This window comes from Coffea eugenioides, chromosome 8 (genome assembly GCF_003713205.1).
Source record: "Coffea eugenioides isolate CCC68of chromosome 8, Ceug_1.0, whole genome shotgun sequence".
In the NCBI taxonomy this organism is placed as follows: Eukaryota; Viridiplantae; Streptophyta; class Magnoliopsida; order Gentianales; family Rubiaceae; genus Coffea; species Coffea eugenioides.
Genome location: NC_040042.1, coordinates 36,092,068 through 36,164,156, shown reverse-complemented (window position 1 = coordinate 36,164,156; position 72,089 = coordinate 36,092,068). Strand labels below are relative to the sequence as shown.

General features: G+C 33.0%; 4 protein-coding genes and 1 pseudogene across 6 annotated transcripts; 2 read left to right on the top strand and 3 right to left on the bottom strand.

Moving 5' to 3' along the window:
• The first annotated feature begins 8,212 nt into the window (after positions 1–8,212).
• Positions 8,213–9,998, top strand: LOC113781675. Of its 2 annotated transcripts, XM_027327647.1 has the most exons (3): positions 8,213–8,723; positions 9,080–9,145; positions 9,738–9,998. In XM_027327647.1, the coding sequence occupies exons 1-2, from the start codon at positions 8,377–8,379 to the stop codon at positions 9,138–9,140; spliced, it is 408 nt and encodes a 135-aa protein (XP_027183448.1). In that variant the 5' UTR covers positions 8,213–8,376; the 3' UTR covers positions 9,141–9,145; positions 9,738–9,998. The 2 variants fall into 2 exon arrangements, with proteins under 2 accessions (XP_027183448.1, XP_027183447.1); XM_027327646.1 differs by lacking the exon at positions 9,080–9,145.
• Positions 9,999–23,743: 13,745 nt separating this feature from the next.
• On the top strand, positions 23,744–24,923 carry LOC113779914. Of its 2 annotated transcripts, XR_003469506.1 has the most exons (3): positions 23,744–24,259; positions 24,369–24,448; positions 24,580–24,923. XR_003469506.1 is itself a non-coding variant. In XM_027325698.1 (2 exons), the coding sequence occupies exons 1-2, from the start codon at positions 23,943–23,945 to the stop codon at positions 24,427–24,429; spliced, it is 378 nt and encodes a 125-aa protein (XP_027181499.1). In that variant the 5' UTR covers positions 23,744–23,942; the 3' UTR covers positions 24,430–24,557. The 2 variants fall into 2 exon arrangements, 1 of the variants encoding a protein (XP_027181499.1); XM_027325698.1 differs by lacking the exon at positions 24,580–24,923 and having other exon boundaries at positions 24,369–24,557.
• A 19,099-nt stretch (positions 24,924–44,022) lies between these two features.
• LOC113780654 lies at positions 44,023–48,551 on the bottom strand (annotated as a pseudogene).
• Positions 48,552–48,846: 295 nt separating this feature from the next.
• Positions 48,847–51,951, bottom strand: LOC113779984 (6-hydroxynicotinate 3-monooxygenase). The gene is made up of 4 exons (XM_027325807.1): positions 51,555–51,951; positions 50,254–50,558; positions 49,950–50,160; positions 48,847–49,426 (listed from the first exon to the last, which is right to left on the bottom strand). Exons 1-4 carry the CDS (start codon positions 51,807–51,809, stop codon positions 48,917–48,919), a joined length of 1,281 nt encoding a protein of 426 aa, XP_027181608.1. The 5' UTR covers positions 51,810–51,951; the 3' UTR covers positions 48,847–48,916.
• A 17,737-nt stretch (positions 51,952–69,688) lies between these two features.
• On the bottom strand, positions 69,689–71,708 carry LOC113780653 (1-aminocyclopropane-1-carboxylate oxidase homolog). Its single transcript, XM_027326434.1, has 3 exons — positions 71,204–71,708; positions 70,393–70,673; positions 69,689–69,951 (listed from the first exon to the last, which is right to left on the bottom strand). Exons 1-3 carry the CDS (start codon positions 71,706–71,708, stop codon positions 69,712–69,714), a joined length of 1,026 nt encoding a protein of 341 aa, XP_027182235.1. The 3' UTR covers positions 69,689–69,711.
• Positions 71,709–72,089: the final 381 nt, after the last annotated feature.

The window sequence follows — 72,089 nt, the reverse complement described above, 5'->3', positions numbered from 1 at the left end:
CACTGTGACGACCCCACCTCCCCTTAGGGCGTATCCTAGGGTTTAGCAGACCGCCTGCCCAGCTCTCGTCAGGACTCACTCACTCACTTTAAATAAAATAGGTTACAACCTCACGAGTAAAGGAAATAACAGTTCCCAAACTTGGAACGTACAAATACATTCATTTCTATTTCAATAATCCATACAATCCCAAATATATCAAAAGATATGAGTTCTAGAAACATTCAGCCCTAATCGAGCACTAGCGTGAGTACAATCGCAAAATTTCAAAAACTAGACTATACTAGCCTGTACCAGTCTTACGCCCTTGCTCGTACGCCCTGTAAGGAAAATAAATTTAACGGAATAGAGTGAGTTAAAACTCGGTGAGGTTCCAAATAGCAAGTTGACCATTATTCAAAATGTAAGTATCAAAGTAGCAAAGTAGCAAGCATAACAAGTTCATAAAAGTGAGCAATAACACTTCAAGTAGCAAATCTCAAAATGAGCGAGGGTAAAATTCTTTTTTTCTAAAAGAAACAATAACACTACGAATAACAATCAAAGTATAAAGATACAGAAGGCTCTCAGGAGCCAAATTCCCGTTGCTTCACCAGAGTTTGATCAAGTAGTAGTTGACACTCCATCAACTTTCGAGTAAAGTAACCAATCCAGTAGTGCTTCGCTTAACAACAACCCGTCCACCATTCAGCCCCCTTACCGAACCCAAACACCAACTAAACACTGGTGGTAATACTCGAGCATACCGATTAGTCGAGGAGGTATCACTCTACTCGAATAAAACAAAAGACCCATGGTTTGTTATCTAATCGACCAACCCTTGCCGGCTCAACTCGATTAACTAGCTAGTGGGGTTTGGGTTCCCAAGTAGTCAACATAGTCGATGACCAATCGACTTAATCAAGAGAAAAAATACGGAGACGAGAATGAGAGACACTTCCCACTCGGATAGAGTGTGGTACATACTGCCGCTCAGCACTTACAAGTCAAACACAAGTACAAATACAAGTACAGGTCAATGCAAATCAAATTACTTGTACAAGTATGAATGAGATATTAAGTGTTTAGTTGAATTAGGTCAAGTGCGATAAAGTACACACTTGCCCGACCAAACCAAGCAAATCTTATCCGATCACGTTGGTAAAGGATTTAAAGCAAGAATCAAGTTCAATCATGTATTTGGAAGCACTCACCAAAGGTCTAGTGCTTTTCAAAATTACATTCAGGCCCAACTCCTTGGTTGGAATCCAAATCTGCGATAAAATATCATTTAAGAATGTAGAACTCTCTAGAGTTCGAAACATAGGAGTTTCGCTTCAAGAAAATCAAATAAATGAAACTCATTTAAGTAGTATTCATTTGGCTTATCACACCCTAAAAAACTCATGCTCGCTCTTTTAGTTTCAATAAGGAAGCGGTTAAAACGTTTAAGTTCGTAAAGTGGCTAAAAGACGAGGAAAACATATTCCGAATGGTCGCTACTTTCATTTTTTCAAGGGTACGAGTTTCGACGAAATTTTAGCTTATATACCTCTACGAAAGAAGACACGAATACCATAGACAATCCAAGTTCAATTCGACCTCAAATCTTCGCTCAAGTCGTGAGTACACACGCTTAATTCTCGAGTGAAAGTTTGGGCGACATGCCCTTTGTATTTAGTTATTTTTCAGCCATTTATGACTTCATTATTTTCCTTAACTCAGCCCAAATTCACACATAAGCAATCTTAACACAATAGCCCTTCAACTAGGCTCAATGTCATCCAAATACAAGGCAATTCTAGTAATGCAACCATCAAAATCAAAGCTGGAAACTAGTTTTAAAGACAAATAGCTAAGTAACAGGTTTGACATCTTCCAGCGTCTTGGTCACAACTGAAGTTACGCTTATCGGATTGGGGTAAATTTTATGGCGTTTTGAAACTAAGACAGAGACCTATATTTCCTATGAAGATATCAACACCCAGTTCTTGCATCTTCAAGGTCAAAAAATGAAATCTCAGAGAAAACAGAAAACTGTCGGTTAAACTAGGCATTTGGCAGTCAGGGGTATTTTAGTCATTTCACAAGCTACAGTGCTCCGATTGAGTTGAAATTTTACCGGTAGCTAGTTAACTCAATTCCCTACAACTTTTTATGTTTTGAGCAAGGCCTGATTTGACCTCTCTCATGGACGAACATACAGTGTAAAAACAGGGCAGATTCCACTATCAAAGGTGGAAATTCACTTCTACTCTAAATTTATATCCTAACTCACTACTATCAAGTACTATATCATCAAAACTATCAATTACCAGCTTAATACCATCAATTACTAGATAAACAACCATAAGCAAGGCTGAAAAATGTAAACCCTAGCTAAACATTCCACTATATCATCCAAAACTAAATAATCAACCATAGTGAACCAAGGACATAGGCGTCTTTCCCAATTTTAGCAAGAATAAGTAAGAGGAAAGGAAGGGCAACCATTATACCTTCCAAAAGCTGCTTGTAAATGAAAACTAAATCCCTTTCTTCCCAAAATTTTACCACACAAAGCTGTCCCAATATCAAAAGAGAAGTTTAATCGGTTTAGTTTTTGAGATTTCACTCAAACAAGATGGATTCAAGGTTGGAGTTGAAGTGGTTTTTCTCTCTTTTTCCTCTCTTGAAGCTCAGCCAACATGAAGAAGAAAGGAAGACGAAATGAAGCCAAAAGAAAGATAAGAAGATAGGAAATTGGTTTGGTCAAAATTGGATGGATTGCCGCCAAGTGTCACCGCAAGATTAAGTCTCAAATTTTTTCCTTTTTTTCCTCTTTTCTTGGTCAACATTTTTGGCCACTTTAAGGCTAATGAAGGGCTGATATTTCTGATATAATAGCAAGGAGATTAAGGTAATAAAGTAGTGTTCAAGTGGTGTATTCAATCGGTAACAAACGGTACATGTCGGTTCACACCGTTTTTCCTTAACTCGCCCGTACGAGTGTTTTAACTTATGATTCACTAACTTATTATTATCACTTCTAATCACACACTTTCTCTTATCTAAAACTCACTCTTAACCACCCGAATTTAGTACACACACCTCCATAATTAATCACACTACCAAAAGTCGTGAAAACCCTAATTTGTCCTAATTATAAAACTAAGGGCAAAACTCTTAATTCTATTATTTCTTACAACTATTGAGGGAGTAAATGAGTAGTAAAGATATTATAAAATAATTTAATCAAAATAAGAGGAAATTTTAAGAAAATATGAGCGAATTTTCCAGTCGTCACACGCACACGCACATATATATATATATCTTGACTCGTGCCTTGAGGAAACTTTGTAAACTATCTTGGCTGGACTGTTTGATTTTTTACTTAATTTTAATATGCACCTGAATTGTGATAGAGAATATGATGGTAACCTCAGGAAAAAAAATTCAAGGAGCAAAGGATATGGAAAAACTGGGGAGTGACATTATGTTTTTTCTAAATATTAATTGAGTTATCAAACTGCCGTCAAAACAAACAAGTAGCCAATTTATTTTATCCAATCAAATACCGTCACCTAAGCAAACAACTGACTATTAAAACTTGATTTAGTAGCCTACACTAGATTTCTTCTTCTGTTCTTATTACTAGTTTCTCGTTTCTTCTTCTTCTTTTTTTTTGGCGGTTAAGTTTTGGAAATTTCACCAGTTGGAGTTGTATGTTAATTGGATTCCAATATGAATTTAAGAACCGATGTCAATGTATATAGCTCTTTGCTTTGTGCTATCGACTAGATGCTCGCAGCTTTACAGAATATTGATGATTTTCCTGACGAACTTTCCACCACCGGTATAATTATATAGGTTATATACTTCTAGGCTCATTTGAATCTTCTTGTCATGTTTGAAATACATTTGTTTTTTATTCACTGGCATTCCAACTTCTTTCTTGTGAATTTCTTCCAACGATTTTAAATTGATACAAATAGACTAATTGAAACAGACGAAAAAAAATTGAGCCCTGGGAAATTGACTAATGTATACTTAGAGGAAAACCCTATAATTTAACTAATTGAAATTGTTATAATCTAACAGTTAAAAGTCACTTATTTTATCATTTAACGGTGAATTTAACTTTGGATTAACTTTTTATACACTGACAATATAGAAATTTTTTTTTACACTAACAGCTATGGATGTATGCCACATGTGTATGTTTTGACTTTCAAATTTAAATTCATGTTATTGATATGATCTAAACTTGTTAATATATAAAAAAATTGTACACTAACAGTGTATAAAAAACTTAGGGTCCATTTGGATTAGCTGTTTTTTACATTGTTTTTCAAAAACAACACAGTAGCATTTCGTTTTTGAAATACAAGTTAGTTTGGATTAGTTGTTTTTGGGGTTATTTTTCAAAAACTATATGAAAAACTTTTACTGTAGATGTTTTTTGGATTATTTTTAGAGGTATTTTTAAAACATATTTTTGAGTATTTTTATAATTTATAATTTTTATAATTTTATATTTATATACATTTATGCATTTATAATACATTTATAAATATTTATAAATAAATAAATTTATATATTTATATAAAAATATATTATAAATGTATTATATTATATATAATACATAAAATAAATATATTTATAAATGTATAAATGTATATTATTTTAAATGTATAAATTATAAATGAATATTATATAAATGTATCAATTATAAATTATAATAAATAATTTTTGTATTTTTATATTTTTATATAAATATATAATTATGCATTTATAATACATTTATAAATATTTATAAATAAATATATTTATATAAAAATATAAAAATATATTATAAATGTATTATATTATATATAATACATAATATAAATATATTTAGAAATGTATAATTGTATTATTATAAATGTATAAATGTATAAATTATAAATAAATATTATATAAATGTATAAATTGATATATTATAAATATACAAAAATATATTTTAAATAAAATAAATATTTGTAATATGAATAAATAAATATAATATATAATATATATAATATACATTAATATTAATTATAAATATTATAATATTATAAATATGGTGTTTATATAATATTTCAATATGTAATATTTATTGTATATTTCATTATATAAATATTTATATAATATATAATATATAATATAAAATTTTCAATTTGTATAATATACATAATATTGTATATATATAATACAATATACATAATATACATTTATACCTTATTACATATTATGTATATTATATATTATACATAACGTTATTATATATTATTATACACAATAATGTACATAATACTGAAAGCACATTAATAATGTATATTATATAATATAATGTACATAATATATTATGTATAAATATTTATACATTATGTATAAATATTACATATTATTTATATTATATTATATTATGTATAATATACAATATTATGTATAATATTAATGTAGATAAATATTTATATAATATATAATATATAAATATATAATTTTCAATTTGTATATTTCAATTTATATTAATAAAAATATATATATATAATATAGATAATTGAAATATACATATTATGTATATTTGGAGTTGTTTTTGATATAATGTTTGGATATTGGTGTTTTTGGAATTGTTTTTAAAATACACATTACTGTAGCATTTGGAATGTGAAAAACAGTTTTTCAAAAATAGAGGCAAAAACAAGGAATCCAAACGGACAGTTACTCTTTAACTTAAAAATATGATATTCAAAATTTTTCATTATAGAAACTACTAAGGTGATAGCTTGATGTTCCGAATTCGAATTTAGCCACTTGGGGCTGGTAGTGGTGGTTATGGAGACAGCTACTTGAGCTGTGGTCGAGCTTGACTACTAGTATTAGGTAATTAGCTTGGGCTGGCCGGAATTGGAAAGTCCAACGTGCTGTCAGATGAATTTGTACGCATCCGGTGCCATTCTAGCAGGAGATTTTGGGACAAAAAAAAGTAGGATTTTTTTTTCTGTTTATATATATAGATTAATTTCACATTTCCTCTTTAATGGACTAGGAACTTGTTTTGTTATTGTTCTTTCATGGAAGGAGCCCCGATGCTCGATCTACTTGATTTTCAAGAAAGTGATTAAAAGCCTGCGTGATTGTGGGGGAAGAAAACACAAAGAAGATTCTCACTCTCTGGAAAGTTGGAGACTACCTTGGTAGGTCTATTTTAGCTTGCTTGCTACTGAAGGAAAGAGGCAAACTAGTGACATTTGAGAGAAAGAAAAAGCGGATAGAAGAAGCTTACTCGTAACAAATAGGATGAGCTTTGATGCTTTCTTACATGGAATCATTTTTCCCTTTTTCACGTCAAAAAGAGATGTGGATATGTGTCCTTGGTAGCCAGAATTCACTTCATAACAACTGGGCATCTACAAAGTGAAAAAAAAAAAAAAAAAGTTGCAATTCTGTAGAAACCACAATTTGTTTACTTTTTAAAAATTTTAAAGTTTCAAAAGAAAAAGAAAAAAAAAGACGAATTTCAAAGGAAAATCAGTTGCTATAGCTGCCTTCCAAAGCAAGAAGCACAAAGCTGTGAAGTAGAATCAAACTTTTGCACCTTCTAAAACATATGGGCTCGTATATTACCACTTTTGCGTACTTGCATGTACAGTACTATGAAGCAGAATGGACCGCTTGAAGGTAATGTACAACTCCTTGTCATGACAAGAAATCAAATTCTTTTGTTGACTTCGAAAGGTTATTATAAGTACAGTCAAAAAGGTTATTCTTGATATTCAAGAAAGGGAGAGTAATTGAAAGATGAAAGATGCAGATCGATTTTTTGTCGAATGTGCTATATATATGGTCATAATTAAGTTACGTGTTATAAGCAATATATGTTCTCTTGCCTTTCTTTTTTTTTAAAAACAAAAACACATGTAGTTCCTAAATTCTTCTTCTTGTTCCTTTTTTTTTTCTGGGTTTTAATTAAAAGGTCCATGTTAAATTATTTTTTTGGCTAACAGCCGTCGAGCACTCATTAAGAGGGGTTTTTCGAAAAGTGTTAATTAATTTAGAAAATGTCTAGATGCAAGGGTGTAATAATGGTAATTGTGTGTATCGACATTGATAAATTTGGTGTAATATAGGTATGTTAATGAGTGTCGAATATGTACTCATTCAAAAAATCCTTAAAACTATCTAGGACTATTTATTACCTCATAATCATAGTGAAATCTAATTATCTAGAACCACTTGTTGCCTTACAATCACAATGCAACCTAATTATCTTAGGACCATTTATTGAGTTTGGCTTGAAGCCCTTGATGCAAAGATGCGTAATTTTTTCCAACTTAATAAACGCTCACTAGGGATGGCAAGTCAGTCCTATGTGTAAAGTTGCAAAATTTTGTTGATTGCCGTCTAACAATTGAAAAGGAAAGTTCAAGGAACCAATTAAGACCGCACCAAGTTGCTGGACTTTCTTTCTTTTTCGGATTTTGTAACTTGTAAGCCAGTTTATCAATCATCAAAACAGACAAAATTTCCAGAGATAAAGCTTCTGTGATTCCTTCAGTTCAATGCCGATCCTACTTTTTTAAGTCCACATTGGTGGCATTAATACATATGTACGAAGCTTAATTTAACAACATTACAACTAATAATTCCCTTTCTACAAAAAATTACTCTTATAACGGTACGGAGGAAGGAGTGCAAGTGAGAAATCCCAGATTTGAGACCTCTCACTTAAACTTTAAAAAAAAAATCCCTTTTCTTAAATTTTAGTAATTTATGTGGTAATTTGAAAACTTAATTAATACATCATGCTTGCGATTTTTGGATTTCAAACTATAACAGATTCTCTAATTTTATTGATTTACTCAATAATTTAAGAATATACACAATAGTATGACAAGTTGAGTTTCCATATTACTTTCAAACAGTGTAAAAATTGACATCTTTGGGTCCCATTTTGTTGAAGCAGTCTAAAAGGTTGGTCTTAATTAATCGTCACAAGCAAGCATCTAAGAACAAAAAACCAATCCAACCGTACAAAGTTAAAAAAACCCACCAAAAAAAAAAAATCAAAAGATAACCTCTTGAAGTGTGACATTCTTTCCAATTGAGTTTTTGCATAATCATACAATTTTCCTTGCTAAGTATGAGAAAATAGAAAAAGGGTCTTCCATTTCTATAAATTACCAGGCTTCCACTTCCTCACGAGGCATTATTTTTGGCACATATCAGTACACCAGCACTGACATCCCATTCACTCTTTCTCTCTCAGTTAATTCCCTACTACACCAGCACACGAGCACCTATAGTTTCCATCTCTTGCAATTTTTTGATCAAGTTTAGCCAGACCAAACCAACAAAAAAAGGGGTGTCACGGAAAGGGCAAAATTTTGTGAAAGAATGGGAAATAGAGTTACTGTGCTAGAAAATAGGACATTGTACAATATTGAAATTAGAATGTGGGTTTACCCTGCTAGACCTGATGAATTCAAGAAAACTTTGAGGATCAAGCCAGGTAGATCCACAAGAATAATGGCCACAACTTTCAACAGTAGTAATCAAGATCATGATCACGGTGGTCTTGAAGAAGAAGTAATGTTAATGGTGTATGCAAATGGAGGTTGGACTGGTAGATACATCCTTCCTCTCCACTTGTTCGCTTATGCGAAAGTCTCCTGCGACAGAAACCAGCACGGTCAAGTCATTCTTCGAGCCAAAAGGGCAAACTTCAACTTCTTCAGACTCAGGTACTTCTTTTTCAACTCTTAATTTCATTCTACTTATTTATTCTTCTTCTTTTTTGTTTTTTCATATTACCATTGATTTATTTAGCTTTTCCAAGATATGACTGCAGTATATTGAAGTTTTCACTGAGAACTTTTTATACACGTAAAATTTATAATTTTCAAAAAAATAAAAAAAAAAGATGTAAAAATATGAGGTTTTGAAAATTTATAAGTGTGACCAAAATTCAGCAAGGGCGAAAGCCCAAAAACATTAGAGGGAGGGAGGGCAAGTATGATTTTCGAAACTCTTTTTATTTAATATTTAATTTTCTTAAATGTTTTGATCTTCTTTCATTTGCTCGATGAGTTTTTAACAGGTGTTTTGCCATATGTCCTGCAAAATACGTGGGACTAGGAATGATTGAAGAGGGCATTTAGGCATGGTATTTATCACTAACTCTACCTTTCTTTTTTTTTTGTCAAAACACTAACTCTACCTTTCACAATACCACTTTTGTTTAGTTTCCATTCCATTTCTGCGGCAGGGTTGGGGGTTATTGATAGCATATGCAATCAACATTTATTGTTTTAATGGCTATGGATAGCATCAATACTCTTTAATTACTATTTCAATCGAACAATAGACAAAAAGGGTGTTCTCGACACCCAGCATAGAAGCGGTCAGAGACATTAGCTAAGTGATTGTAAGATTCATGCTTCGACTGTCAAGTTCTTTTTTTTTTTTTTGTGAAAAACATGAATAAACCGGTTGAATAGAGTCCAAGGCTAGGAAGATTGAAGATTACTCTTTTTTTATTCTTTTTTTCCCCTAGGGTACAATGATATACATGACGAATATTATGGAAGATAAATGTGTTATTTTTCATTAGACAATTGTGCATTTAGTGAATATATTTTGTAACTAAATACAGAGGTAGATCTGTTCAAATTTGGTCAAAATCTCATTTTACAAATTATTTTTAATGGCTTAAATTCTGCAGACTGATTCAGCTCTTTAATTGATGATCCTTGCAGGTCTCGGGGAATACTTGACCATGTTTGTTTTATTCTTAAGGCTGTGGGAGGTCCCTCGAGAGGATTGAAATTTGTCTGGAATTAAAATTGTATTCTACAGAAATTATACTACTAAATTCTATAAAATCCAAGTTCATTTCCACACAAATTCCAATTCTCTCAACACTCCAAACACAGCAGCAAATTTTCCTTACCATCTGTGTTTGTGAAGTGACAAGTACCAAGCATACGGTTTCGAATCTTCTGTCCCCAAATTAGTCTCGAAAGTCACAAAGACTACATATTTGGGGATAGAGGGGATAGAGATTAATTTGGAGACAGAAGATTCGAAGTCCAAGCATACATATTTTCCTGTGGCGAAAGTCACGAAACTGCGACAAACTAGTGATGTAGATTTGGTTTTCAGATGATATTGCGTATTAATTATTGTCCAGTGGTCACGGAAGGGCTCATAGAGGCCTTCTCCTAGTCAGATTTAGAGTTCAAATTATGTGTCTGGAAGTTAGGAGTGGCAAAAGTGTAGGGAGAGATGGAAGGATTTGAAAAAGAAAATTTATTAATTGTTGATGTAAAATGGGATTTCCTATCAATGTTATTGTACTTTTATCATAATTCCACATTAGTTTCTTGTTTCATTGAGAGAAATTATTCATAGGGAAAACTCCTACTATCACCATGACTACCTCCTCTCGAAGCAGGGGCACGGACAATTGTCACTGACAATCGTATGGAACGGTGTAACGATATTTGAACGGATTGTAATTCAAATTCAACAGATTATACATCTTTACAATAGAGATATAATATTATATTACTGTTCATGTGAGTCTCATGTATAATAATTACGTGTCTATTGTAAGAATGTACAACAATTCAATTTGAATTACAACTCATTCAGAAATTTTCACCCTTCCATGACAACCGTCCGTGCTCTTGATCCTTTCCTCTCCACTTTCTCCCTTTTTTTGGGCAGGAGACCAAGGTATATCCCTCCTTTGCAGAAAAATTACTCAGCAGGCATGTATACTATCCATATGGTCATTGTCAAAGCAAATCCGCAGAAAATTGTACTGATAATTCTATTAGAGAAAGGAAATGAAAATGTATCAATCATAAAATAATTGAGTAAAAAGGACATAAAATTTGCTCCAGCACCCCAGTGAATGCGGTAACACAATAGTATTAGGGTGAATTCCACTTTGCCATTCGTTTAATTTCAGTTTGCATCCTTAAATTTAAGTATTAGGCAGATTTGCCCCCTCTTAACGATTTTGGTTAAATGTTAATTTCTTTGGCAAATATACAGTTGAAATGGGTTACGTCACCGCGGAAATTCCAATAAAGACAAAGATAAACTTAAATAAACATATAATCCAAAAAAAAAAAAGTAAACTTTCAAAGGCAATATATATCACAAACATTTCAATTTCCTTCTTTTGAATTGAGGCATTTGACGAAAGAAAGGTTTGAAATTCTCTCAAATCTCTCTCAGCTTGTTTGAATTACTTGGGAGGTATTTGGGTTTGCAATCTATTAATTATTTAAAAATATTTAAACCCTAAAATAATTGGTAGATTATAAATCTAAATATCCCTCAATTCATCCGCTCAATCTAAAGGGTTTTGAGAGAATTTCAAATTTTTTGTCAAATCTCTCAATCCAAACTTAACCTTAGTTGATCTAAATTCTAATTGCTTCTCAACTTTTCATAAAAAAAAATGCATTTTAAATAGCCAATGACATTTAATGAGCTAATATTCTCCCAACGTTCAGACAGACGAACATCAGCTTGAATGCGTGCTTTAAAGGCCTTAAAAAAGGTGCTTTAGTTTTTCTATTTTTAGTGCTTGTTTGATAACTCTATTTAATGCTAAAAATTAATTTACTCCCTCCCTTTTTTTATAACTGAAGTTTAAGGTTTTGCACACCAATTAAGAAAAGTTTTTCATTGCTTAAATCTGTACACTACTTTTCTTTTATACCCTCATTAATTGTCCAATTCACCCATATTTTCTCTCACTAGAGTACTAAATGGTGTTGTTTTACTAGGCCAAAAGCAATGCAAACTAACTCCCACCAAACTAAATGTTTCTAAAATGAAACTAAATGTTTCTAAAATGAAAAACTTTCCCACCAAAAATTTTCACCTAAATTTTTAACCTGAAATTTTAAACATTTTTAACTCCCACCAAATATTTTGAGAGGCTATAAGGACTTCACTATATAAACTAGTCTCAAGAGAAATACATTATTTGTATTCTTTGCAGGTTCATTCAAATCAATACATAATGGAGCTTTATGTATTTTGGCACATTCGACTTCAACTTCTGCATCTTCATCCTCTCTTGTTTCTTCAAAAGAATCTTCAACCACTTGTTTAATTAACTCATCTTCAAATTCTTGGTCCATTCAACTTTTCAACCCCCAAAGATGGTTGAAGTGCAAGTGGTTGATGCGGAGGGAGGCGGTGATGGAGAAGAACAAAGGGGGTTCAACATACTGCGAGAAAAGAAGAAAGAATACGGAGGGGCAAATAATTACTAGGGTTGTTACAAAGAGAGAAGCAATAATTACTAGGAGTAGTAATTAAGAACGCTGTATTGGAAAAGAAAGATAAAAGGGTAAAATTGTGAAAAAATAATTAATACTGTATGGAGATAATAAAACGACAGATAAAAGTACATTAGAGCAAATTTCTTAAACGTCAGTTATAAAAAAAGGGAGGGAGTGCATTCATCTCCCTTTTTTTATAACTGACGTTTAAGAAATTTGCTCTAGTGTACTTTTATCTGTCGTTTTATTATCCCCATACAGTATTAATTATTTTTTCACAATTTTACCCTTTTATCTCTCTTTTCCAATACAGCGTTCTTAATTACTACTCCAAGTAATTATTGCTTCTCTCTTTGTAACAACCCTAGTAATTATCTGCCCCTCCGTATTCTTTCTTCTTTTCTCGCAGTATGTTGAACCCCCTTTGTTCTTCTCCATCACCGCCTCCCTCCGCATCAACCACTTGCACTTCAACCATCTTTGGGGGTTGAAAAGTTGAATGGACCAAGAATTTGAAGATGAGTTAATTAAACAAGTGGTTGAAGATTCTTTTGAAGAAACAAGAGAGGATGAAGATGCAGAAGTTGAAGTCGAATGTGCCAAAATACATAAAGCTCCATTATGTATTGATTTGAATGAACCTGCAAAGAATACAAATAATGTATTTCTCTTGAGACTAGTTTATATAGTGAAGTCCTTATAGCCTCTCAAAATATTTGGTGGGAGTTAAAAATGTTTAAAATTTCAGATTAAAAATTTAGGTGAAAATTTTTGGTGGGAAAGTTTTTCATTTTAGAAACATTTAGTTTGGTGGGAGTTAGTTTGCATTGCTTTTGACCTAGTAAAACAGCACCATTTAGTACTCTAATGAGAGAAAACATGGGTGAATTGGACAATTAATGAGGATATAAAAGAAAAATAGTGTACAGATTTAAGCAATGAAAAACTTTTCTTAATTGGTGTGCAAAACCTTAAACGTCAGTTATAAAAAAAGGGAGGGAGTACTACACATACTATAACTCTCATACATAAAACACATTCTCATACATGTTCTCGCAAAAAATACACATTTGTTCTCTTTCTGTTCATACACATACACTCATGCAAATATACACTCTCCTACAAAATATTCACACTTAAACAGCACCTCGAAATTGTTATATTGTTTTCTCTCTCTCTCTCTCTCAAACACACATATACATACTTTTCTTTCTCTCTAGATACACAAATAAAGGCAATTTTTTAAAGATAAAAAATAATATTTCTGCGATATTTCAATTCAGCACTATAATTTGGTTAGTTATCAAATAAATATAACCTAATCAATTCAGTAAATTAATACTTTCAGCATTTAATTGTCAGATTTCGGACTTCAATCTTATTACAGGCCCTTAGGTTGAATCAAACTTGTGGAGTGATAATTAGTCAATTGAAACTGTTAAGCTCACGTAACAAATTAAACTTCATGGACTAAATTGAAATTACGCAAAACCTCCAGAATACAGAGATGAAATCACCTGGAAGTTAATATTCAGTTTCCAAACATAGCAGCATGTTTCACTTCTTAAATGTTGGCACCGTTGCAAGGCATCTGCTGTGGGTGGTCGTGACTGCTGACCCACTTTTTAGAATTTTAGGTGCTGTGGGATGGTGGGGAGAGAACGGGAACTTGTGAGGTAGAGGGCCTGGTACCTTCCGCCGAATCTCAACCCAAAATGCTTACTGCAGACCCTCATCTAAATCTCACCCAAAATGCATACTGGATTTCATGTAAAGAGCTATGTGAAGTGTCAATATAAATTACAAAAAAATTGAACCTCTTCAGCACTGTGATAAGCTATATAGCATGGGCTCCAAACAATAAGCTATACAACAAAAGAAAATCGCACTCAATCTAACACTAGTTGTCCAAAACTCTAGAGAACGCATACTTGCAAGTGCAGTTTACAAACCAAACTTTGTTACAAAGAGGTATCTTTAATCTGATACACCAATCCTGTCTACAACAAGGAGTGCATAGTAACAAACACCTTGGACTTAAAATGAATTAGATCTAGAAGTCCAAAAAGATGTCGACAAAAAAGCCAGATCTGCCAAAGGCCATAGAAGCTCCATCTGGTGCTTTAAGTTCCAATAACTAACATCTGTGAGAGAAGTTCACCTGCAGTCCATGAGGCTATGCAAGGCAAAGCATCAATATTATTTGTCAGACCTGTTAAATCAATTGTTAATGAATAATGTGTTGCTAGGAGTAGTTAATCATAAATTTCTTTTCTATATAAAAGTCATCCTTAAAATAGCGACATCTCAAGGCATTTTATTTCCACCATGCAGAAAACAACACAGGAATTCAAAGATAAATAGTTACACAAATTGCTTCTACCCCATTCCACACCTGAAAATCAAGAAAATGCAGCTTGAATAATTCTTATCAGATCCCCAAAAGAGGCAGTCATACGATCATCTCCAAAGCCCTTCTGCAATATCCTTTGTGAAATAATGTAAAATGCAAGTAGCATGAGATGACCAACTACATGCTAAGATTATGTGGAACAAAAATTGATCTAAATGCAGAACAATTAACTAAATTAATTACAAACAGAAACATATTACTAAAGTTCCTCACAACCTGAGACTCTCTTCATTTTTTCTTTTCTTTAGCAACATGAACCCTCTTCACTGATCAACAATAAAGTAGCCAGTAGTGCAGCCAAGGAATAAAATATTCCAAATACATCAATTCAGAAACACTATTTTATTACAGAGGACCCTGTCATTTAAAGCACTGAAATGGCAGTCCTAACTTTCAAGCCAAATCCCAATTTGGCTTAGTACAAGGAAACTTCTTCCAACCTCCAACTGTATCTCTAACTGATGCAACCACAGCGGCAACTACACTAACAGTGAATACAGGGATTCTTTGAAAGATAGCCTTGGTTTCTTGCTCTCCATGGGTGATATAGCATGGCAGAGAAAGCCAACCACTTTACCTGATCAATAAAGGAATTAGTCTTCTAGAGATCACATATCCATTCCAGCTCTGCAGACTAAGCAAACAACTCCTACAGGTTAAACAGAGCAGCAGCACTTTGTTCCAAACTACAGAGGAAACAATTCAACTGAAAAACAAATGTTCCATAGTTTCATCAGTACCTCTACACAATTCACAGGAAGCTGACTCCACTGCTACTCCCCAACTCTGCAATCTATTTTTTGTGATCAATTTCTTTCAACATTACAGCCATAAAATAAAAGAAAACTGAGGCACAAACCTTTACCCCATACTGTTATCATTGCATAACTATTGCCTGTCACTTTCTCCAAGCCTACCAAAATTGTCAACTGAAGTTTGATAACTCTAGAATCAATTAATGATTTTTGAGACACAAACGTTTGCTTGGTTAAGTAAACAAATGAAACAAATTAAGCCAGCATCATCTGCTCTTCGGATACACGGCCTAATTAAAAATCTTAGGATCCTTGCAAGGTAAAAGAATTTAATATAATTTATTATCCAGCTAATAAAAGACATCTAGACCTCCATCAGCAACAATGGCTTGGCTTGGTACTGAGAATCCACCAAACAACACTCTCATATAGCAAGCCAATCTCAGTCTTCTAGCTGATACAAGAACTCTAGATCGCATCTAGCAATAGCAGCTTGGCATGGTAATCATAATCTACACAAGAAACACATCAAATTTCTCATGTCATTTTAACAAAGCACTGCCAAATCAAATTCAGCTATACATTTATCGAAATCACAAAGCATGATGCACAACAACGAAAAGAATAATCCTGCGAGAACCTTGTAGATTCAAGAAACAAATAATCCTGAGACTGACACGGATCATGAGCAAACTAATTAACCCGACTCCAGATTTCAATCAAAAAAGGGAGGATCTTTAAATGCACAATGTTGGCTAAGATTTACAAACAATTAATCCCTCAATCTTAACAGAAACAAAATGCAATAGAAAAGCTACAACTACTGACTGAGGCATTACCACAAACATATGGGAGGCACTTAAGAACTAACCAGCGAAAAAAGACCTATCACCATAAATGAAATTTAATTGAGAATTGAGTAGAAATCCGCTCAACAACGCCTTGGCTCTTCAATTCTTCGATTCCTGTCTGTCACAGGTGACTTTCGCCTCACAAGGAAAGAATCCCAGGCGAAAGTCACCTGCGACAGAAGTAAGCCGAAGAGGGGAGGAGCGACGGCGTTTGAGCGATGATTAGAGACACAGCGGAGAGAAGCCGAGACTGGCGACTTCCCTAACATTTGCCCAATTTTATAGAGGACCATTAGGGCACAAAGACGGGCAAAGCTACTCCCCTTATAAGGAACTAACCAAATTTTTTTTTTTTTTAAATTTTAGGGATAATTTCAGAAACCTCCCCTGAGGTTTCTGACAATTTCACTGAGCTCCCCTAAGGTTTGGATAATTACACCTACCTTCCTTGATTTGATAATTTTAGTAACAAAACCTTAAAATAATATTGACTTTGTCAATTTTTAAATGAATACACAAAAATACCCTTGTGTAATGAGTTTTAGTTTATTTCCCTATACAATTATAAGATTATTTAGTATAATTATAAGGAAAATGTGCCAAATTTTTCATGTTCATATCTGCTATTTGAAAAACAGGTATAATAATAATTTTATTACTATGATATGATACTTTTGATGGTATTTTATTGTAGATTTATATTTATAAGATAGAAAAGAAAACGTTGAAATAATTTATTTAGAGTTTATGAATTTTTGAAGTAGTGGGATTATCATAATTTAGTAGTGCTTTTGGGTCTTCTTTTGATTTATTGTTAATTTTAATACCAAAAAACTAGAAAACAAATATCAGTAAAAATATTGGATTACATATAAAATTAATTCGTCAAAAAAATCACTAATTCGACATTTGGTTATAATAGAAAATAGAGACAATAGTGGTAGTTCTACAGTTTTATTGGTAAAAAATTAAAAAAAAGGAATAACAAGGAAAAAGAATGAAAAAATAATTTTAAAACTCATTCTAAATATAAGCATACCAAATAAGGAAATTTTATTAAAATATTTAAGAGTAAAATTGTCATTTTGAATGACAAGGGAGGTATGTATAAATTTTTAAATCTCAGGGAGCTCAATAAAATTGTCAAAAACCTCAGGGGAGGTTTCTGAAATTATCCCTTGTCTAATGTAATAATAATGAGGGACCAAAAAAAAGGAAAAAATTCAATGCGTTTAATGGTTCAAATATATATATATATATATATATATATGAAATATATATGAAGATAATAGACGGTGATTGTGAGAATTACAAACATCTCAGCCGCTAATTTTTTTTTTTTTTAAAAATCTATTATTATCCTATCTCTTTGGATTTCGATCTGTCCAATCTAGTTTAGTTGCGTAAATTGGTACAATCACAGTATAAACTAATATGTTTTCGGCATAATTGTGAATTTTATACCAATTTAATTAGAATTTACGATTATACCAAAATTATACTATCAATTTGCACCAAAATTCTATTCTATTAATTCATGCAAATGGGCATAATTGGTATTGGAGAGGCCGGATTTCCTATCATTTTATCAGTTAGGTATTACCATCAATGATTTACTGTCACGATTTTCTAAAATCTTAAGGGGCATAAGTAATAGTGGAAGGAGTGCTATATATGCGTAACTTTTACTTCACAACTATTCCAAAAATAAATAAATAAATAAAATACTTCAATTGTTTAAAGAAATCAAATCCACAAATTCCCAATTCCATTTGTATGACAAAAAGGAAAAATATATGGTCTTAAGATTCTCAATTGAGTAATGAACGTCCTCGTTTGCTAGCTTAAAGCATTGAATTTTGTTGTTCGTCAAAGTACAACTTACTTCAAAAGAGTCCAAAAATGCAACATAAGGTAAGATTATTTCTTTTCTGAAACTGCAATTCCTAGGGTGAATGTGTAGCTGGGCACTGAAATTTCCTATTGATTGTGGAGTTTTGGATTAATAATTTAGAGTTTGGATAGGAGATTATTTGGAAAAAGTTATTTAGAATAAAATACTGTAGCACATTTTATGATTTTGTGTTTGTGAGATAAAAAAAAAGGTTGAAAATTGTAATTATAATTTAAATTAAATAATATTAGAATTTTTTTTTTAACAAATCATGCTAACCAAACCAATCCATCAATACATTATTGGGAGTAATTATTTGTTAAATAGGTCAGTGGTGCCTGGAAGTGGAGCTGAAATTTTCATCCCCGTTGAACTACTGGTGGTTTTGGGCCTTTGGGTATAGAGTAGTGAGGTGAATTACAACGGGTCAACGGGCTAAGAGTGAAGAGAGAAACTTGAATTGGTTTTAACTTAGTAGTGAAGAACTTGGGCCTACGAATTGATCCTGTTCAGTGGAGCTTGGGCTCTAATAAGGCCTGAGCTATCCAAAAGTTAACACATGCAAATCAAAAAAAAAAAAAAAAATTTTTTTTTTTTTTAGAGAGACACTGCAAACCTTATTAGGAAAAAGTGTGAGAGGATAGTTTGAATGTCGAACCAGAGTTTTACAATTCTTAGCTATTATTCCTATCAGTTGAGCTACGTCTTGGGGACCCTGCTCTTGTCCGGATCCTCCCGCATTTTCTCTCCTAGATTCTTGAAATACATGCAAAATGATCGACATTAAACTCTTTGAAAGTATCAATAGCAAGGTTCATGATGGGGTAGGAAAAAGAAAGCAAAACTCGTAGTCTTGCAAGTGAAAATATAACTTCAATTTTGAATTAAGGAAAACCAACTTTACCATTGAGAAAGAAAAAAAAAACTTAAGCCATTTTAAACAACTAAACATGTTTTTTTTAGTTATTTTGTCCTGTAAAATCATGTTAAACGTTCAATCAATCTTTGGGTGCGGCCATGATACATCTTGGTAGGTGTTTGCGCTGCTCATTGGGGGCGGGTTAGAATTGGATTCAACTGGAGAAATCACGGTGGGAAGAACCCTTCGGAGCTACAAAGGGCAGTGGTGCCATCCACAAGGGAAGGGGTTTAATCATGGTGAGAATGTGACGAGTTGGGCTTGCGGGGCTACTTTGTGACAAAAATTTTTTTTTTTTTTTTGAAAAAAATGTTATCTTGGAAAGAGGATAAAATTGAGGTGCGAATTGATCTGCCTAAATATAATCATGAATGTACCAAGAGGAAACAATCCGCACGACTTCTAAACTATTCACTTTTTTCGGACCCCTCAACTATATATTGACTGAAATAAGTCCCTGAACAATATATATATATATATATATATATATATGTATAGATCATTTTTAAGGACTTTTGTTAATTTTAGGTATTAGCAGTGATGGAATGAAGGGCAGTGGAAAAAGTTTAGGGGATAGAGCAATGCTGTGGGATTAGTTTAGGAGTTAAAACAATCGCTCCGTTTGGATTAGCTGTTTTTGGGTTTGTTTTTCAAAAACACCACTGTAGCATTTTGAATCTGAAAAACAAGTCCGTTTGGATTAGTTGTTTTTAGGGTTGTTTTTCAAAAACTATATGAAAAACTTTTACTGTAGATTTTTTTGGATTATTTTTAGAGGTATTTTTGAAACATATTTTTGAGTATTTTTAGAATATTATAATTTTTATATTTTTATATAAATATACATTTATGCATTTATAATACATTTATATTTACAAATGTATAGATGTATATTATTATAAATGAATATTATATAAATTATAAATTTTATATTTTTATACAAATATGCATTTATGCATTTATAATACATTTATAGATATTTATAAATAAATATATTTATATATTCATATAAAAATATATAAATGTATTATATTATATATAATACATAATATAAATATATTTATAAATGTATAAGTGTATATTATTATAAATGTATAAATTATAAATGAATATTATAAATATATTATAAATTATAAGTGTATATTATTATAAATGTATAAATTAATATATTATAAATATATATTAATATTATGTAGAAATGTATTTATATAATTAATATAAATGTATATATGTATTGATATTATGTATAAATGTAAAATTAGTATTATGTATATTAATATAAATGTATAAATGTATTATATTATATATAATGCATAATATAAATGTATATTTAAATGTATAAGTGTATATTATTAAAAATGTATAAATTATAAATGAATATTATATAAATGTATAAATTAATAAATTATAAATATATATTAATATTATGTAGAAATGTATTAATATAATTAATATAAATATATACATGTATTAATATTATGTATAAATGTAAAATTAATATTATGTATATTAATATAAATGTATAAATGTATTATATTATATATTATACATAATATAAATGTATATTATAAATATACATAAATATTTATATATTATGTATAAATGTACATTTATATAAATGTATAATATATTATATATAATTTATATAATTTATATAACATATAATATTTATGTAAATATATTATAAATATATAAAAATATATTATAAATAAAATAAAATATTTATAATATGTATGTATAAATATATAATATTAGAAATGTATAATATATACAATATACATTATTATTAATATAATTTATGTATAATATACATAATTGAAATATACATATTAATATACATTATAAAACAAAATTGAATAAATATATTTATAAATTTATATATAAATAAATGTATTTATATAAATATATAATATTTATTTCAATTGATATAATATATATAATATTATACATAATTGAAATAAATATATTTATATTAATATAATATATATAATATACATAATTGAAATATACATATTAAAATATAATTAAAATATACATATTAAAATACATAATTAAAATATACAAATTGAAATATACTTATTAAAATATACAAATTAAATATACATAATTGAAATATATTTGGAGTTGTTTTTGATATATTGTTTGGATATGGTGTTTTTGAAGTTGTTTTTGAAATACACATTACTGTAGCATTTGGAATGTGAAAAACGGTTTTTCAAAAACAGGTGCAAAAACACTCAATCCAAACGCAGCCAATAGTATAGCACAACCGTGCTATAGCATTTAGTTCAGGGGCTAAAAGTTGACTTATTTCTAACTGATCAATTTTGCCCACTACAAACGCCGAAAATTAACAAAAATCCTTAAACTTGACTTCTTCTTTTTTTCTTTTTTTTTGGCTCAGGGGCTTGTTTTAGACGATTTATAGTTGAGGGGTCGAAACTGAGCAAAGCGAATAGTTTAAGGGATCAACAGGATCGTTTCCTCGTGTATTAATTACATATAAATGTTTAAGGATTAATCTATCTAGTGTAATTACTTTATTACATTAGTGGATTTTATTTTTTTATTATTATTTAAAGGAGACACCAAACTCCAAAATAGATAAGAAAAGAAAAAAAAAAAAGAGATTGAGAGTTGATTTAGAGACCTTAGGGTCACGAAACTAGCTGATATTCCAAGGAGTGGAGTTAGGTTTTTGGACGCGAACTAGCAAGAATAAATACATATTTATTAGCCTAAAATTTTTCTCTACACATGCAGCATGCGTCTATATCATATAATGGTAATGAAGTATTTATTCGACTTGTTTGAAACTATTTTACGTTCAAGTATTCTCTCTAAGAAGTTGCCCAGAAGTTACCAAATTCCTCCACCGCACTCCACAGAAAGAGAAGAGAAGAGGGCATGACCTAACATTTTCTTCACACGGATAGTTGCTTTTGTTAAAGTTATACTCCCCATTAGTTTCTCGGCTTTTGCTTTTTGGCTTTTGACGATTCAATTTCTGCTTGCATTTCAAGCAAGATCTAAAGGAGGATGGCGACCGGATTTGGCTTGGGGCATGAATGATTTCATATGATCTTGGGACGAACGACCAATTGTGTTGCAGTTTCTTGGTTCAACCTCAATCTGTGCACACTTTTTCTTTGCATTTCATAATTTCAGAAATTCCCTTGAGGTTTCTGATAATTGAATGTGGCTCCCTTAAAGTTTCAAAAATTGCATCTACCTCCCTTATTCATTTAAAATGATAATACTAACCTTAATATTTTAATTAAACTCTCTTGTTGCCATGTTTATACGAATGGATGGATTTTATAACTTTTTTCCTTTTTCATTCTTATTTATTTCTCTTATATTTCGTTAGAAGTATAGAAGAACTATTAATATTGTCACTAATATCAATTCAAATTAAATATTAAACTAGTAATTTTTTTGATGACTTTTAATATCATCCAATTTTTTTATAACTCTTTTTATTTGTATCAAAATTAAGAATAAATCAACAATAATTAAAAATAAATGGCCCAAAATCACTATCAAACTATGGTAGTTCCATCATTAAACTAGTCCATAAACTTTTATTAAAAAATAGTCCATAAATTTAAAAAAAAAACACAAGATAATACTTTCTTCTCTATCTTAAAAAGAATCTATATTCCTAATAAAACACTATAAAAAATATCTTATCATAAAAAAAGATTTATTGTTATAGTTAATTATTAAATAACAAATATTGGCATGAAAAACTTGAGACTTCTTTTTTTGAAATAATTATGCCAAATTATTTTATAATTGTTTTGAAAAATGAATTAAACTTTATAAGATAAGGGTATTTTAGGATATTCATTAAATTTTTGACCTTATTTTAAGGTTTAGTTACTAAAATTTCAAATTAAGGGAGGTCAGTGTAATTTTTAAAACTTCAAGGAAATTGAGTGAAATAGTCAGAAATCTCAGGGAAGTTTCTGAAATTATGCCTTCATATTATTCTCTTTTCGGTCAAATCATAAGATGCCTATCCCATCCAATACGCAGTTACAGTAGTGTTTACTGTTTATACACGTTTTAACTTTTAGTACAGTAATACACGGTAGCACGCATTTGATACTTACTCGGATGTGACTATTTTCTGCGGAGAGTAATATTCGAGAAAACTTCTTTGAAGTCTCCAGTTTTTGACTTATTAGTTGACCCCATAATTCCATTGACCTGATCTTTGAAGTCTGCTCTGGGGAAAGCTAGGAAGTTACACAAAATTACCATTTACTAATCAGGGGGATTATGGGCCTATTCTCGTTTGATTATTTCACCTGAGTTTAGAGTTTGATTTTGAATACAAGTATTTTTTTGATACTCTAGCTTGGTTTAGCACCTAAATTTTAGATTTTAGTAGACAAAAAAAGGTTAATATCTAGAGTCTAACCAAGTATAATTTTATCATATTCTGATTTTTCTTTATAGTCACATCCCACAATCAGTTAATGCAAAACCCAGAGAAAGGCCCTTAATTTATTTGGTTCAATTTCTCACTTAATTGAGTTGAGAAACAGTGGACACATTTCCTCTATAAATTAGTAGCACAATAGGCATCTAAGTCATCCACTTTCCTCACATTTTAGACTCAAGGGTATTACAAGCATATAGTTTTTGCTAACACCATCACACGAGCACTCTTCCGATCTTTCTCCCTCTCAGAGTTCAGCGCATACACCAGCACACGAGCACGTCTAGTCTTTAATCTGATTGTTTGTTTTTTTATGTGCCTTCGTCTTTGCAAGTTCTAGCTAGTTTCAGGTTGTGGGTTGCATAGAAAAATGGGCGGTAAGCTTAGTATACTAGAAAACAGGACTTACTACAGCATAGAACTCAGGATGTGGGTTCACCCTGCTAGACCTGACAAATTTGAGAAAATTATCAGGATAAAGCCAGGTGGATCCATAAGAGTAAAGGCCAAACAGGGTCTTCTTGATTTTGACAAAGTATTAGTAATGGTGTATGCAAATGGAGTTTGGACAGGTAACTACATCTTTCCACTCCACCTGATGACCTATGCGAAAGTCATCTGCGACAGAAACCAGCACGGTGGTGTCATTATTCGAGGCAAAAGAGCATTCAACTTTTGCAGACTCAAGTTCTTCTCTAACTCCCTCTTAATCTTTCATTCAAATACTTGTGAAAGTTTTTATTTTGTAAGGTAGAAACGTTTCGACATTTCTCATTTTTGTTTCTGAATCTTGCAGATGTTTTGCCTTCATTCCTGCAAAATATGTTGGACTGGGAATGATCGAAGAGGAGATATAAGCAAGGGCCAGCAAGTTTGGTTAGTCACTCTAATATCACTCTTCTTATTAGTCACCAATGATTAGTGCAGCAACACCATCATGACATACCAAAGAACTAATTATAGAACGGCTGATCAATAAACGTTTACTTTATGTTCGTTCGTTGCAGGCCTGTGGAAGCTCCTGATATGTCTGTTTGGAGCTGATCTTTTCTATTTTTTGCTGCGTCAACTGCCAAGTGAAGCTGAAATACCAATTGTGCACGTCTAACAAAGCATTTGTCCTTTTTTGATGTGTTTGGTGATTGGGTAATAGGTACTACTATTGTCAAGCATTTACGACTGGTTTTAAGGTTTTTTGTTCGTCTTGGCAAACATTCAGGCGTGTGAGCATTCTTGCCATGTATCCTTGTAATATGGTTTCAAATAATGGTTTTGAAACTGTTTGGAAAATCTCTGCTATATATATGTATGTCCACAACAGCTATATGTCCATATGGTAGTTGGTCTGAAAGCCTTGAGGAGTTTCTGTAACATATTACTATGCATGGGGAGATTCTATACCAGATTAGCGTGCATAATTAATTATGCCACACCCTGAGTGGAATTAGCCACTGAAACCTCATATTAACTTACACTTTAGCCATTTACGGTAATTACAACCTTAGCCAAGTAACGCTCCATCCATACAATTCTTAAGATCAAACCTATTTACAAAAACTGCATGCACAACATAATTGTCTTAAAATCTAAGTACAATGTTAGAGATCAAAAGTGTAGTCCCAACATTATCTGCATCTAAACATGTAGTCCAGAGTAACAAAAGCATTTGTCAAGCCTTCCGCCTCCCTCCTGTAAACCCTTGCTATGATCGAAGTCCTCCTCGTAAAAGGTTCCATTCTTTGAAAGGTTCAACAAAGAAGTATAGGTGATTACATGACCAAAAAGTAGTCCAAGATCCCGTCTACCTGTCTAAATACGTTAGTACAATAATGCGTTTGATAGAAAAAATTAGAGTTTATTGCTAAAATAACTCTTCTTTTGAAACATATACCCAAAGTAACCTAATTTTAAAATTTATTGCCTTTATAATTTTTTTTTTCACATAGGTTGCATATGTGGTAGGATAGAGATAGAGACACATACTATCTCTCTTTCTCAACTAATATCTTCCCTGATTCTCTCTCTAAACCTTCCCACTTTTTTTTCCTTTATTATTTTTTGTCCTTTCGTTATTTTTCCTTGTCAAATGTAATTGTTAAAAGCCAATATTTATATTAACAACATCTAAAACTTTATTATCATTCCTGATATTATATCTGTAGATGAAAATATTCTCCTCGAATTGATAATTTTAAGGTAAATGAAGATTATTCTCTTGTCTTTTTTGTTGTGCAGTTTTTGGAATATTCCTATGGCCTTCAAAAAATTTTGAATACTAATTACTTTAACAAATGATTTCTCACACCGTGTGTTTGATAAAATGTCTAAAAGGAAAACTATGTAACAACATAAATTCATACTCAATATAAGCATGTTCATTTGTAGTGCCTCTCTATAACATAATCAAATAATCTCGTATACTTGAAATATTTTTGCACATTTATTCAACATCAATTAATGGCTTGTGTTACTTTTGAGAAACTTTAGCATTATTTTAATTGCAATAGTTTGATTACTTTTTGTAAAAGTTCTTTTCAAGGAGTATGAAGCATAACATAAATAAATATGATAGTCTTGAAGTTTTTTAACTTTTTCTTGTTATTGCTTATAATGTTCATTGCAATTTTTGTATTTTGCAAATTTATTTTTGAAAAAATATATGCAATAAGTTTGATACGTTTAAAAAAATTGCAGAGAGCAATAATAGCCAGGTCAATATTGGTAAAATTTATTTTACATAATTATAAGGAAATTATCAAAATTATGTAATTTTCTTGTGCCTCTATAATATAACAGTTTAAATTTTTAGTTTTTATTGGAAATTATAAACTAGATTAAAGCTTTCCTTTCTTGTTATCCTACATGGCAATTAGGGTAATTAGGTGGCAACAATAACATCGATTTGGGAATAAAATTTGAAAGTGAATCACATTGGGAATATTTTTTAGAAAGAGTATTATTTTGATAAAAAACTCGAAAAAATTATGTAACAATAATATAGACATAACAAATTAGTAACAGTTCAATAACCATTGGACATGAGTTCGTTACAAATCAGTTCCCATCAGCAACTTGGATATTGAGCTATTGATTACGTCAATCGGTTGGAAACAAAGAAAGCTATAACTGTTTGTCTCACTTATAGGGGTACAAACGAGTCAAGTCGATCTTGAACAGTGTTATAGTCGAGTTCGACTTGATGTAGCATTGCTCGAAATCGAGCTTGACTTAATCTGAGTTTGAAATTTTACAAATTGAACTCAATTCACTAAAATTTCTAAAATGCTCAAATTTGACTTGTTTGGAGCAAACTCGAGCTCGAGCCCAATCGAGTTTGAATTCGAGTTCGATGTATTGAGTTTGATTAGACAATGAGGCATTTTGAAAATTTACCTAAACTCTAAACCTATATATGTAATTTATGTACTACTTAATAAGACTCAATGAATTATCGAGTTTAACTAAAAATGATTGATACCTTAATCTTGCTTTAGTCTCTACGTTATGAATTGGAACACTTTACTATAAAAACCATCACTTAAGTACAATCATTGGTGCCCCGGATCATCTCAGCCGGTTGTCGGGTGGCCCTCTGGGTCATGCGACGCAGGTTCGGGTCTGGCCTCTCTTATCATCTGAGCGCTTTTGGGGACGGGGTACTTCAGATCCAGAGAAATTAGTCTGATCAAATTGGAATACTCCTGATTTGCCCAAAAAAAAAGGTACAATCATTGGTGGAATCCTCAAAAGGTGAGGAAGAACTTGTTCAAACTACTTCACGCTTAAGTATTCTCTCTAAGAAGTTGCCAGATTCCTCCACGCACTCGAGAGATAGAAAAAGAGGAGGGCATGACCTACCATTTTTTTTCACAGTGGCGGTTGCTTTTATTAAATTTCTACTTGTACTAAGATCCAAAGGACGACAAAAGATAACTCTGCCGTGATGACAGGCTTTGGCTTGGGGCATCGATGACCCTGGGAATCATTTTGGGCTCCACAAATTGTCTAATAATTTCTCGGTTCAACCTCAAACTTTTCACCATTTCTCGGTTCAACCTCAATACTTGCACACATTTTCTCTTCATTTTACCTTTTTTGGGTTAAATCCTGAAAAGCCCATTTTGATATGCATCTGCAGTTTTTACGCACTTAAATAACTTTTGGGCACAGTAAAATGGTTAAATACGTTAAATACTTATACTGGGGGAGGGAGGATGGGTTGAATAGTTTAGAGGAGGAAGTAAAAGCGAAAAAACAATTATACTAAAAAAAAATTGTTAGATTTTTATATGGATGTGAAAGTTTTTTTTTTTTTGGCAGACGTTGTAACTGGACATCACGAAAACCAACTTTACCATTGAGAAAGAAAAAAAAAAAAACTTAACCCATTTTAAACAACTAAACATGTTTTTTTTTAAGTTATTTTGTCCTTTAAAATCATGTTAAACGTTCAATCAATCTTTGGGTGCGGCCATGATACATCTTGGTAGGTGTTTGCGCTGCTTATGCGGGGCGGGTTAGAATTGGATTCAACTGGATAAATCATGCGGGGAAGAACCCTTCGAAGCTACAAAGAGCAGTGGTATCATCCACAAGGGAAGGGGTTTAATCATGGTGAGAATGTGACCAGTTGGGCTTGAGGGCCAACTTTGTGACAAAAATTTAAAAAAATAAATAAAGTTATCTGGGAGAGAGGATAAAATTGAAGTGCAAATTAATCTGCCTAAATATAATCATGAATGTATTAAGAGGAAACAATCCACACGACTTCTAAACTATTCACTTTTGTTCCGATCCCTCAACTATAAATTGTCTGAAATAAGTCCCTGAATAAAAATATATATATATATATATATATATCATTTTTAAGGACTTTTTGTTAATTTTAGGTATTAGTAGTGATGGAATGAAGGGCAATACCGACCCAATGGAAGAAGTCAACTTTTTTGAGGAGCCACAACAGTGCTGTGGAAATACTTTAGGGGATAGAACAATGCCGTGGGATTAGTTTAGGCCCTTTAGGGGTTAAAACAATAGTATAGCACAACAGTGCTATAGCATTAGTTTAGGGGCCAAAAGTTAGACTGATTTCTAATTGATCAATTTTGCCCTCATTTCGTCTCTATTAACGCTCAAAATTAACAGAAATCCTTGAACTTGACTCTTTTTTTTTCGCTGAGGGGCTTATTTCAGACGATTTATAGTTGAGGGGTCAAAACCGAGCAAAGCGGATAGTTTAAGGGGCAAACGGGTTGTTTCCTCGTGTATTAATTCAAATAAATATTTAGGGATTAATCTTTCTAGTGTAATAACTTTATTACATTAGTGGATTTTTTTTTATCATTTAAAGGAGACACCAAATTCCAAAATAGAGAAGAAAAGAAAAAAAAGAGAGATTGAGAGTTGATTTAGGGACCTTACGGTCTCCAAACTAGTTGATATTCCAAGACATAGTTATTAAATCTGGCCCAATCCGGCGGGTCAACAGGTCAACTCGATGAACCGGGCCGAGTTATCAATTAGATCGTTTATGCATTGGATTCGTTGACTTTTTAACGGATCAGCGGTTCAACCAGTGAACCCGATGAACCGATCGATTTTATGAGGAACCCGGTCTACATGGAAAAATTTTATGAAGATGCTAGAATGGAGATTCAAACACAAATGACATGCATGCTGATAGAATACAATCACTACTCGACCAACTACCTATTTGTTGTTATCTTGTCCTTCTTATGTTATATATTAGACTTTTATTCTTATTTTATTTCTCCAAAACAAAATTTATTTGAAATCTTTTAATAACATTTTATTATTTCCCAAACTCTATAAATTATGAAATTGACTTAAAAAATAACATATTCCATAATTCCTTTAAAGGCAAATATTATTCTTAATAAACTTTTGCACTTAAAATTCATAAATAAACTAGATAATTACACTTAGATAAAATTTTATATTTGAAATTTGGCAGATTACTAATTAAATTTAGGTTGTTAATTCTTATAAGAATTAATGATTTTATAATAAATTAGACTAACTGAATATTTATTATGGCATTAAAATTATGAGATATAATATTTAAATATATTTAGTGATCCACCGATTGGACCACTCACCCACTGATTGAACCAGTAACCCGTTCACCCACCTCTTTCACCTGGTTCCTCCTCGGGACGGGTTTAATAACTATGTTCCAAGGAGTTAAGTTAAGCTTTTGGATGCACACTAGCAAGAATAAATACATATTTATTATCCTAAAATTCTCTTCTACACATGCAGCATGCGTCCATATCATATAATGGTAATGAAGTATTTATTCGACTTGTTTGAAACCATGGTCCATTTGGCAAATGAGTTTTTTGAATATTCATCTCAAATTTTACTAGAACTTATTATAAAAGTTATAGAAATTTTTTTTAAAATATGTAAATTTTTGAATATTTTAAAATATATAGTTTAAAAATTTTAAAATTTTTTTTAAAATTATTAAACTAAAATTATTAAAACACTTATAGCCGACAAACTCGATAAAAAAAAACTTACTTGCCAAACAGAATTCAAGTATTCTCTCTAAGAAGTTGCCCAGAAGTTACCAAATTCCTCCACCGCACTCCAGAGAAAGAAAAGAGGAGGGCATGACCTGACGTCTTCTTCACACGGATAGTTACTTTTATTAAAGTTATACCATTAGTTTTCCGGCTTTGCTTTTTGGCTTTGGACTTGGATTTCAAGCAAGATCTAAAGGATGGTGGTGACCGGATTTGGCTTGGGGCCTGAATTGATTTCTTGTGGACCAAGAATGATTTCATGTGATCCCGGACGACCAATTGTGTAGCAGTTTCTTGGTTAACTTTCAACCTCAATCTGTGCACACATTCCTTTGCATTTCATTTTTTTTTTGCCGAAGCGAAATAAACACACACACCCAAACAATGAACAAACACGCAGAGGTAACACCAAACACATCGGCCCAAACGAGCAATCTAAGGTGAGACCCACGAAAAACATCCATCCAGCCAATTGATTCCTTTGCATTTCATGCTATTCTCTTTTCGATCAAATCATGAGATGCCTATCCCATCCCATATGCAGTTACAGTAGTGTTTACTGTTTACACGCGTTTTAACTTTTAGCACAGTAACACGCAGAGCTTCTTTGAAGTCCCCAGTTTTTGACCTATTAGTTGACCACATAGTCCCATTGACCTGATCTTTGAAGTCTGTTGCGGGGAAAGCTAGGAAGTTACACCAAATTACCATTTACTAATCAGGTGGATTATGGGCCTATTCTCGTTTGATTATTTCACCTGTGTTTAGAGTTTGATTTTGGATACAAGTTTTTTTTTTTTTTTATACTCTAGCTTGCTTTAGCACCTAAATTTTAGATTTTAATAGACAAAAAAGTTAATATCTAGAGTCTAACCAAGTATAATTTTATCATATTCTGATTCTTCTTTATAGGCACATTCCACCACAATCAGTTAATGCAAACCCTTTTGAAAGGCTCTTAATTTATTTGGTTCAATTTCTCACTTAATTGAGTTGAGGAACAGTGGACAAATTTCCTCAATAAATTAGTAGTGCCATAGGCATCTAAGGCATCCACTTTCCTCACATTTTAGACCAAGGGGTATTACAAGCATATAGAGATTTTGCTAACACCATCACACGAGCACTATTCTGATTAGGGATGGCAACGGGGCGGGGTTGAGGTGGGGACCCCTCCCCCATCCCCCGCCCCGCTACCTGCAAACTCCCCCCGTCCCCCCTCCTCCCGCGGGGTTAATAAAATTTTATTATAGTTAAATTTTAATAAATAATCAAATACTAAAATATCAACACATCATCAAGTTATTATTCATTTTAATTTTACAATTGAAACTCATAAAAACAATCAAACAAAAATTATTTGAATACAATCCAACATGATGAAATAAATACAACTAAAATAGTTAAGTTTTTACTTTTGGTACAAATACAATCACTAATTCATTATTGTGTTTGTGCTTTTTTTTTGAGAAAAAAGTGTTATTCTATTAAGTGTAATTAGAAATTTAATATAAATGTATTAGTAAATTTAGTATAACTAATTAATAAATTCTATTAGTAGACATGTTTAATTATTCGTATAATTGATAATATTAATTATATTACATACACTAATATACATTATATAATACATCTCACTACTAATGTCATTATCATAAGTTTATAACTAATTAAATTACATATTATATATAATTATATATATAAATTTTTTTTTTTGCGGGTGGCGGGGCGGGGGTATACTCCCCCGCCCCCCGCTCCGTTTCTAAACGGGGGAAAAAAATTCCCCCCTAGCCCCCGCCCCGAGAGCCCCCCGCGGGCACCCGCCCCCATTACCATCCCTAATTCTGATCTTTCTCCCTCTCAGAGTTCAGCGCATACACCAGCACACGAGCACTGCTAGTCTTTAATCTGATTGTTTGTTCTTTATGTGCCTCCGTCTTTGCAAATTCTAGCTAGTTTCAGGTTGTGGGTTGCATAGAAAAATGGGCGGTAAGCTTAGGTTGTGTTTGGATTGCATTTTTCGTCATTTTTCATGGAAAAATCACTGTAGCGATTTGATATATGTGAGGAAAAAAGGTGATAGAAAAATGTAATTACGGAAAACGACAATATTTTCCGACAGAAACAAGCAATCCAAGCATGATTTAGTATACTAGAAAACAGGACTTACTACAGCATAGAACTCAGGATGTGGGTTCAGCCTGCTAGACCTGACAAATTTGAGAAGATTATCAGGGTAAAGCCAGGTGGAACGATAAGAGTAAAGGCCAAACAGGAGGGTCTTCTTTATTTTGACAAAGTATTAGTAATGGTGCATGCAAATGGAGTTTTGACAGGTAACTGCATCTTTCCACTCCACTTGATGGCCTCTGCGAAAAGTCATCTGCGACAGAAATTTTAGAGTCTAACCAAGTATAATAGAGTCTAGCTTGCTTTAGCACCTAAATTTTAGAATTTAGTAGACAAAAAAGTTAGGGATAATTGCAGAAACCTCCCCTGAGTTTTATGGTAATAGCATTGACCTCCCCTATGAAGTTTAAAATAGCAATCACCTCCCTAAAAAAAGACTGACACAATTTAATACATTCTTCATTGTCAATTTACTAAAATACCCTCACTAAAATTTAATTTTACCAAAGAATGTGATGACTTAAACCTAGTAAAACGTTTGTCATTTTGATAATTGTAGTTTACACTAAATTAACTATTTATGCATAGTTTAACTAAATAACTAAATAACTAATAATCTAATTAATTAATTAACTAATTATCTGTTGACATAAATAACTAATTAACTTTAGATGCTTAACTAATTATCTAATACACTAAATTTTTTTTTTTTAAGTAATTTGTTAAATAGCCTGCCTGAAACCCGCTTGCGGGTTTCCCCTTTATGTAAAATGACTAAAAGCTGCGTTTCTGTTCTATTTATATCAAACACATACTCTCAAACCCTCACCTGAAGGGTGAGGATGAGAGGGGAGGTTTTGCTGGGCATCCTAGGGCCCTCCGATGGGCATGTGCAACTCAACGCAGCTTGCATGTAAAAAAAAATTTTTTTTTTTAAGTAATTTGTTAAATAGCCTGAAACCCGCTTGCGGGTTTCCCTCTTTTTTTTTTTTTTAAAATAAATTCTATGCTAAAATGACTTAAAACAAAAATAAAAGACTAAAAGTAAATAAAAACTAGCATGAAAAATAAAAATAACAGTAAATAAAAATACACTAAAAATTTGGTGTCTACAGTAGTTAATGAATAATCTGGAAACAGATTGAATGAAGACTCAGAAGAAACGGAAGCTGGTCTCTTATTATTAAAGAGTGAAGGCTAAAATAGGCATATCAGGTGAAAGTTTGTGGTGGAAATCTGTTTTTCGCATATGCACGCGCCTTTGCAGTTCGTTTAAGACACACGCCGAATATTTGACGATTTCCGTCCACTTTTCAGGTTAATTCAAACCACGGGGTATCGACTGGTATGATATGAAACCACAAGGGGTTTTTATGTATGATTGCCTAACCACAGGGGGCTTTTTTGTTGTTTACCCAAAAAAGTATAATTTGTTGGGGTTGTTTTCAGACTCAGAAATCTTCAATGTTGCCTTTCTATTGCACCAGCAATATTTGTTTTGTATTGTGAAGGATGTAGGAGAGTTCCATGATGTTCTCCTGTGGCTGGAAGAAGCCATTTTCTGATTTCTGCAATATGACTTGAAACTGCCAAACTGAGTATCAAGCAAGCTGTGTTTTGAGCTGGAAAATTGCTGCTGCATACATGAGTCCAGATTCTGGTATTCATTTTGCTACTGACCATCGTTTATAAGCTAGTGCCTTAGTTACATCAATTAGCCGTTAAGTAGCCGTTGGTTTCTCAGCAAATGAAGTTGTTGCAGGTCATCATCTGGAAGCATGTTGTTGCATTTATACCCCCTGAACTTCCTTGTGCTTAATGAAAAAGCCCCTCCCTTGTTAATACTACTTGTCAACCAACATCAGGGCAAATTTGGAACAAATTTTTTATCTCACTTGTACAGCTAATTTTTTAATGGGAATTGAAGCTGCCTGGACTGATTTTGCAACTTAATGTTCCTGTTGAGGGGTGCTATCTGCCATTTCAGAACTTAGAGGGGAGCTCAGTGCAACTGTCAGTAGTTTCAGGGGAGGTTTCTGCAATTTTCCCAAAAAGTTAATATCTAGAATCTAACCAAGTATAATTTTATCATATTCTGATTCTTCTTTATAGTCACATTCCACCACAATCAGTTAATGCAAACGCCAAAGAAAGGCCCTTAATTTATTTGGTTCAATTTCTCACTTAATTGAGTTGAGAAGCAGTGGACAAATTTCCTCTATAAATTAGTAGTACAATAGGCATCGAAGGCGTCCACTTTCCTCACATTTTAGACCTAAGGATATTACGAGCAAATAGTTTTTGCTAACAAAAAAAAAAAAAAAGTTTTTGCTAACACCATCACACGAGCACTATTGCAGTCTTTCTCCCTCTTAGAGTTCAGTTCATACACCAGCACACGAGCACTGCTAGTCTTTAATCTTTTCAAATTCTAGTTAGTTTCAAGTTGTGGGTTGCATAGAAAAATGGGCGGTAAGCAGTATACTAGAAAACAGGACTTACTACAGCATAGAGCTGAGGATATGGGTTCAGCCTGCTAGACCGGACAAATTTGAGAAAATTATCAGGATAAAGCCAGTTGGATCCATAAGAGTAAAGGCCAAACAGGATCTTCTTGATTTTGACGAAGTATTAGTAATGGTGTATGCAAATGGAGTTTGGACAGGTAACTACATCTTTCCAGTCCACTTGATGACCTACGCGAAAAGTCATCTGCGACAGAAACCAGCACGGTCGTGTCATTATTCGAGGCAAAAGAGCATTCAACTTTTGCAGACTCAAGTTCTTCTCTTAGACCTTAGTCCCTCTTAATCTTTCATTCAAATACTTGTGAAAGTGGGACTGGGAATGATCGAAGAGGAGATATAAGCAAGGCCCAGCAAGTTTGGTTAGTCACTCTAATATCACTCTTTTTATTAGTCACCAAAGATTAGTGCAGCAACACCATCATGACATACAAAAAGAACTAATTATAGACCAGCTGATCAATAAACGTTTACTTTATGTTCGTTGCAGGCCGGGGGAAACGCCTGATATGTCTGTTTGGAGCTGATCTTTTCTATTTTTGGCTGCGTCAACTGCCAAGTGAAGCTGAAATACCAATTATGCACATCTAACAAAGCATTTGTCCCTTTTTGATGTGTTTGGTGATTGGGTAATAGGTACTACTGTCAACCATTTCCAAATGGTTTAAGGCTTTTTGCTCTTCATGGCAAACATTTCAGGCGTGTGAATATTCTTGCCACGTATTCTTGTAATATGGTTCCAAATAATGGTATTGAAACTGTTTGGAAAATCAGCTATATGTATGTCCACAACAGCTATATGTCCATATGTTAGTTGGTCTGTAAGCCTTGAGGAGTTTCTGTAACATATTACTAGGCTGGGGGAGATTCTATGCCAGATTAGTGTGCATAATTAATTATGTCACACCCTGAGTGGAATTAGCCACTGAAACCTCATGTTAACTTAGGTTCCGTTTGATAAAATTGAATCTGAATTTTAAAGTCTGAATTCTGAAATTTAAATATTGAAATAATTAATTTGCTGAATTTTAAGCACTGAAAAGAAATATATGAATATTTAAATTTTAATGTTAAATTTATTTATACTGTTTGATAAATATTTATAAATGAATGCTTAGTAAGTATAATTTGACAATTTTGTCCTTATATCTTTTCATTCAAAAAAGAAATAAAATTTGTGATTTAAGTAATTTAAAATTGTTAGGTATGAAAATGACAATATTTATTTTTAATTCAAATTAATATAAAAGATGAAATATATTATATGAGGAGTATGGAGAAGATGTAAAAGTCATTAAAAAGAGAGAAAAGAGAAATAGAAAATCGTTAGATAGAGAATATCCGATTATTTAATTAGATAAGAATTTTGAACATAATTAACAAACAAGAATAGATTTGGTAGATAAGATAAGGTAGTTGAAGTAATTTTATTGATTTTTATCAGAATTAAGCATTCAGTTAGGATTCTTGTGCTGAAAAAAATACACACAAGTTCAGCACTGTTTAACAAATTCAACAAATGGATTTTCATTTATTAAACATTCAAAACATCTGAATGTCTGAAAAGATTTAGTTTTAGTACTTTTGTATGTTATCAAAGAGATCGACTTTTAATTTGCTGAATTTTAAGTATTGAAAAGAAACATATGAATGTCTGAATTTTAATACTAAATTTATTTATACTGTTTGATAAATATTTATAACTGAATGCTTAATAAGTTTTATTTGACAATTTTGCCCTTATATCTTTTCATTCAAAAAAGAAATAGAGCCTATAATTTCATTAGCTTAAAATTGTTAGATATGAAAATGATAATATTTATTTTTAAATCAAATTAATATAAAAGATAAAATAAATTATATGAGGAGTATGGAGAAAATGTGAAAATCATTAAAAAGGGAGAAAAAAGAAACAGACAATCGTTAGATAGAGAATATCAGGTTGTTTAATTAGATAAGGATTTTGAACATAATTAACAAATAAGAATAGATTTGGTAGATAAGATAAGGTAGTTGAAATAATTATATTGATTCTTATCAGAATTAAACATTTAATTAGGATTCTTGTGCTGAAAAAAATACACACAAGTTCAACACTATTTAACATATTCAGCATATGAATTTTTATTTATCAAACACTCAAAATATCTGAATGTATGAAAAGATTCAGTTTCAACACTTTTTTATGTTACCAAACAGACCCTTACACTTTAGCCATTTACGGTAATTACAACCTTAGCCAAGTAACGCTCCATCCATACAATTCTTAAGATCAAACCTATTTACAAAAACTGCATGCACAACATAATTGTCTTAAAATCTAAGTACAATGTTAGAGATCAAAAGTGTAGTCCCAACATTATCTGCATCTAAACATATAGTCCAGAGTAACAAAAGCATGTGTCAAGCCTTCCGCCTCCCTCCTGTAAACCCTTGCTATGATCGAAGTCCTCCTCGTAAAAGGTTCCATTCTTTGAAAGGTTCAACAAAGAAGTATAGGTGATTACATGACCAAAAAGTAGTCCAAGATCCCGTCTACCTGTCTAAATACGTTAGTACAATAATGCGTTTGATAGAAAAAATTATGTAACAATAATATAGACATAACAAATTAGTAACAGTTCAATAACCATTGGACATGAGTTCGTTACAAATCAGTTCCCATCAGCAACTTGGATATTTAGTTCGAGCTATTGATTGCGTCAATAGGTTGGAAACAAAAAAGTTTGTAACTGTTTGTCTCACTAGTTGGGATATAAACGAGTCGAGTCGATCTCGAGCAGTGCTATATTTGAGCTTGAATTGATATAGCATTGCACAAAATCAAGCTCGACTCGATTGAATTTGAAATTCTACATGTTGAATTCGATTCACTAAGATTTCTAAAATGCTCGAGTTCGATTCGAGCTCAATCAAGCTCGAACGCGAGTTCGATGTATTGAGCTCGATTAGAAAAGGTGACATTTTGGAAATTTATGTAAACTCAGTACCTATATATGTAATTTATGTACTGCTCGATAAGAATCGATGAACTATTGAGTTTAACTAAAAATGATTGATACTCGACTCGTTTGGCTAAATGAGCTGTTCGAGATCGACTCAAACTCAGGCAATGCTGGGTCAGTTCGAGTAGATCGTTTGATCGATCAGCTTGCGTGTTGCTCGATTCATTTGCACTCCTATTCACTAGGTAGGCAAATACACAATATGGAAGAATTAGTTCTATTAATAGTTAACAAAGAAATAATGAGTTTAACAATTAACACATACATAACATCAGTGTTTGGATAGCATATTATCTCAAAATAATATTTTACTTGCATCATAAACACATTTCTCAATCTATCTTTTTATCTCACATATATCATATCACAAAAAGTACTACAGTAATTATTCCAAATAATATTTCAAATAATACTCTATCCAAGCAAACCTATCATTCTGACAGAGTATCCAAACAATTCAAATTAAGGGTTAGTTCCACTATCCAACCTTCAAGTATACCATATATAATCTTGCTTTAGTCTCCACGTTATGAATTGGAACACTTTACTATAAAAACCATCACTCAAGTACAATCCTCGGTAGCCCCGCGGGATAGCTCTACCGGTCATGTAGTCCTTCTTTAAGGCATTAACCATTGTTCGAATCCTGTAGTTATCATATTCGGAGTGGATTGGGGTGCCCTTTCCCGAACTGCATGGGAACTAGTCGGGCCGAAGGACCGAATATCCCCTGTGTTGCTTAAGTATTCTCTCTAAGAAGTTGCTCGGAAGTTACCAGATTCCTCCACGCGCTCGAGAGAGAGAAAAAGAGAAGAGGGCATGGCCTATCTTTTTTTTCTAAACAGTGGTGGTTGCTTTTATTAAAGGGATAATTGCAGAAACCTCCCTTGAGATTTCTGACACTTGCACTCATCTCCCTCGTGGTTTAAGAAATAACACTGACCTCCCTTGAACTTATTGATTATTTGCATATTTAATCCAGGTTAGAAAAAGTGCTATTAAAATATTATTTTAAGAAGTGAGATGAGAAATTTGTGCCAGATTTGCTAACAAAAGATTGTGAAAATTTACCTTTATACCCTAATTATTTGGAGAAACCTAATGAACAAATTTTGCAAAAGAAATCTTATTTTTTGTCAACTAATTAAGTAACCAATTAAACTAATTAAACTACCTGTAAGTGTTACTTGCACATATTTAATTTATGTTAAATACAAAACCTACCAGTTTTTCTTTCGTAAAAATATTAGTGTAACACTTTTTGAATTTTATTTACAAATATTTATGTATTTAACATAAATTAAATGATTCATAATAAAATCCCCATAAATAGTTAGTATTTTGTTCATGCAATTGAGGAAACCCGTAAAGAGCTAGTATGTTATGGGCAATTTCTTTTTTTTTTTAACTTTCACATATTTAATTTATGTTAAATACAAAACCTGTCAATTTTCATTTAGTAAAAATATTAGTGTAACGCTTTTTGAATTTTATTTACAAACATTTATGTATTTAATATAAATTAAATGATTCAAAATAAAATGCCCATAAATAGCTAAGACTTTGTTTATGTAATGGAGGAAACCCATAAAAAGCTAGTATGTTATGGGAAATTTCTTTTTTTACTTTCACATATTTAAATTTTATTAAATTCAAAACCTGCCAGTTTCCCTTCATAAAACTATTAGTGTAACACTTTTTCAATTTTAGTTACAAACATTATTTATTTAATATAAATTAAATGATTCACAATAAAATGCCTATAAAGAGCCGACACCTTGTTCATGTAACGGACGAAAGTCATAAAGAATTGATACTTTATGGGCCATTTCTTTTTCTTTTTTTTTTAATATTTAATTTATATTAAATACATAACCTATCAATTTTTGTAAGAATATTACTGTAACACTTTTTGAATTTTACTTACAAACATTGATGTATTTATCATAAATTAAATGATTGAGAGTGAAATGCTCATAAAGAGCTGATACTTTGAATAGGTAATGTCCATTTGCCCATAAACTATATCCCTTAAAATTTATTAATTGTTAATTAATTTGTAGTGCTTTTGTCATTCCTTTACTAATACGACTTGGCATGTAATACAAAGGGCAAATCTGGTACAAATTTCTCATCTCACTCCCTAAAACAAAATATTTTAATGGCACTTTTTCTAGCCTGGACTGAATATGCAAAGAATCAGTAAGTTCAAGGGAGGTCAGTAGTGTTATTTCTTAAATCAAATGGGAGGTGAGTGCTAGTATTAGAAACCTCAGGGGAGGTTTCTGCAATTTTCCCATTATTAAATTTCTACTTGTACTTCAAACAAGATTTAAGGGAGGATAAAAGGTAACACTGCCGTGATGACCGGCTTTGGCTTGGGTCATCGATGACATTGGGAATCATTTTGGGCTCCACCAATTGTCTAATAATTTCTCGGTTGAACCTCGATCTTTTCACCATTGTCTCGGTTCAACCTCAATACTTGCACACTTTTTCTCTTCATTGCACTTATTTTTTTGAGTTAAATCCTGAAAAGCCCATTTTGATATGCATCTACAGTTTTTACGCACTTAATAACTTTTGGGCACAGTAATATGGTTAAATACGTTAGATACTTATACCGGGGAGGGAGGATGGGTTAAATAGTTTAGAGGAGGAAGTGTAAATGAAAGGCCCATGTTCGAATTCTTCTACATATACTAAAAAAAATTGTTACATACTTATATGGATGTGAAAGTTTTTTTTGTGCAGACGTTGTAACTGTACATCACGAAATGAGAAAATTGATAGCATGATGTCAATATATTTGGCGTACACGTTAAGCGAAAGTGTTGCTAGAGTTAGGAAAACAAATTCTAAGTGGTGAATGAGTTTGACATGCAAACTTTTATACCCAAAAGGAAATATATAGCAGATATTTATCGTATATGACATGTTGTATTCAACTTTGAAATAAAAATTAGGGTTAGTGGCAAATTTCCCCTGCAATATGAGTTGAGTAGCATATTGTCTTTTGTAATCAGAAAATACATAAATTACTGCATGCAAGCAAGTGGCCGAATGCGTGGCCTAGAATTCTATGAGAAGTAGAAGTGTGAAACTGTTACGCCATTGAATACATAATGCTTTGATAGTTTTATCGTATGGAAACGGTATTACTATATAATTTTTTAATTAAAGAAAATTATAGTGTCCAGGGAATGGTGACATAGCTGTAAATGGAAATAATCATAAAACTACACGAACTACTTTTGCTAAATAAGTGTTTTAGTTAGTTATGATAATTCAAACTATTTGTATACTTTTCATTGTAAAATACCAATATCATTTAAATATCAGAAGGAAATATTAATAATGAGAAAGAAATAAAAATGAAAGTTAAATACTTTATATGAATATTTAATTTCCATCTTTCTTATTCTTAATAAGAAGAGTATTATTAAAAATGGAATACTTTTTTTACAAAAAAGTAAAAGAATATATTTCACTATTGAATAACACCAATATTATACATATAGTCTATATATTTCTCTTTGATTTTTCTTTCTTTGAAATTGAAATACTTGTGCACATGCACGCGCCCGTGCACTTTTCTGTGCACGTGTGTTGGTATTATTTGATTATTATACACACACACATACATATATATACCGATATTTTTTTTTTTTTGTAAAAAAACATTCTATTTTTACTACTAATTACAGAAAAGTGGAAAATAAATATTCATAAGAAAATATCTCACTTCCATTTTTTCTTGTTTGTCTTTATAAATAATTCCTTCTGATATTTAAATGATATTGTTATTTTCATATGAAAAATATTTATGTATCATAAATTATCATAAGAAAATGCAAAATTCCTTCTAGTTGTATTACCAATTCTTGGACATTATGATACTTGTTAGGGTTTGGCTAATGGGTGTCTAGTGGGCACTCGTCAAGAGAAGCATCAACTATTAGTTTCTCGGTAAGAATGTTATTAATTTGAAAAAGAATTTAAATCCAAGGGATGCCATAAATGTGAATGTATGTGTTCATATGATAAGATTGGTGTAAATTATGTGTACTTAAAAATGTATAACAACACGATTTTTCCAGAATAAATTTCTCAAAACATTGTGTACCTGAGGACATGATTCTCTTTTCACACCTCTTATACCTTAAAGTCTAATCAAAATGTCTGACCATTTATCAGCAGAGGGCAATATGTATGTTTCTGATTACACAAAGGGCAATTGCTACTTTAATCCGCATTACTGGGGGCAACATGCAATTAAGTCTAAAAATTACTGAGAGAAATCAACAATGAAATGGAAATCCTACTCAACAACTTTTCCTCCGACTTCTCTAACTTCTACTTTTTATCTGTTTTGGTCCTGGCACCTTTAATTTCCACCGGAGAATCTATCTAGTTAAAAGGAAAGTTCAAGGAACAAAGTCGCCGGGGACATCTATAGCACGGAGCCTATGATCTATCCTTTTCTTACTCTTAATCAATGTTTTGAAATTCTAACCGGCCATCGACTCGGTCGAGGTCAGGGGTCAGAAGTCAGGGATCAATGGGTTCGATCGAACCCATCCAAAAACCAGATGATACCATCATGATGTTATAAATATATTTAATTTTAAAAATTAATATACTATGCAAAATTTCTAAAAACATATTAATATTAAGAAATGTAGGTTCAATGTATATTTGATATTTCTAAAATACTTTACAGAAAATACAAAAAAGGTTGTATAATTAAGTAGCAATTTATGCAACTTACAATTTAATGCATATTCGACAATTTTAGAACCAAATTGGAGGACTTATTTGAAAAGTAATACAATAATTTAGGGCTATAGCTATAAGTTCTAAAATGTTTCTAGGTGTAATAATAGTTTTCTAGTACTCTAGGGGTCAAATCATAAAATTGATAAAATATTTCTAGGTGAATTTTTTACTTTCTTTTTTTAATGTTTTATCCCTTTTTTAACTTATATCTTCCATTGGAGTTGTTTGAAAGAGATTTATAGTAGCATATATGAAGAGATTTGAGAGTGATTAAAAAAAAGAATCAAAAAAGGAAAACAAAAAAGGTAAAAAAGAAAAAGATGGAAAAAATACTCGGTTCGAAGCTGTTCTTCCGGATTTCGGTCAAACTCGGTCAAAATCGGATTTGACTGAATTTTTGTTTCACAGTTTTTTAAGACAACTTGGATTGAATGCCTACTTAGTTCCCAATTCAATCGATTGAACCAGTCGATTTGATCCGAGTTTCAAAACACAGCTCTTAATAAGGCATCACAAAACTAAACTGATCGATCCAAGAATTTTCGAAAAGATTCTATTAGAGTCCCGAGTTTCTAGACTTACTAGTTATTACTTGACCACAGAGTCCCATCAACCCGATTTCCAGTCTCATGTAGTAATTTTTGGCTTTCCATGTGCTTAATTGTGAAAACCAGCTAGCTTTAGGGGAGTTAACCACTAGGTATAGCAACAAATGTAGTCATAGTTACTGGTTATATAGGAGTTCATACCATAGTTATTAAACTCAGTCCGGAACTCAACCTAGAGAGGTAATCGAATCACCGATTCAGGGCTAATTTCTTAGATTATAGGTTAAAAAAAAAACAATCCGCTAAATGTACCTCTGACAGGTTAGTTTTCTGAAACTATAGCGGCCGTGCTGACTCAGCACGGCCGCATATTTTTTTTTTTTTTTTTTAAAAAAAAGCAGTCAGCTGGGTCAAAAAGGCCTTGGTCAGGCGCCTGACAGTCAATAATTTCCAATGTCATCGCAATCCGAGAAAAACATGGCAGATTTTTTTTTTTTTCAATTTTAGGGATTTTTGTAAACTTAAAAGAAAATCAAAATGAATCATTTAGGACAAAGCAAATTGCTGCCTTTATGTGGAGGTAGCGAAGGGGAATCCTCCCCAAGGTTGAGCAAATTAATTTTCCTTTTGTACTCACAGAGATGAGGGCTTTTGGAGTTTCTATGAAGGTTTAACCCTCCAAAGTTAGTTAGAGATTTTCTTGAATACGCTTCTACTTCTCAGTCATAACACGAATAGTGCACCAACCAGAGTCAAGTTTTATACTTACTATGGCTTTATTTTACTAGTTTTAATTAGAAATTATTTTCAAAAAGTAGCTATTAAACATAATAATTCTTTTTTGATACAGGATAAAATGGATAATTGTGTTTTTTGTACCATGAATATTTAGAGAATATATAATGCATTTACTCTAGCTATTGCAAAATTGTTACCTGGAGCTGCATATCCGATGGATCCTTTTGGTGCAACAGCACTGCTGGTAGTTTCTTACTCAGAATCAATGTCAGCAGTTCTAGGAAGAAGCTTTGCTAATCCAAAGTCACCCACATGAGCTATAAGGTCATTGTCAAGAAGAATGTTACTTGGTTTCAGATCACAATGAACAATAGCAACTTCATAGTGGTTGTGAAGATAATCCAAAGCTGAAGCCACATTAACTGCAATATTTATCGTCTGAAGAAGGTCTAGATTTCTTGATCTAGTTGCTTCTGCTAATTCTGAATGTAACCACATGTCGAGACTTCCATTTTGCATATATTCGTAGACTAGTGCCTTGAATTCATTACCTTTGGTATCAATACTGGAGCAATAAGTTAAAAGAGTGAGAGAAGATTTCTATGGCGAATGCTTCTCAATGCTTTGCACTCAGCCTCAAAACTTTTGGAAGCCCCATTTTTTTGAAGGTCAAGAACTTTTACGGCAACTTCCTTGTCTTGGTGTTGATCTAACTTTCCTTTATACACAACTCCAAAGCTTCCTGATCCAATTAAGTTCGTGGATGAAAATCCTTCCGTGGCATGGTAGAGTTCATGATAAGAAATTCTCAATATCTTCTCAATCGGCTCTGAGGGCATCATTAAGGACTCTTTCACACATTTATCTCTTTTTTTATGTAAAAAATGATACAAAAAGAATGTGACAGAAATTACTAGTATCACTATGAGGACCAGGGGAATAACTATTACTAGCAGACGTTTTCCTTTCTTCTTTCTTTTGACAAGACAAGATGGTAGTTGCAGCTCAGGTATGCCTCCGCAAAGTTTACTGTTTCCTACCAATCTTATTTGGCTCGCATTTGCAAAAACTCCATCTGTTGGTATTTCACCTTCAAGGTCATTATAAGAAATATCCAGAAACTTCAGAAACACCAACCTGTTTATGTCTCTTGGTATTTGCCCACTGAAGTTGTTATGTGAAAGGTCCAAAAACTGGATGCCCTTCAAAGAAGCCAAAGCTGGTGGAAGTGTTCCATTGAAAAGGTTGCTCTGCATATCAAGGTACTGCATGCTTGAACAATCTCCAAGTGTTGAAGGAACTTCTCCGGAAAATTTGTTGCTGGAGACAACTAGCTGTTGAATGTTTGCCAATTTTCCTACTTCAAGGGGTAGGGAACCACTCAATGAGTTGTGTGATAAATCTAGAATTGTTGGCGATTTGTATGACCCAAAGATCTGAGGGGATACACTTCCACTGAAGTTGTTTTGTGAAATAAACAGCATTTGTAGACTTTTACAGTTCCGAAGACTTGGTGGACACCTTGGAAGTTGTTGCTGGACAAGTTCAGAACATATAGATTGGTAATGTTGCAGAGGGTAGATGGTACCTGTCCTGAAAGCATATTCCTGTCAACAACCAATACCTCCAGTTTCTGAAGTTTGCCAACATCACTTGGTAAGACACCTGTAAATAAATTATTTGCCAGAGACAGTATATACAAATGTACAAGATTTTCAATTCCCGCTGGAAAGGCTCCTGATATCTTGTTCTCTGATAGGTATAAATGTGTCAACTGATATGAGAGATTGTGAAGAATATTAGGCAATTCACCACCAAAGTTATTTTTAGCCAAAGAGAGTATTTCTAAATTGCTGCAGTTTGTCAAAGGTACAAGAAAGTTTAGATCACCGGCTGAATTGCTACCCTAGAGATTTCCTTGCAGACTCAGAATTCTAAGATTCAGCAAATATCCAAGGTTGTATGGAACATGGCCTTCAATTTTATTATCACCAAGATCAATTACTTCAAGCTTAGTACAATTGGTAATTGAAACAGGTATTTTTCCAGAGAACCGGTTTCCAGCAATACCTATTATATCTGAAGATTCGGTAGCTTGAGACCTAGGTTGGTTGGAAGGCTCCCATAAAGAAAATTATCTGGTGCAGTAAAGAAAGTGAGCGTAGAGATATTATACATGGATGAAGGTATTTGACCTGTTAGCTTATTTGATCCCACTGCTAGGAAAAACAAGGTGGTTAATAAGCTTATCTCGTCTGGAAGATTCCCCTCCAAATTGTTAAAGGTGAAGGATAATTGCTTGATTGAGGATAGGTTCCCAATTGTAGAAGGAATTTCTCCTGTCAAATTATTTACAGCAAGCTGGACTCAGAAACATTTTTAGGTGGTCGTCAAGGCAAATATATACTATAAGCCATTATGCACGACGAGCGAACCAAAATTTTTATCCTCATCATCCTCTTTGCTTCCTCACTAAAGAAAGAAAACAGAATTAGAATCTAATGGCCAAAGAAAAATTAGACAAAAAAATTGATAAAGCCCCACCCCCTGACACCCACGTACAAAACCCCCCAAAAGAAAAAAAAATTCTTTCTTATTTCAAGAACTGGTTTTCCCCCAAAACTCCCAAGCCCTCAACACCAACAAAATTACACACACAGCTATGGTGCTGAATGCCATAGAGTGCAGCTTATATCTCCTTCATTTTCTTGCTCCCCAAGGCTTTATGGTTTTTCTTTATTATTATTAAAAGGTAAAGTCAATTAATGGAGCCAGAAAAGCAATCAAACTTGACTACGGGAGTTGAGGTCAATTCTTCTTGTGGAATGATGAAGAAGTCATTCCTTGGTTTTCACACCTACATTTGCAGTGGATATTCGAGAAATAAAAATTAGTATTTACAAACAGAACAATCAGAAAAATGATTTGGACATAACCATGTAGTAGATGTAGAGGAAAAATTTCAGCGTAAAACAAGGACCACATTATGCTGAAAGAATCATGGTCTATTGCAGTACATTGGCAAGAGAATTACCTTAAGTTCTGGCGCAGGTTGATTGATATACCAAATCCAATTGATCCGTTTGTTCAGTAGTTCGTAGAGCCCACAGTGAGTTCCTGAACTCAATTCAAAGTATAAGCATTTCCCCAAGTTTGGATTTGCCTTCTTGAGATCCACCACAGCTTCAGCATGCTTGTTATTTGAAAATTCAAGAACACCCCTCCTTGCACAGTAAGCAGAATATCTATGTATAAGATAACAAGGACAAAATGTCATACACAGGAAATTTAAAGCAAGAACTTAAAGAGATATCGACTACTACCTTTCACAGACCTCAGCTTAAGATCAGGAAGGAAACTCTTTCAAACACTAGAAAGACAGACATCAGCAGCAATAAGTAAATCACTGACTATGTCATATGTGTCACCCGTTTCAAGAACTTTGCATTTAACTGTGACACAAGTCTTGCCTTCAGAAGTGCAAAATCCAAGGAAAAAATGCCCCCACAACACAACATCAGATGATAATGCATTGTGTAAAAAAGTATATAGATCAGCCCAGTATGCTGCTCGAAAATTTAAGTTTTCATCTCTCGTCAGAGTCCAGCTGATTTTCTTTTCACCATAGGTTGCTTTGTTCTATGAAGACAGAAATAGAGAAGTCAAGAGTAGTTGAGTTTTCAATTAAAGGATTCTAAGTTTCTGCTAGCAATGCCATCCACAGGACAGCGGTATGATATGATTTAGTTCCCTACAGACGCATGCTTTCATTATGAAACAATGTCTATCATCTGTTAACAAGCGTCCCAGAAGGGTAGGCAAGACAATAGAACAAATGCAACTGCAGCGATCAGCTGTCATCTAAATTCCAGAGCTCAAACATGATTACTTTCAGCTTCTATGACATTGTAAATGACTCTAAAGCTAGCTTCATGGCTAAAAGACTTTCTAGCTAATTGGTTCAGTAAGAAATGGTAATTTTAAACACTAAATTACAAAATGTCCAACAAATTTAATGACTATTTGATGGTTTGCTTTTGTTTGGAATCAGAAATCCATTTTGTCACCCTCAAAGGATTTCACCTTTAAAAAGAGTACTTTCAATTAATTCACTAATAGGGTTCTAGACAAGGGAGAAAGATCTAGTCCTTTTTCCTAATGCAGAAAAAAGGAGAGGGGGACAAGGGATCTAATTAGGACTAGTCTTAGCAATTGCCATACACCAGTCTAAATAAGTCCTTGCCGAGACTAATAAATTAGTGGAAATAACTTTTACTAGCACAAGCATTTAAGCAGGTTCCATACAACAGCCTGTCCGTAATTTCTTAGGAGTAAATAAGACCCAATTAGTATCTAAAAACATCAACGAAACCATTCATATTTTAAACTCATGAAGGATGTACAAATAATAAGAGAAAAAAGAAAAATAACCCTTGAAAGATAACATAATAAGGGTTTTTATATATTCAACATACTTGATCAATGCTCAGGAGCAAAGTGGAGTTCTTAGGAGTTGTGGAGGGGCAAAGAGGGTCAAGGCCAAGTCCAGCACCAGTTGGGCTCCCGCTTGGGGGTGTACAAGTTTTCTCCAGCACCACAACATCCCACCCTGCATCGATAAGAGCATGAGCACAAGATATCCCTGCTATGCTTCCTCCCACCACTACTGCTTTCGGCTTCCTGTTATTCTGCCACCCCTTCATATCTCATCAGTTGGAGTATTATTGTCTCCTTCTCGTGCTTGTAGTTTTGCTGGGATGGAATTGATTGGACATTTTTGGAGATGATTGGTCCATCCGTTTGGGGCCAAGTAGAATCATTTGGAGGGTACTGGGGTAGGTCCACTTGACATTTGTCAGGTTTGGTCCAATTGGTGTAATTCTTACTTTTTGTTTTCTCTTCCTATCGATGCTTCAGAGTCACAAGGGGCAGCAAATACGTAATAATGGACCTAAAGTAAAATTTTCATTATGTGCAGTTTTCTGGAAAGGTGTAGGGTACAAAAACATAGTTTAAGGTTCCTTTATTCATACATAAAATGCTATATCTCCTCAACAATCCAACCGCTCTAAGTTGTTACATCAAATATTGAAGGAACATCAGTGAAGAAAGGCATATTCTTTTGCTGAAGGTCATCACATTCTTCAGGCGTTGCCGTTCTTGGATCAAAAGGTCTGCGACCCGCAACGTTTAAACCCTGTTTGATGCAACCCATCCGCCTAGAATGCAATACTTGCTTTGAAGTAACTGGCAGCCGAATAGACTGATAATCTTCAAGGGCTAAATTTAGATTTTCCACCCCCCACTTCTGAAGGCATTTGCCTAAAACTGCAGCATCCAATACTGACATGTTTGTGCTTCTCAGACCATGAGGAGTTGTAGGATGAGCTGCATCTCCAATCAAAACTACATTGTCCCAAAAGATTTGCTTCAGAGGTTCACAATCATACATGACATTTAGGAAGGGTTCTTTGGTTTCTTTTATGATCGTTGCTAATCCTGGGACCCAAACTTTTTCTGCTGCCTCATGCAGCTGCTCAATCATGTCGCTGCTAACTTTCATGGTCACTGAGTTTCCCTAAGTAAAAAGATCAAGAAGTACATCAGCTTAGGCATAAAGAGCTAATTGCTTTTCTCATGTTTCAGTCGAACTTGCTTTCATTCTTTTGAAGGTAACATTTGATTGAATCAGTTATATTGGGTTTGTCTTAGATAGTCGTATAGTTATGTTTCCATTATTTGAGAAGGTAACATTCATTTCCCTCTTCTCATTGTGCTTATGAGGGAGGTATTATTTCATTTCCCTGTTTCCTTCACTCCTTCAATGTTGGCTGTCTTAGAGAAATATTAAAAAAGGAAATGTCTAATTCTGATCACACAGTTGCAATTTGTTCTGTTAAGCATATTTTAAAAAATTTGGATAATGATAGAGAAGTCATTCCTTGGCCCTTGAGCCAATAAGGGAGGAATCAGAAGAATCAGAAGGACAATATTCGCATAACCCTATCATAGCTAACAAGGCAAAATATCAGCCTAGAAGAAACACGAACCATGCTGAAACAAACCTCTTTTGATCAAAAAATGGTAGAAAAAAAGATTACCTTAAGTTCTGGCTCAGGTTGATTGATATACCAAATCCAATTGATCCGTTGGTTCAATAGTTCGTAGATCACACTGTGAGTTCTCGAACTCAAATCAAAGTATAGGCATTTCCCTAAATCTGGGTATGCCTTCTTGAGGTCCAATACAGCTTCTGCATGCTTGTTATTTGAGAAATCAAGAACACCCCTCCATGCAGTGTAACCTGAATATCTATGAACAAGATAACAATGTAAAAAGTATCACATACAGGAAATTTAAGGCAAAAAATTAAGATAAAAATTTCTGACATTACTATTTACAGACCTCAGCTTAAGATTGGGAAGGAAGCTCTTTCGAATGCTGGAAAGACAGCCATCAGCAGCAATAAGTAGATCACCTACTATGTCAATTGTGTCACCGGTTTCAAGAACTTTACATTTAACTGTGACGCTAGTTTTGTCATCAGAGATGCAAAATGAAAGGAAATAGTGCCCCCACAAAACAGTATCAGATTGTAGTGCATTGTATAAAAGGCTATATAGATCAGTCCAGTATGCTGCTCTAAAATTGAAGTTTTCATCCCTTGTCAGAGTCCAGCTGATTTTCTTTTCTCCATCAGTTGCTTGGTTCTACAAAGACAGAAATAGAGCAAGTCAATTTTAACTGAAATGATGAATTAAACGAGCCCGTAGTTTACATATAAGATATCTTTCTGAAACTTAAATTGGCAGAATGGTTACCTATAATACAGGGATGGCAAATGCAGTATCATCCTTTCCATAAAAAATGAAAATCATGAACCACATTTTTTAACTGATGGTGTAAGTGATGCTATTATGCTAGTTAAAGTAGTCTATCTAGTTTATATCATACACAGGCAAATTAGTAACAGATTTTGCAACAAATGCAACCCTACAATAGCGGTATGATATGGTTTGGTTTACTAGAGACGAATGCTTTTGTGCTGAAGAAATGTCTATCATCTTTTGACCAGAGTCTTAGCAGGGTAGGCAAGAAAATTGAACAATGCATCTGTTGCGATCAAATGCACTGGAAACGCAAAGCTCAGAGATGACTATTCCAAGCTTATATAACATTCTAAATTGCAGTAAAGCTAGCTTCATTGCTAACTTGAAGTTGAAAGACTTGGAATCCATCTTCCGAGTCCCATATCAACAAGAATATTCCCCCACATCATAATCAGTTCCTTTTTGCTACTAAAAAAACTTGCATTTTAAAAATAAAATTGGAAGATTTGTGTAGTCCCGGTAGTCTACACCATAATGACTGACAAACCAAGCCAACTGAAAGTTCTCCGCTTCTACACAACCCCTTTCCAAAGAAGGACAGAAAGGAAGTACTTAACAATCTCTGCAAGACTGTTCCCACATTGAACAACAAAATAAGTCCTTGCTGAAACTCAGATTAGCATCTAAGCAATTCCCTTAAAACAGCCAATCCACAACATCTTAGAAGTTAATATGATCCAATAGCAGTAATTAAAATCGAGAATGAACCAGTCCGTTCTTTCAAAATTCAAATAATTTAAGACTCACAATCAACAGGAGCAAACAGGAAAATAACTCTTCAACATGAAATTACAAAAGGGCATTTGTTAAACATACTTGATCAATAGTGAGGGGCAAAGTGGAGTTGTGGAGAAGCTGAGGGTTCCTCAGCCAAGTCTGAATGATTTTCTGAGCCGAAGGGTCAAGTCCGAGTCCAGCACCAGTTGGGCTTCCACTTGGGGGTGCACAACTTTTCTCCAGCACCACAACATCCCATCCTGCTTCAATCAGAGCATGTGCACAAGATATTCCTGCTATGCTTCCTCCCACCACCACTGCCTTGGGCTTCCTGCTATTCTGCCACCCCTTCATCTATTATTACTTATAGTACAATATCTCTTTTTTTTGTGCTTGTAATTTTTCTGGAACGGAATTGATTAGAGCTATATTGGAAGGTGATGTGTTCCATCGGTTAGTTTGAGGTCAAGAAGAATCATCTGAATACTACAAGAAGGAGATTCTCCTTTATATCCTTTTCTTGTCTCTCTTTTTGCACTTTTACAAAGTTTTGGTCTCAAATTAATTTTTTTTCCTTGTTTTTAAGCTAACTTGTACTCATTAAATTCTTCCCTTTGTCATTATTGCACGTGCAGTAATGCTAATTCTTTAATTAAACATATTTGCAAGGAAGTATTGTAATTTTGGTTCCTAAATTTGAGCGGCGAATGGTCCATAATGTTTTACTGAAAAGAAATTTGGTCCCTAAGATTTTTTTTTTGAGGCTGGTCCTAAGATGTTCAATGCTAACTAAAGCCAGTTTAAGCTAGGAATGACAACGGCTTGCTGCCCCACCGCCCCCCCCCCCCCCCCCGGGGCTGCCCACCCACATGGGCTAATAAAAGTGTTAAGTGTAAATGTATAAATGTATTAATAAATATTTCGTGTTAAGTATAAATGTATTAATGTATTGTGTTTAGTGTAATTAGAAATTTAGTATAAATGTATTAGTAAATTTAGCATAACTAATTAATAATTTCTATAAGTATACATGTATAATTATTAATATAATTGATAATATTAATTATATTATACATACTAATATACATTATATAATACTTATTACTAATAATATCATTATTATAAGTTTATAACTAATTAAATTAAATATTAAATATTTAATTATATATATTTAATTTTTTCAATGGGTGGCTGGTGGGGGATGGAGTGGGGATATACTCCCCTACCCTCCGTCTCGTTTTTTAACAGGGGAGAAAAATGCCGCCTTCCCCCCGCCTACCCTCAACCCCCATCCCAATCATGCCCGCCATCCCTATTTTAAGCTGTTAAGCGTCAGTTGATGAAATTGAAACTTAATTAAGGTTAAGCAACCAACATATCAAGCCAAATATAGAGGTTTTGCTCCATTCTAGGCGTACTATATCTCTTCTTGTTTGTTTTGATTTTCTTGACAATACTCAAAGAGAAGTGATTGTTTGAAGTTTTTTTTTGGGATAATTTTAGGAACCTCCATTGAGGTTTCTCACAATTTCACTCGGCTCCCATTAGATTTAAGTAATTACACTTGCCTCCCTTGCTATAGTAAAGTACTTATAATGGCTTTCATTTGGTAGACAATTCACGATTTAACACAATAGACATATAAAACCCAAAAAAAATTCCTATTTCTCTATCTCGCATCTATTTTCACTCCTCTATTTCCTTGATATTATATTGCTATGTCCTCTTTTTATTATCTTCAATTTTATGGATTTTAGCAAATTGAAATTGCAAAATCGATAAATGGAGCAGATTATGTGTCAAATTAGAAGGAAACGAAAAGGTTCACAGTGATAGAGAAACAAATAATGAAATTAATGATTAAAATAGAAAGCTGAACCAAAAACATGGAATTTATCATATTTTGTCTGTTATCAAGAAAAATGTTTGTAAAATGTCAATACTTTGCAGAAGGATTTCTTTCGTTCAATTAGTAATTGTTGGTTATTATTTTGTTGTGAAGGTAGAATTTATTCTCTACTTCTTAGATGTTAATATTTTGTAGGATTAATCACAAAAACTCCCCCTAACGAATACCACTTTTGCACTTTATCCCCTAATGTTATTGTTTTCTCATTTTGTCCCCTAACGATTATCATAGTTAGCTCTTAGGGATAATTTCAAAACCTCCCCTAAGATTTCTCATAATATCACTTAGCTCCCTTGAGGTTTTTAAAATCTCACTTATTGGAATCATACAAGTATCCTAGTGAATGTTGGCCACACCATAATTTCTATGGATAGGTTCTAACTCTTTCAATTTACTTTGCATGGTCTTGTGATTTCTAACCAGGATAACACTAATTAAGAAGTTGTATTTATGAAGACAATAATTTTTCGTAGTTAAAAATGATGTTTTAATATATATATATATATATATATATATATATAGAGCTGCGTACTAGAACAAGAGAGAAAAAGAGGCCTACATATTGGTATATCATAATTTTGTCTTTATTAATATGCTTGGACAAACATAAATATTAATCAATAGTGGAACAAAATAAAATTCCTTTTGAATTAGTCTATGTCTACATCATATATGTAAACATAAGAACACGTATCCACATATTTCATGTCTACGTTTTGACATGTGAACGTAGAGATGCATATGTCATTATGTAATTAGGATTTGTTTACAAAAATTAGTCATTTGAAATCATGTAAAATAATTGAAAAATAAAATTAGTTTTCAAACTAATATAGTTTTAGGTCATATCAAAAAATTATTAGACATATTAAGTTAGTTATAGACTTGCAAGACAATTTTTTTCTCAATTCCCGATTGAAAGATATATTAGGTCATCAACTAATAATTGATATTCAATTAATTATACTGAAAAGCTCAAGTAATACTCAATTAACACCTTGCATCTTTGATTATTTTGGGATATCAAACTTTAGGAACATCTTTGACACGAATATCACCAAAATAAATACATGCAACGTGCAATGCACGTACTCTTGCACTAGCAACATAAGAGAAATGTGCAAATATTTTAAGATAAAACCAGAAATTTACTATATGAAAGGTCTCCTCATTCAATATTACAAAGTCATACATTAGCCTTTCATCAAAACGACCTAAGCTAAAACAACAACTTCAACTTAAGCATGTATTCCAACATTAGTTGAACTTTATATATTGAAGTGACAATTATGTTAATCCAATATTTCCTAATTTTTTAAGTAGCAAAGGTTTGGAAAAGGGAATAAAAGATCCTACAAGATAAATTATCTAAAAACAAAATAAGAATGCCATCTAAAATATATTTCTCTAAAATATCTAAAATAAATTGAAAAAGTTTTGATTTTTTACTGGAGTAATTTCAATGGAGCCAAAATTGTGATGTATCAGTCATCTCTTTGTACAAATCCTTCATCAGATGAAGGATCACGAACAGGGAACCTCTAGTTCCTCAAGTTCTTTTCCTAAAGCCATTTTGGTTTTTCTCAAAATAACGCTACTATAAGTGCTACTTAGCATGTCTTAAGCTTATATATACATATATATATATTACAACAACGATAACATTCCTATAATCTAACCTATGCATAAGCTTATATACCTCCATCCACTTTGGTTTTTCGCTGAATAATACTACAACAAATGCTACTTAGCACACCTTGCACTTATATGCCTCTAGCTATTTGGCACCATGTAGCACCCAAAAAAATGAATTTTTCTAATAAGTACTCGATGGACACTTGTTAACATATCTAAATTATAGTCAATCTACCATGTACATGGACACATTAACAAACATTACTCTTCCTTACATTTATATGCTCTCCCAAATTAATTTTATTTTTTCAAAAATTTAGCACATGAATTACATCTTAACGAGTGCCCAATGGTTGGGCACTTAGACAGACCAGAAAAAATTATATGTGCAAGCAATTTGTTTTTTCCCTCATATTTTTAGTAGTTTTCGACACAACTTTTTGAGGGCAATTTAGAAACCTTGAGGGATGTTTTTGAAATTATTCCTTTTTTTTCTAGTTGTATCTTAATTTGTTTTAGTTTGCCTCTTATTTCAATTTGTTTGAGCCTTAGCAAGGGAGTTTTTAATATAAGCTGGTTAACATATATAAAACCATGAAACGCTCGGTGATTTTTAATCAACAATTGAGTAAAATGCTCGGCATGCCATTTAATCCTTCTCGTAGTAATTTGGTTAATTTTTTTCTTGCCACAACGATAACATTCCTATAACCTAATATATCTTATTATATAGGGAAGAGAAGTCTAAAAAGACTGTGTAAAGAAGTTAGCAAATATACAGATCTAACTAGATCAAAGAGATAAAGTCCCTCTTTAAACTGTAGGTCAAAGGTTCGAATTCCACTTGCAGAGAAAAAATCCAAAGGAGATACCAAAGCACCTCTTTAGTCTAGTTAGATTTGGTCAAGTGAGATAAGAGTTTCCATATTATGTAAATGGACATTTCTTTCAATGGGGGGAAAAGGTACCAATCGTGAGACTTCATTTTAGAAATAAAATTTCATTATAAAGTACAATTGTTTATGTAAAAAGTGGTATTAAATGAGGAAAAACGAGTCGGGAGATTGTTTTGACATTAGGTTTCATATTAACTATGGGAGTTTGAATTACTGCTTTAGTTATGAGACCCCAAGTGCTTATTGCCACATTGGTGGGACTTATGGGAGGAAATAGAAATGGTATGTATATTCGTTTGAACCCATGGACTATCATGTAATTTGAATTAACCATTTTAAATTTATAATTCTATTTAAAAAATACTTGGGTCAGCCAGCTTGTGGACTCGAAAAGGGATAATTACTCAGTATATTGTCCAAAAAAAGAAAAATCGGACATCTATAGGTCTGACAAGGGGTATGTCCCCAACTATTGCTGCCCGGCAGCAAAACCCAAATTTTTTTTTAAAAAAAATTGATTGGCTGTCGGGCTGTGTCAGCCTAGCCGCCAGTTGTGTCACTGCTGCCGGGCTGCCAACCCGACAGTAGCTACATAACTGGACCAAAAAAAAAAGGCTGGCATAGCTTTGGGCATGGGAGTGGATTCCCGTGATTTGTCCTGATGTATTCCCATGTTCAGAAATTGGGGATTTTCCTAGAGGAGGAAGATGGGCCGCCGAACAAATAGGGGTTGACCCTTCTAGCCAATCCAACACACATTATCGAGAGCAGCTAGCTTTATTACGGATGGATCAGGTATTTTCTCTTATATCTCAATTAATTATGTTTTATAGTAATATCGTAATTTTGGTCCACACCTAAATAATTGTTAGGGTTAATCACATTTAATCTCCTTAAGGTATACCCCATTTCTCAGTTTACCTCCTAACCTTTAATTTTGCTCACTTAACCCCCTATAGGATAAAATTGCCCTTACATAATTTTGACTTTTCATTTACCTTGTTTTCCTTTCTTTTATTTCTTTTTCTCTTTCTTCTTTATTTAATTCTTCCTCTTTCCCACAAAAATCTTTACCTTAATGATTGAAATTAAAAAAGAGGAATTGCAGAGATCTATCTTCTCCTTAAATGATTAAAAAAATATTCAAATCACTTTCCTAAAATATAATTTTTTTAGCCTTTCAATTTTTTCAATTTTGGGTTTTCCTCTTTCCTTTCTAGTTTCTCATTTTATTTCCAAGAAAATATTTTAAGATGAAATTGTGACCTGATTAATAATCATCAATTGAAATTTGTGACACGTGGCATTATACAAAAAATCAAAATTAGTTTTTGATACCTTTTAAACCTTCACCCAGAAATATGCAATTATAAACTCAAAACTAAAATTTTCGTTGAAATGGAATTTTCTATTAGGAAGGATGAAAGAGAGAAGAAAAAGAAAAATAAATAAAAGAAAGGAAAACAATTTCATCTTATGATATTTTTTTGAGAATAAAATGAGAAACTAAAAAGGAAAAAGGAAAACCCAAAATTAAAAGAATTGAAAGGCTAAAAAAATTGTATTTTAGGAAAGTGATTTGAATATTTTTTTTAATCATTTAAGAAGAAGATAGATCTCTGCAATTTCTCTTTTTTAATTTCAATCATTAAGGTGAAGATTTTTGTGAGAAAGAAAAAGAATTAAATAAAGAAGAAAGAGAAAAAGAAATAAAAGAAAGGAAAACGAGGTAAATAAAAAGTCAAAATAATGCAAGGGCAATTTTGTCCTATAGGGGGTTAAGTGAGTAAAATTAAAGGTTAGGGGGTAAACTGAGAAATGAGGTATACCTTAAGGGGATTAAATGTGATTAACACTAATTGTTATCGTATCAGTTTATTTGGATGACATATAGCAATGGTATACTGGCTAGGCTACCTGATTACTGCAAACGAGGAGAGTTCATATGGCGGGCAAGAGTCCCTCTTATATTCTGGCACATCATCGAACTATATTGTTCTGATCGTGTCATGCGTCAATTTGGAATGAGGCAGGAAATTCCGGAACCAGTTGACACTAATCAGGGTGGTTTACACCAATTGGATCTTTCCGGTTATTCGACAAAAAATTGGGCTGATTTTCATAGTGGTTGGATAGGATACTAGAATGCACGTGCAAATGTAGAGGTACCTGGTGTGCCCACAACCACGTTCAGGACTTCGAATAAGTATCTCGAGTGGTATTACAATCACACCATTCTGTACATTACGCCTCCTATCTAGCAGCATGCACAGTTTGAACAAATGTTGCATGGAGTTTCTGGCCAGTTTGAGTATTTAGTAAGTTACTACTATCTCAAAATTTAATTAATTTACTATTGGACAGTGATTGGTAATGGTTTCTCCTTTTTGTATATGTCGGATGGGTACTATGCAGTGCATTGACTGGCAATCGCATGACGCACTTGAACTTGATGACACTGAAGGTCGATTTCATCCACGCCTTGCAACCATTGTTGATGGGGCATATGGATCAATGCAATACCTCCAGCGCTTTGATCGCATGGTTGTTGGTGATTTGATTCTTTCGATCATAATCCTCCCATGTCATAAGGAATTTCTATCCAAAATCGCGTGCGACATGTCCCTACACAAGGTGGACCATCACCTAACAGAAGTCAACGGCACAGGCATGGCTTGCAAGACGAAGTCATCGGGGAGATGAGTATTCAAAACACCGAGGTGGGCACTCAGTCTCGACACAACCAAACGGTGGACCATCAATTCACCACATCTGTGCCTTTGACGATGGCAGATACCGATGCTATGCCACCTAGATAGAATATATCGGCCATTAGCCCTCAGGTCACATCATTCCCGTACCCACCGCATATTGATCTAGATGCCACGCCTTTGCCACAGTTTCCACCTTTTGGTACACATCCCACGCCCTCTCCATATTTTCCTGTATTTGGTGGACAATTTCCATCCTCATCACACGAGCCTCCAATTGGATACGCTGCCACTGCAGCAGCCTTATCTTCTGCTTCTGAACTATATCCAATATTCACCTTTCTTAGCGGAGCGGGTGGTACGTCTCCTATTTTAGACCTTCCCGATTATTACATTCTCGGGCAGCCTATGACCGTACCTACGTCGATCCAACCTGTATCTACTACTGGATGCGGTCAGTCAGGAGATTTTGTCACGTATTGTTCTCAGAACGATTATGATAGCAGTACGACTGCAGAGTCGGTTGAGGAGGAGGACGTAGGACTTGATGCTGCTTCCATAGATATTGCGCCTCCAATCGATGCACCATAGGAGCCAATAGTTCTTCGTGAACGTTGCAGACGACAGCCCAAAAGATTTTGCTGTCCGTCCACAACATCATAAAAATCCCTTTATTTCTCTTTTTCAATTTCTCTTCCGGTCGACATTGGAAATGCTCCGTTTTCTCCAACTTAATTGATATTACCCAGAGGAAATATCGCAAAAATCTGAGCTCCTCTTCAAGGGCTTCGATTTTTTTCCTCAAGGCAGCAATCAAATAAACTTCTATTTTCCTTCTTAGCTTTTGGACTACAACAGACTTCTTTTTTCGTTTCCTTTCTTCCAAGCCAAGCCTGGAGCTTAAAATATCCTCTATAATGTTTAAGAGCATGTCAATGAATGGAATAATTACTTCAGTGCTCTCAGATGAGGTAACTCCAGATCTTGAAACCTTGGAAATAATAGAATAGACTTGTTTCATATCTTTCTTTATCAACTTCAATTTCACCAGGCTGGAGAGCACAACTTCTTCTGAAACTTCAATCAGGTAGGTATCTGGATTTGGTTGGAAATCCTCAGCTACTCTTCGAAGCGCTGTCCTTAGAGACTTCAAGAAAACTTGAAAGTCTTCATCTTTGACCTGCCAGTTCGAGGTGCGATCCACGACGCCCATCAGAAGAACCATCATCAGATTGAACACGCCAAAAGCATCTGTTATATGACGAGTCCAATCGTTGATATCTTCATACTTCCCTGGATCACTAGGATACACTTCGACGCTGAGATACGTCCATATTTCCGTGTATTTTTCCCGTTCTATCTCTTCATGATTGCTGGGTAAAATGTTCATCTTGGATAACATGGAAGAAGAAGAAGAAGAGGAAGAGGAAGAAGAAAAAGGTTGATCGTTTAACTATTCTTTCTCAGTAATGTTCAGACAATGGCCAGCAAGTGGAGTATGCTATGTTTGTAGAAGTAAAACAACTTCAGTGTGGAATCAAACCAAGAAATAGCGGGACAAAAGCCATACTAGGATGTTTTACCCGGAAATCTCAAATTTTTCTCAACGTCTCATTGGGAAAAAAAAGGATCAAATGCCTGGAGAGCAAAATTGTTCATATTTTGGTTTCAGGTCTTCATTGGACTGCGGGCTATGGTGAATTTGTTTATCATAATCTTTTCATATTGTTAATTAGCAGATGGGCCATGGAGGATTATATTATATGACATCTTTACTCCTTGTCAATGTGACGGGCATCAGTGTGAAAAGATGTCACCCGCATGCTAAAACAACTTGTCCGTAAGTAATTGTAGACTAGTTATTCACCCATGCATATTTGCACAGGTATCTTCTTTTTTATGGTAAATTTTTTTTTAAAAAATGAAATAACTAAATAACTATTTTTGAAATATTCAAGATACCACATAGAAGACAAACAATGAAGCTCAGCAGAATGAAAATAATCAATTCAGGAACAAATCAATTATTAGTTTCCGGTGAATCTTACCCGTGATTCAATTTTTTACTCACTCTAGTCAATGGTGGTAAGGAAACATATGATTCAAGAATGAATATATATATATATATATATATATTTGAGAATTTACTAATATGTGATTACTTTCACAAAAGATAAAGAACAAATAAGTTAGTAAGTGAAAATCTATAAAAGGAAAAAAATGAATTTTCCTTTAATCTTGTGAATTGGAAACTGCATGAAATGATTAGAATGTATTGACTTGTAATTGACTGATTCTAAGGAAAACAAAACGAACATAGTTTGTTAGAGTTGGAATGGATATCTTAAATTTTGTATAGGGATGGATAATAAAAAAAAAGAAAAAATAGACAAAGTAATTTAGAACCTATAGATTAAAGGAAAGTAACAAATTTTAAATGAAAGAACAAAAAAAATAGTAGCAACACGAAATAATAGGAAAGTATAAACGTAGAGTAATAAAGAACTTGTCTAAAATCTGTGGTGACATGGACACGCTTTGGCCTATAATAAGTTGCAAACAAAATAAATTGCAATAGAGAAATAAAATAATTATTGGAGATAATCTAAAAAAGAATGACTAATTAGACAGTCTAAGTAGATTGGTAAGAGTAATATACCAAAAATAAGGGATAAAATTATGGACAAAAATGAAAGTTTTGAAAAATTTAGAAGTAAAAATGAATAAGCCAATTATTTAAGCATTCTTCCTCAGCAATGTTCAGAAAATGACCAGCATATGGACCCTTTTTGTAATACTAAAACAACTATGGTGTGAAATGAAACCAAGAAATAGTCAGAAAATGACCAGGACTAGTTTGTAATACTAAAACAACTATGGTGTGAAATGGAACCAAGAAATAGTAGGACAAATGGTATGCCGAAATTTACTGAGGCTCTTGAAACTTCGCATGTTTTACTCCTAAAGCCTCTAACTTTTCTCTACTAGATCAATGTGCTTTTGAGAAATTGATCAAATGCCTGACGTGCGAAATCCAACATGTATCATGTTGATAATTCAATTCAGCACTTAAATTTAGTGGATTCAGATTTTAATATATTTAGACGTATTTAATAACCAAATATTGAATATCTTAATTAATTAAGTGGCTCTAAATTGTCTAAGCAAAATTTGCTCAAAAAAATAAGTGATAAACTGTTCACTAATCACTTAATGTAGAATATGTTCAAATATTAGAATTTCAATGCTTCACAATTTAATAATTTAACAGAGTCAAATTTTAAATTTCAGTTTTATCAAATGCATCCTTAGTTTTGGGTCTTCAATGGAGTGCAAGCTACAATGAGTTTTTTTTTTTAAAGCAAAATATGAAATTTTATTGATAGAGAACTGGAGATTCAGTGTGAATGGATGTGAATGCTTACGATAACAACTTAGTCACAAAATAAATAATCACAAATGGTTGGATGAATACTAAGGTCTACTGGATGGATGAATACTGACGTCCAGTTAAAGTTAGAATTAATTAATGGATTAATTTTAGTTTAATCCTTAATTGCGCAATTTGAATGAATCCACTATTCTCATCTTTTTATTCTCTCATATTAGCAGAATTTTCTTTAAGTGACTTCAAGGTGCACGTTTGGGGACAAGAACTTAGTACAATTATATTTTGTGTGGTTTCGTTCAATCATTATACATGTTTAATTTTTTTATGTACAAATATATCATAATATTGTATTAAATATATATCAAATATTTTATTCATGTACATCACTTCTATTCTGAATACAAAATGCAATTGTAGATGAAATAATGTGAAAAAATGCAATAATCGGACCGAAAATCATACCAAATTCCAACAGCGCTGGCCCTTTCCCGCACGTTTAGTATTTTTTTTGGGGAGGTGGGGGGTGGGGTGAGGGGAGTCTTCTTCACTAATTGGGTTGAGGAAAAATTGGAAGACACTTCTCACTAATTTTTTTGGATTAAGCAAAATCGTAGGCTCAAGTTTTTCAAAGATTTATTGATGATCTTCTTCTTCTGGTGGAGCCCCCGGGGGAGGAATTGATGATGCGATGGTCAATATCAAGCAAACAATTTCGTATTTATACAACAAACTTGTATACAAGCAAGTACAGTGCGAACGAAGGGTAATAATTAGGAAAAAGGGTACGGTTGATGGATGGAAAATCCTTTTCAGATTTTGAAAAGTTGTAGGGAAGATCTCTAAGTTGTGAACAGGAAAATCCACTGCAGAAGTAACAAACAAGTGAATATACAAGAAATAATATGAATTTATTGATTGTTTGGCAAATTCCATTTAGGTTTTGTTTTTGGATCTTGTAACTTTGTAAAGACATGGTGGAGTTCACACGTGGAAGACAAGTTTTTGTTTTAGCAGCGGAATCAAGGAATGATTCTTGAAACTTTACAGTCTGGAGATTGGCTAATTTATGAGTGAACTCTGCTCAACCTATTTTCATGTCTAAATAATTGTTAATGATGAAAATTTTTATTTTCCATGTGTTGAATCAAAATAATTTTCTATGATTTGGGGCTATCCATAATGGTTTTCTAAAGGTTTTGGAGCTTTTAAATAATTACCAAGTAAGAAAAATCAATTATTTGATTCAAGAATTCGAAAGAGATTTCTCACCATTTTTGCTTCCTAAAATTATGGCTCCTAGATCTTTTTTTAATTTGGTGGCTTTTTATTCTGTAGATTTTTCTCAGCCAACTTATCCAATTAGCATGTGATTTAAAAACCTCTTTTATGTTAACTTTTGTGCCCAAATTCATTCCTCAATCATCTTGGATTAAAAAAGGAAGTTCACTTCAAACTCAATTTTTATCGGCTCCATTCTTTCTATTTTTCTAACCCTTACCTTCCAAATCTGAGATCCTAATTTTCTTTAATCTATCTAATCGATATATTTTGTGCCTCAAAATACCTTATGGTACAATTCATGGTCTAGATGCATGCGCAACAAATTTACACCAGTTTATTCATTTCAATTTAATCATAAACGCCTTTTTTCCTTCCCAATGCCCAACGAACATTTTTCAACTATGACCAGTGATACAGCTAGAGTTAAAATTAGGTGCCAAGCAAAATTTCTGTTTAATGGAAAACTTTGCAAATTTCTTGGTATACTTTCCATATTTTTTGTTGGACTAAGAATGTGAGGAAGGGAGTGGTAAAGAGTAGATGAGGTTGTCAATAAGAGGGAGGTTGTGGGGTAAGGGAAGTGGCACGATGGGGGAGAGTGTGAGAGGAAGGAGTAATAATGTTATACTTGATATATTTTTTTTTTCATACGAAAGAAAGTTTGAATGAATTCGACGCGAATTATCACCACAAGTCAGGACATATTTTCGGGACCATAAGTCGCTCACAGAGATTCTTAAATGTTATGCTTGGTGTGCTTTTGGTTTTTCTTTATGTGTTTCTGTTATCTTTTTTCATTTTTTTAACATACTTTAAGGTTGAAGAAAAGATATATAAATACAATATTACGGAATAAATTTGACACTAAAATAGTACTCTATTTTTTTATTTTAGCCTTTTTTTTACATAACTATTATAAATAATGTATTTATTATTATCATCATCTTAAATGTAAACCAGATAGTAAAAAAATAGTACACTATTATCATTATAAATAATTTAGCCTCTTCAAGTCTAGAGTCTTCTAGTAAACACCTGATAGTAATCTCAACGTTGAATGTTTGGTGAATATCATTTTTATAACTCCTGATCTCCTCGATCCTTAGGGTGTGAAATCAAACAAGAATGCCGGATGTCTAAACATTTCCACTACCTAATCAATATCTCATTGGGAAAATAGTCAAATTCCTGATGTCTGCAAAATTGGTCATAATGGACTGCGGGCTATAGTGAGTTTGTTTATCATGATTTTTAAATTGCTAATTTAATATGATTCCTTGAATAATAGTCAAAGTGGTGAGCTTCAATGTAAAGAGATGTGAACGCTGATTTTTCTTTAATAAAACATCATAATTTCATTAAAATTTACATTAATGACAGAAGTTACATCATCAAACATACACAAATATTAAAGAACAGATTTAAAGAATGAATACTACAGATCTTATACGTGCTTGCTTTAATTTTCATTGCTCAATTTGAATACCAATATTAAAGGAGAAGCAACACGGATTAACTTTAATTTCATGTTTTCATAGCTCTCAATTTGAATCAGTCTTGGTAGAATTTTCTTGCTTCCACATTCGTAGAATTTTCTTAGGTGACTTCGTCGAGACGGACTTAAAAGGTGCACATATAGTAGAAAAAAGAGGGTCTTGTCCACTAATGAAAATTGGATTCCCGAAAAAATTGGCCTAGACTGCCCGGTTTGCATAAGCGGGTTACTCTTTTTTTTTTTTTTGTCAGCAACGATATATTTGTATAACCTATTCTATCCTAATCTAGGGGGGAGGGGGAGCCTAATTAAGGAGGCTGTGGTAGGGGGCTAGTGGGTATACAGACCCAACTAGTGGGCATAAGAGGGTTACTAGCTGTTGGATTTAGGCGAAATCTTTGCCCAAATTTCAATTCATGTCTCTCGAAGATTAATTGATGGTCAATATCAAATAAAGATTTTCCTATTTGTAACACAAAACTTGGGTACTTGCAAGTACAGTGCGATTGAGGGATCAAAATTCGGCCGAAAGCTACAATGGTGGAGGCAAAATCTTTTTCAGATTTTAAAAGTTATAGTGAAAATCTTGAAGTTGTTAACCGAAGAAATCACCAAGAAGAAATAAACCCAAATCCTATGTAACTTAAGCCAGTCAACCAAATTTTAATATGGTACACATTACTACTAATTAAATTGTTCAATGTTTGGTAGATTGTATTTAGGTTTGTTTCAACCACCGAAGATGAAATAAACTCAAATTTATATAAGCTTAACTCAATCAACCAATTTTTGTTACGATACACATTGTTAAAATGAATTCGATCAATGTTTAGCAGATTGCGTTTATATTTTTTCCCTTTTCTTTTGTTGGGGGAGGGGGAGGAGGCTTTGTATAGACGAAGTGACAGTTTTTTTTTTTTTTCCAATCGGCACTTTCTTATAATGCTTCTAATTTTATGTTAATCTATCTTAGAGAAAGTTCAATTGGATCAAAGAAAACCGATAGGAACTAAGCTATCATTGGACTAGAAAGATGCACCATATACTTGTTTGGATTTGACGAAATCATGTATTAGTATAGAAGAAGTGATAGAGCACACTATACACCCGTTTGAATTTGGTAAGATCACGTATTAGTGACAAGTGATAGGAGATATGGATTGAATCTTGACTTTCTACCCCACAAAAACACTTGATGACCTTAGTGATGGTCAACGGTCCAAGGAATCATTGATTAAACCAAATTGATTTGTTACGTAAAATTACTTGTGCTTCTAAACTTCAAAAATGACTACTCATGCTGAACTCTATTCAACCAATTCTCATCTTTGAATATTTCTTAATTTTGTAAAGTTACGCTTACCGCGTGTTGATTCAAAATATTTTTTAAAATGGTCCAAAATGGTTTCCTTATGTTTATGAGACTTTTAAATGATTTTTAAATAAGAAAAACCGATTGTGTGATTGGGAAATCCAAAACAGATTTCCAATTATTTTTACATTCTAAAATCCGCATAGACTTTTAAAATCAAGTAGCTTTTTATCTGTAGATGTGAAGCCTCGTATTTTTCATCCAATTATTATTATTATTATTATTATTATTATTCAATCGTCTAATATAATTTTAAATAGACAAAATAAATAAATAGGACTATCAAGAATTTTATTCTTGACTTACTAACTCCACAATATTGTAATAATGGTGTCTATGTGAAATCCCATATTTTTCATCCAAATATTATTATTATTATTATTACTCAAGTGTCTAATACAATTTTAAATAAACAAAATAAATAAATAGAACTATAAATATTTTTATTCTTAACTAATTAACTCCACACTAGTGTAGTAGTGATGCCTACATTAGTGGGTGGCTAATTCATATTGGCGAGCTGACAAAGATGAGAGTTCCATTGGTAACTTGCAACCTAAGATATGACTACTACACTTGACAACTAGCCTAATCACCGGCAATTCCACTTCTTTTTCTATCAAAAACTAGAATAAATGTGAGAAAGAGCAACCCTTTTGTAGGAAGTTCGATATTAATAGAAAAGAAAACAACTCCAAGCCTCCAAACAAGTAAATATCTTATAGATAATAATTTTTCCTTAAGATTTGTAGGAATTTCCTTCTTATAGTATATTTACATAAATCATACAAGCAAATGTCTCCTTTTTTTTTGAATTATTGAAAATTTATGTTGGAGTAGGAAATTTTCTTTGGTTAATTATGTAAAGAGTTGGGGAATTTATTATTGATGAATTTATAGAAGAAATTAAACAAATATTCTGGTCTAAGACTTTTTTTAGGCTAAATTACAGCTGAGGGCCATAGCTGTGAAAGCATGAGAATGGTAGGGTGATGGAGGTGATGATGTTTGATGAAGGTGGTTGGTGTTTAGGGTTTGATAGTTAGAGTGTGAATTGGAAAATTTGGAACAAGATGATCCATTTTTACAAAACGGGCCGTGTTGTTACAAGTCCATCGGGTCAAATTAAAATAAATAAAGTGGGGGACCAAACTTAATTGAATTTGGGTGTCTGAGAAGAATTGGGCCAGAAGGTGCTGTGAACAAATGGTTAGCTGTAACTGAAACTGGTTTTGGGCTAAAAGAAAACTTAGGCCTTAGTCTAATTACCATTGCTTCATTGGACTCAAATAATAATAGGCCCAGTAACAAGTGGTTTACTTGGCAAACATTTGATTAAACTTGTTTTCAACAAATTAGGATAAGTTAACTAATTATGGAATTCTTGTTATTGACAGTTGTTCCTAAAGCCAAATTCAGGCGCGATAAAAACATCCTTAAGTGAGTAGATTGAAGTAGGTGCTGCTTACCCATTTGTGATTTTTTTAAATGTTAAATATGAGTGTTTTCAAGTGAAAGTCTTACTTTTTGATATGTAAAATGGATCGTGCATGTTTATTTGAAGTGCCTTGCTATACTATGAAATATTAATTGAGTGGATTTTTATGAAATGAAAAATACGCACACGATGCATGAAATGAGTTTGTGTTATGAAAAATTCTGAACGGTCATGAAATAGACGATAGGGGCGATAGTATTGCTGTTTTATGACGATCAAGTGAAGACCATATAAAATGCTCGATCGATTATGGATAGTCAATTATAGCCATGTGCCGACTTATGACCTATGTAGGGTAGATCAAGTGAAGATCAAGGAATATGTTTGATCTATCAACCATCTAGAAGGGGTTAAACTTTAAACTGAGTACTCAAAAGTTGACTATTGCATATACTTTATGAGCTATATTTTATGAAATGAGATGACATGATTGACATGTTATGTGATTTATGAGAATTTTCTATGAATATAATCATGTCATATTTTTGTGTTTCTATATCACGTTCGGTAAGGCCACCCCTAGATCCTACGGAAATAAGTGCCACAATGGACGGGAGCCACTTATGTGTATGTCATTCACTTCTCAATGAAATATGTATATACTCCAAATGTTTTTCAAATTGATACATGCATGCATGATATTGCATTCAAATTTGCAAATATATAGTATGCATATAGCTACGTCATCCGGCAGTAGAGTAAGTGTTATCTACTAAGTGTACGTCGCTCAACTCACATTTTCTTCATTTTTTTTTTCTTTTGCAGATTAAGAAAGCAAGGTCATGGATGTTAAGAAGATAAGTGAGAGGTAAATAGATAGATATTTCTACTCTGGGAGTATAGAGTAAGATATTTAGCAAGATGTATTGAGTGAAGAGTAATTTTTTTTTTCTATATTTATAAGTTTTAAATTTTAGTGAATTTTTGTACGTTATAATCATGATGCTTTTGTAATCGTGCAAGTAAGGTCTCACGAGTACGACGTGCCATGTTACATATCTGGTCCAGGGACTGGAATTTGGGGTGTAATAATAGATTTTTACTAATCAACATGTCTGATTGATGCTTAACAAACTTCTCTTAAGTTAACTGTTTATGCTAAGAGTCAGACTAAGATCTTCTTTGCCTCTCTACCTCTCCTCTTCTCAAAGGCCTCCCTCTTGGGAAGAAAATCTACACCATGGACTCTCTCCCATGAATTTCGTTTTGTTTTATTTTTCTAATAAAATCTCTTTTAAATTTTCTTAATGAGAGCTTCTATTTCTCCTAGGGAATCCTAGTGAGAATTTTCTATTCTCCTAGGGTTTGTGTTTCTTTTTCTTATTTGTTATTAAATCTAAATTTATTTCATATCTAGTTTTCAAGTCTGAAATTTTTTTGGATCTTAGATCTATTTTGATTGATTTCATCATCATTCTTGGAGTTTTAAAACCTTTTATTAACAGATTTGGCTATTACAACATGCACGGAAGGGGAGGTAGAGTGAAGACAATTTCAAAATTTCTTGTATTTTTCATTTCTATCGTATTTGCTAAATTACAGATTTATAATTTTTAGTGCATGTTTAGCTTGCCATTAGGGTAGTGATATAAATTAAATCGTGCTGGACAATTTTCAGCAATCCGTTAATAAAATCTGGTTTTTAATTAAAAAAAAGTTAAGTTTTTATGCTCCAAAATCATTTCTCAATCATCTTGGATTTAAACAATATTTCAAATTAAATTAAAATAAATTTATCATTCGAATGTATGCCATCACATTTATTACCTCTTACACGTATACAATTTTTAAAATGTAATAAAACTTTTCCGAAAAATTTAACACTTGACATTTCCCTCTCAATTTTGTGCCCCTTAGACAAGTGTTCCAACCCTAATTTATTTACATCACTCGAAATTTATTGCAACCCAAATAAATCGATATGCAATTATCACAGTAACTAAATGTAGATAATTTTCGATGATGTCATTAGTTCAGCTTATAAATCACAAAAAGTACCAATTTGCATTTGCATTTGCAATTGTTTAACATCAAATGACCTTTGTCGTCCTCATAATTGAAACTAAATTCATATCCTAAAACGATCAATAAGCCTCGTACCATGCGTCCATTTTGAGGTGTAATCTGTATAATACTCAGAAAGATGAATTTCCCGATATATTGGGGGATTTGTGTCGGATAGAAGTTCCTTCAACGGTCCAATGGGTTTCGAACTCCGATTAAAGAAACAGCCAGCTGATAGTCGCGGGACATCTGATTTAGCTAGTACTCTGTGCTTCACGCTCTTGAATTTGTCATTGCTAATCAGCTGCCAAAAATGGTGAAAGTGAAAAAACAAATTTCCTACAAACACAAATCTGCAAGCCCTTTTTGTTGGAAAAATACTAGCAGACGTCAAACTGAATTCATGGTAAAACTGTTAGACTAAAAAGGGCCAAACCAATATTTACCTCTTGAATTATTAGTTGCATTAATTTACCCCATATTTCTTATCTAAAATATGATGAAATTGCACTGATTTAAACCATCTTTCTTTTCTTTCTTTTTTGTTTTTGGGTTGATGCAGTCCATAATCCAACGGGTTAACTAATGCAAAAATAAGTTTATAGAGACAAATTTCATATTCCAGCACAATTCCCGAAGCATAAACTGCATTTTTTTCCCTTTAAAAAAAGGAATCAAATGATGACTCTGGCAGACATGGTCTAAGTTCTTTTTGATAAACTAGCTAAAATTAATGAAATTGCACCTGCATGAAGTCTCCAGCATTTACAACCAAAGCTCCTTTGGTCGGAGGCACGTCCACCCACTGGTTCTGATGAAGAAGTTGGAGGCCACCAACGTCGTCCTGCAGGAGTATTGTGAGAAATGACGGGTCTGAATGCTGCCTGGCGCCCAGGGTTAGGTGTGGCTCCGGGCAAGTTGGGTAATAGTGACAAGCAAACCGTCCACCTTTCAACCACCCATTTCTTGAAAGATAGTCTCTGTTTAGACCAAGAGCCTCAGAAAATAGACCGGAGAGAGTGTCCTCTAGCTTCAATAAACATTCCATATAGCTAACAACAGCTTCCCTGCCACAAAATATCCAAAAAAAAAAAGAAAAAAAAAGTGATTAATTTTAAGTCTTTAATTACATCTACATCTTTTAGACCCTCTGTTTAAGGAGAAATTCTTAAGACTACGATGAAATTCAAAATCATTCTATAGAAAGAGTGTTTTCATGCTGTGGACCAAAGGATCCTCCCATCTGGCAAACATGTACTACTTTTTTTCATTGGAGCTCATACTTGATAAATGTAAGGTGAAAATTTTGAAAAAACCCATTCACCGAGAGCTCGCATTCAAAGCTTGCATAAACGACAGCCCTGGCCTTGAAAATACAAAAAAAAAAAAAAAAAAAACACCTCTTGTGTAGGATTTTCTTTAAAGTTCATGACAGTCTTGGGATTTTTTTTCCCTGTCTTAATATGAGTACTGATAAATAGATCTAGACCTAACTAAGTGTACGGCGAAAATTCATATTCTCAAAATTAATCATACAAATTAGAAAACCGAAGTACCTGCAAATTGTTGGTAAACCATGATGTCCAATATATCTTCTGGAAACCTGAATGAAAACGTATCACGCCAGTCGGTTGGCTGATTGCCGTCTAGAGACGAAGTGGTGAAGAATTTCACACTTTGCTTTGGATCATGAGAATAAAGTTCGCTCTTCACCTCTGTGGGCTGTTCATGGAACTGTTTCTGACATTCTAGTAACCTGTCCAGTTTACTAATGGGTATTCCATGATTGATCAATTGGAAAAATCCCCATGTCTCCAATGCTCCACGAATCTGATCAACAATTTCTTTCCGCTGATGATCACCATATTGAAGATCTTTCAGATCAATCAGAGGGACCAGGAGATTGTTATTGGTGGGATATTCAGCTAGTACTTTTTCGTCATGGACGAACATTCTTGGGATTCTTACCATCCCGGAATCCACTAGGCCTTTGACCCCTGCTTTTGTTTCACGAAATTCTTTGATTTCCCTGGCGCGATCATGTTTCAACTGGGGCTCCATTTGAAAATCGCTTCAGGTTGTAGGTTTTGTTTGGAATTGTGGTGCACTAACTTGTTTATCTTGCATACAACTAGTAGTAGTTCTCAAAGGCCTCAAACTTTTCCAAAAGATTCAAGTAGTTATCAAAGTTGAAACCTGGCAAGGCATGTCCAATTTCGTCAACTCGCTACCACCAAAAAATGAAGGGTTAACCAGTCATAACCCTGTGTGTTATTGCATGATACCATATGACCCCTAAATGTTTCAAAATATCCATATAATCCCCTTAATATTTTATATTAAATAAAAATTTCATGGAAAATAGTCAAGATAATGCCATTAGTTGAAATACTAACACACCCTTACCTAAACACTAAATTTAATAAATGTCTGACCACTACA

What these genes read in the sequence shown, in the direction of transcription:
- LOC113780653 (XM_027326434.1), bottom strand. Translation starts at nt 71,708, where the DNA reads ATGGAGCCCCAGTTGAAACATGATCGCGCCAGGGAAATCAAAGAATTT. An exon ending in GGTTTACCAACAATTTGCAG is followed by an intron (nt 70,674 to 71,203) that starts GTACTTCGGTTT and finishes TATTGAAGCTAG; the next exon opens with AGGACACTCTCTCCGGTCTA. An exon ending in ATGCTGGAGACTTCATGCAG is followed by an intron (nt 69,952 to 70,392) that starts GTGCAATTTCAT and finishes CATTTTTGGCAG; the next exon opens with CTGATTAGCAATGACAAATT.
- LOC113781675 (XM_027327646.1), top strand. Translation starts at nt 8,377, where the DNA reads ATGGGAAATAGAGTTACTGTGCTAGAAAATAGGACATTGTACAATATT. An exon ending in TTCAACTTCTTCAGACTCAG is followed by an intron (nt 8,724 to 9,737) that starts GTACTTCTTTTT and finishes TGATCCTTGCAG; the next exon opens with GTCTCGGGGAATACTTGACC.
- LOC113779914 (XM_027325698.1), top strand. Translation starts at nt 23,943, where the DNA reads ATGGGCGGTAAGCTTAGTATACTAGAAAACAGGACTTACTACAGCATA. An exon ending in TTCAACTTTTGCAGACTCAA is followed by an intron (nt 24,260 to 24,368) that starts GTTCTTCTCTAA and finishes TGAATCTTGCAG; the next exon opens with ATGTTTTGCCTTCATTCCTG.
- LOC113779984 (XM_027325807.1), bottom strand. Translation starts at nt 51,809, where the DNA reads ATGAAGGGGTGGCAGAATAGCAGGAAGCCCAAGGCAGTGGTGGTGGGA. An exon ending in TGCCCCTCACTATTGATCAA is followed by an intron (nt 50,559 to 51,554) that starts GTATGTTTAACA and finishes CTGTCTTTGTAG; the next exon opens with AACCAAGCAACTGATGGAGA. An exon ending in CTTCCCAATCTTAAGCTGAG is followed by an intron (nt 50,161 to 50,253) that starts GTCTGTAAATAG and finishes TCTTGTTCATAG; the next exon opens with ATATTCAGGTTACACTGCAT.